The sequence below is a fragment of the Arachis stenosperma genome, chromosome 2, assembly GCF_014773155.1.
Source record: "Arachis stenosperma cultivar V10309 chromosome 2, arast.V10309.gnm1.PFL2, whole genome shotgun sequence".
Taxonomy (NCBI): Eukaryota; Viridiplantae; Streptophyta; class Magnoliopsida; order Fabales; family Fabaceae; genus Arachis; species Arachis stenosperma.
In genome coordinates, this window is record NC_080378.1 from 12,191,985 (window position 1) to 12,264,073 (window position 72,089).

Consider the following 72,089-nt stretch of genomic DNA (forward strand, 5'->3'; position numbering starts at 1 on the left):
ATAGGGGGAGACAGTATATTTCTTCTTGAAATCTTTTAATGTTTTGCTGGTTAAGGATGAGGCACATGACAGAGACAATCTAGAAAAAAAAATCTAGAAGAACAGTACCTTGAATAATGTTTCTTCGTTTTTTCTGTTGATTTTGATGAAGGAGAAAGAAAAAACGAAAAGAGAAGAAATTTCAATAAAAAAAGAGGGAGGAAGAGGTGGTGTTGATGAATTTAATAACGAGAGAGAAAAATTACGAAAAGGAAGAAAAAGAGACACGGAGAAAGAAGAAGAAGAAGAAGAGGAGGAGGAGGAGGAGGAAGTACGGAGAAAGAAGAAGAAAAAGAGGTACCAAAAAAAATGTGAAACCGCGTGAATATAAATGACTTGTATTAAAAATCACTTGTATGTGGAGAATTACTCTTACGATTATAGGACACTAAAGCCTTAGCTTCAATTAATAATGAACATGCCAACACCATTAAGATTAATACCACTTTTTACATTTTTTTTTAGTTTCTTCATTCCATCATACACAAACGCTATCAAATTTAGAAAGGAAAAAAAAAGAACCAAAGTATTTAAATTAGTAAAACAAAAAAACAAAAAGAAAAATTGTGTTTGATGCAGGAGATTCTGTATTGAAGAGCCTGATATGTTAAAAACACAATAATTTCAAATTGAACATTTCCATCAAATCAACAATTTAAATAAATCAAATTCCCTCCCTATTCTCCTACTAGAGGCTCTAGTTAAATTACAAAGTTCCCTTAGACAAAAAATGATAACATTATCTGAAACTTAACGTATCTTTGGTTCTAGACATACTTTTCTAAATAAACTCTATCATTGCCAAATGTAGCAGCAACTTCATACTTAACAAATCCTAAACAAATTAAATATAATTTTTACCAAAATGGCCATTTGCATTGTGATATTATTATAATGGCTAATGAAATACAAATTGATAAGTGAAGTTGGACTATAAATAATAAACCAACTCAGGTAATAAGTCAAAAACACTATTTCAACAAATTTACCTGTAACAAAATTTCGTGTGTCAGCTAACGTGAAAATTCTAACACTACATTTTCATAAGATTTATAAAGTATACATCATAATAAAAATCAATTTCAAATGAGTGCATTACCCGTGCAAAGTACGGGCATGTTTAATGTTCCAAACTACATAGACAAAATGAATTAAGGAATAATGAGAAAAAAAAATAAAAAAACACAAATGCAGAATATATGATGGTTAAAGTGATACTCCTGCATAAAAAAATGTATGAATGAAAAAAAATATTATCCTAGAGCAGCATTTAACATAAAATAATTGAAAGATGAATAAAAATGACTTAATAGAAACATAATCAAAAAACAACTACAACATAACCCAAATCGATTGCTGACAAAAGGCTTTTATAAAACTCATATAGATAATATATATTAATTTTATCAAACCAACCTTGCTATATGGTAACATAAAAATTGTTCAATTGAATGAACTATTGTACAAAAAATCATATATTGCATTAAGTCATACTTCAATACTTCATTTATAAATTGAACAACCTAAAAAATGTGCAAAATTAAGCATGCAAAACACTTAAAAAATAATGGAACTACTTAAAAAAGTTCGACTGCATATTATAACTTATCAGTTATCACTCTATCTGTTGTTACATCACGAAAAACAGGTTAAAACTTTCTGGTCATTTATTCACCAAATCTGACAGCAAAATTCAAAGTAAACTACCAAAATCACAACATAAAAAATATGAATAACTATGCATCAATTAAGTACCGAACATTAATATTAGATTAAACCAAAATTAAAGTTTAGGGATCAATTAAACTTGTACTATACTGATAGATGTATGTATGAACACATACAATAACAACAAAGAAAGAGAATTTCGTTCTCTTTTTTATTCATTTTTTATTTGAAAAAAAAATAATTCTTCTGACTCTCAATAATCAAAATAATAATAGTATATCAATAATCATGCATTCTGTAGAAAGAAATGAAATAACTAATTACAAACTCTATTTTAATTATTTTTTAATATTTACCAAGGACGATTCAATATTATTGACTATTAACATTACTTTCATCCGTCATAAGCATGAAGAAGCATGTTGCTTTACTTATGTAGTTGACAACAATAGTTAATGATAAGTATTACAAATTAGCTGCTAATGTGACTCCAACCAAAGAACTATCATATAGCAGCATCCATTCTATTCCATTACATATTTCATAGACTTACTATTGCTCACCAAAAGCTAGTACCAAATAGCATAAGTATTATTTGTTCTTTTTTCTATTGTAACTCCAACCAAAGAAACTACCATCTAACAGCAACCATTCCATTTCATTACACATTTCACATATTTACTATTGTTCACTAACAGCTAGTGCCTAGTAGTAGTAGCATAAGTATTATTTGCTCTTTCTTTTAAAAAAATTAATAGTCTAATATAAGCCAAGCATATTTTGAATCTTGAATGTAAGTACACCTGTTATCCAAAGAAATAGATAGTTCACAATTTTAATTTCTACACATTGTTATGAATAAAATGTATCTGTAAAAATGTAATGTGAGATATATGGCTTAGCTAAATTACAAAAAAATCCAAATAGGCGAATAGTAAACACACCAACAATAACCTGAAAAGAATTTCTAAATTTCAAAGAAAAATATAAAATTCAACCCAAGATTAACAAAACCACTACTATCCTTGCAAAATTTCAAGGTGATGGGATTAACAATCCCCCATGTATTCCAACTTAAAAATTATAATAAAATTAGAAATTTAAAGAAGTAAAACACATTTTTTTGGTTTCATAAGGACTTCAATTAAAGACTTCAATTTACTTTTATTACATGCTAATAATAAAATTTAACCTGAAAATACCTCCTAGCAAGCTTGATACAATTTAGTAATCAGCCATGAATTTGAAGACAATCTATATTTAATTAAAGGTAAAGCTCTCACCAAAAAGTGAGATGACAACTACAATAATCAAGTCCAAATCATTTTATGTAAAGCTTTAGTTAACAATATCAGTTTTGCATAAAAATACTACGTAAATGCAATTTTTGTTTTAGAAAAACTGAGATCCATAGAGAGCACAATCCAACATAGCCAAAATCTAAATAAATTCTTTATTTATATTACTAATAAATTAACCATATCAAAAAAATCACCTTAAAAAATAAGATCAAATCAAATAAAAAACTTTTTTTTCAAGAGTTTTCTATAACAGGGTATTAACTCAAAATATGAAAAAACTTCTACAAATTATTTGTGCAATTAACCCAAATAAACCCCAAAATACAAAATTCACTTCAACATTTCACAAAAAAAAAAAGAGAATGGCACAAATCAAAACCATCAATAGATTATCTTCCTCCACTAAGTAATTAATGTCGTCAACTTTTGTTCAAAACATGATTTAGTAATTACCATGCCGATGAAATTAGCAATCTTCGAATCCCATCACTGGCCAAAAGTAACTACCAGAACCTTTGGTGAACTAAATCAAATGAGCCAAATGATCCATAAAACGCAGGTAGAAGGTGCCATGCCATATATAGAGCTTCTAAAATTTGTATATAAACTTGCAGCAAACAGGTTGACTATTTCAGTATAAAACATCATTGTTAGAACCATGAACTATAATATTGGATTAACAAATGAGCAAAGAGCAATACGCAAAAATTGGCAACCATGAATTTTGATAGTAAAGGAGAGGTGAATGCTAATAAATGCATAACATTATCTACTAAAACTTACACAAAATAGTTGGTGAGAACTAATCCTTGAACTTACTCATTACTTCATGAAGCTCCATAATATGACGTGATAAATGCTCCGCTACTCTATCCACTTGTGTCAATCTAATGGTAGCCTACATTGAAAATTGGAGACAAAGAGATATCTTATCAAAAGAGTTGATCCTATGGACCAAAATTAATACTAAGTTAAGAATCAGAAGAAAATAATGAACAATAAAAACATGAAAAAAAAGAAAAACTACATAATCCAAACCCAATAATAATCTGTATTACTAACACAATGACTCTATTCAAACCCAACAATAATCTCTATGAAATCATGACTCTCTTTAGATGTTGACATACCTCCTGAAAATATTTAGGCTTGAATCATAGAGATGTAAAGTGTCCCAAAATCTATAATCAAATATAGATCAAAGTTCAGAGTTAAAATTCTAAAAACCATAAGCAAATAAATGTAGAAGCAAAGAATAGTACCATAATGAGAAAAATCACATATGGTAAGAGACAAAAATCTTACCAAATAATAATTTCTTATCAATAAGATAGTAGAAGAAAAAACAATTTTAATGCTTCATGCATAGAAATTTTCAAAAAAAATTGAAAAACATTCTTTAAATGTATGATTTTTGCCAAACATATAAATTTTCTAAATTAAAGAGGCAAATTTGCCAAACATATATGAAAATAATTTTAAGAAAATTAAAATAAAAAAGTAAATAAAAGAATGAAGAAGAAGTAAAACTTATATGCAGAGGATACTGCTCCAAGTATCCCAATAGCAAAGTCTGAAGAAGACAAAAAAAATTAAAAGGTCTAAAAATTCACAACACAATACACATTTATACTATCTATTAATATTAAATAAAACTAAAGAGACCAAACACACGCCAATATGAACAGACCTTTTTTTAACATTCTTTAATCACAGACTTAAACCTAAGTAAAAGATAAATGAAAAAAAAAATTTAATGCCAAGAGAATGATGATCAAATTAACTAAGAAGCCTGGGAGATATACTTATGATGTATGTCCAGAAATCTCACAGTTGTAGTGGCAGCTTCAGCCACATCCAACACTGTATGTACCTACTTGCACTATACGAACACAGTGCCCAATGAATCAGTCATAAAATGTAAAAATAAAGGGAAAGAAAAGAAAGAAACTCTTATCATTCTTAAGTAATATTACTATATATTGTACATGTGGACATAATCATTAATTAATGCATAAAAAAAATCAACATATGAATAAAAAATGGTGCTCTGCTCACGAATACAAACATCACAACTAAAATATCTATCTTACCAAAATTAACAAATATCATATGCAAATAACTAACCTTCAGTTGTAAAGTTATCAAGTTTTGCACGGCTAGCAACTAACGCATATGCATAATTGAAAAACAAATCAGCTCTCTTCAACTCTGTTTCAGATGGTTCAGGATTCTCTGGTCTATTGATGTGGAAATCACATTGCATTTTCCAATAATTGATTCTTGAAAAAAAATTGCAGAAGAGAGACATGATAGTAGCACATTTTACTAAGAGAGAGAGATTATTTTCTCAGCTATATGGAGGTACTTAAATGGTTTCTTTAGATCCGTTTGTCAGAATAACAAACAAATAAAAATAAAAAGGGGAAAACAAAATCAACTCAGATAGATATAAAATTTCATAACTCAAATGAATGACCCGGTTATGATGACTGGCAAGCACAACCACGGGAACCAACAGCAATGCATTCACAACAGTGGCAAGATCAGAAACAACAATGAACATAATAGGAGTCACCACTTGAAGCTTCAGCTGCCGCCACAACAGCAGCAACAACATCAGCAGTGAGCACAGCCTTCAGAGGGCAACCTGGCTTCCTCTCCACCCCAACGTAACAACTGCCGGACCTGGAATGAGCGTCGCTGCAGTCCTAGGCGAAACCTCATTCTTCTTCACCTCAGAGCAAGGCTGCACCGCAGGCTCATCTGCAAGCCCTAGTGCCGCCCACACGGACTCAGCATTCTGCTGCTGCGGTTGAGGGACATTAACATTAACATTCCTGACTTGGAAAAATAAAGGAGGGGATGAGAAAAGCCCAAAAAACAATGCAAGCAAGGAGTTATAAATAAGTAAGAGTAATGCATATGATGTATGGCGGTGAAATTCAAAATTGGAAAATCAATAAGAAATTTGAAAAACAGGTATGAAAGGAAGAAAAAATTCATTGAAATAAGGGAGACAATACAACAAATTATTAATGGTTAAAGAGAATAAGAGGAGAAGTTGTCAGAAAGTATTAAAGCCATTGAAGCTAATATTACCTTTGATATAACCTAATAATGATGCGGAAGAAATGAAAGAAGAGAGACCACAGATGATACAACTCTTATAGAAAGTACCACAATCAACCCAACTCTTAAGGTCTCTCTTTCAAGACACGTTGAATTTCCACCTTCTCTTAGATATACACTATTTTAGGATTTTTTTTATTTAAATAAATGTATTAATTACTGAAATAAATAATTTTAAAAATTATTATCGAAATTTATTTTTTAATCTTATCTCATTTACGGTATAAACGAGATAATTCTGTAGATATTTCATTTACACTATAAACGAGATAAAGTTGGGGAACGGCTATAAATATATGTCGTTGACAGCAAAGTTCTGGGTCCTAGTTTGAACCGTTCGACCACTTTCTCCTCTCTTTTATCCCTTTCTATCCATATTATCGAGTAATACGATAATAGCGCGCGCAGATGGTAGTGATCGGGACATCAATAGGCTGAATGAGACTTCGTATTACACCGAGGCAGCCGACTTTGCGGTTAGTTATGTTTATGTTGACTTTTATGTAATCCCATATATATATGTGTATATGTAGCCATGGTTATGGTACTTGTCAAGAACTAAAATACAGTTTGTATCACTAGGAATAGGTCACTGATAAAAATTTGGAACTCTATTTTATTTCACTTGTGTTAGGTTGTTACTATATAATTATTAATTTAGTTAGTAACTAACCAAGTTTGATAATTAGATTATTAAGTTAAGTCAGACTTTGTTGGTTAGATTGTTAATGACTTTATTGAATATTTTAAATTCACGTAACAGAATGAGGAAATGTGTATTAGTTAAGAAAGTACATAGTAACAGAAAATGCCGTGTCGGCATAAATCCAATTAGTACATACGTGTAAGATTCTGTTAGGTAGATGTATAAAAATAGTGAAGATAGTTTGCTATGATGATGGACCTATCCGATTTTTTATTTCTTAATAATTATGAATATATATTTTTTTGTCAGAGGCCTTGCCTTCTACTGCCCCGAGAAGTGAGTCATACCATTCTTCCACCCGATGCCATAGTTTCGTATCTAAGGGAGGCTGGATTCGGCGATACGGTGCCTCTCAGGGATTTCACATTCGACAACTCCCTGATTACGGCATTCGTAGAGCGATAGCGTCTGGAGACCCACACGTTCCATCTCCCGTGGGGTGAGGACACTACCACCCTGCAGGATGTGGCGTACCCCCTTGGGCTACGCACACACAGGGACCCAGTTGGGGAGGGGGCGCTTCCGTGACTTCTACAGGGGGTACCACATGGAGACGTGGGAGTTAGTGGAGCGGCTGCTCGGTGCCAGGCCTCCGATGGTTCCACAGCAGGCGGCGCAGAGAAAGGAGTTGTTCTCGCTGAAGCTTGTATGGCTGCGGGACCGTGTCTGCCAGATGCCACCGACGAACGACCTAGAAACCCTCCGACAGTATGCTGGGTGTTACATCATGTTATTGATTGAAGGCTATCTGATGACGGACAAGTTGAACAACTTGGTCCATCTGCGTTGGCTGCCATTGCTTCAGGACTTTGGGCGGTGCCGGACGTTGTCTTGGGGCTCAGCCGTGCTGGCCTGGACGTACCAGTCACTGTACTCGGCAGCACACCAAGGCGTCACGAACATCGCTCGCTGCAATCCGCTGTTGATGTCTTGGATATACCAAAGATTTCCTCAGTGGTGTCCATCAGAGCGAGGATTTTCATGTATCCTATGGCTACGAGGTAACAACTGTTTATGTCTTTATTATGTTATCAATTTGTAACTGTTCTTTTTTTTATTGGTGTCAGGTTGGTAGGATTATAGCAGCAGAGCAGATATTAGCATAAGGTGAGGGTTCTACGATGGAGAGTAGCGATAGACCGATTACGATTCGATGAGGTTAGCACCATGTTTGACACCACCACTTTTTTAATTTAGTCCTTTATGTAGACTTCGTTTTTCATGCAAATTAGCTACAAGAACGTACTTACTGTATTCTGTGGTTTGGAACATTATTTACCTTTTGGGATATCCAATATTTATTCATTCTATAATTGTTCTTTCAGTTTGTTTGGACACCATACGATGACCCCCTTGGTTCGTCGAGGAGGAAGAGTGGGGGACATAGATGTCAGTCGTCCCCCTCGTCTACTTCAACATCGTCCAGTTTCACCAGGTTGACCGGGGGAAGCGCCAGTTCAATAGAGAGCAGCCGATACCTAGCGCCCCAGTCAACCTTGACAGGTTCTGACTGATATCTTATTTATCTTTGGGTTTTCTGAGTTTAGACTTAAATTATTATAATCATCACATGTGCAATTTTAACATCTTGCATTATTTTCATTGTTGATTTTACTTAGCATCAACATCCTTTAAGTTTTATAAGATAAATATACTTTCTCCAAATCGAGGGTAGTGAGTGACCCCATCAGATTAGTTACCTTTCTTTTTTTTTTTTTTTACAGGTTCCTGACATCCACTGGTCAGGGTGAAAATGTGTGGTGACTTGACAGACTTCATGATTGGCATAGCGGCTGGAGTATACGTTTTGAGGCTGGCTACAGGATCTCTATTCAACACACATTTGACTACAGACCGACCGAGGAGTATTATGATTGGTGGCGGGGCTTGCCGGGTTAGGCACCTATCAGGCCAGGATGTACTGGAGGATCCGTGTTAAGCGCATGGTGGCATGGGTAGTGGAGAGACTGAAAGAGTCCACTGTCACACGTACGCACTACTAGCTGAACTCGGAAGGAACCTTGCGACCAACCCTCGAACGGCTCTAACTCCTCCACAACAAACACGGAAGCCCACCGATCACAATAAGTAACACGCATCTTCGAGATGCCTTCTCTGTTCTTCTCAATGACTGCCATCAGCCTCTGGTCCTTGAGAACTGCATTGATGCACTCTGACAAATTTGTTATCATATGACCAAACCGCCGACCGCTGTCGTAGTCGTGGACTAGAAGGTGCCCGTCGTAGTATGGTATGGCCCTTAGCTCACAAATAGTTCCCGGAAAATAACTCTCAGCGCCTGAAGCAATTTTGGCACCTTATTGTATGACTCCTCCCAATCTCCGTAGATCAGAACAATTGCCTTTTGCTTCGCCATCCACACCTTTTTGTAGGAGGGTTTGAAGTGATAGTTCTGTCGGATTGTACCTTGCAGGACATGGATACTGACAGATGGGTTGGACTGTATCAACAGGAAGATGATCTTGTAGATAAGACTACTATCCAATTATTGATGGTCCTGGGACATGGTAGGTGCTAACCAAGTGTGCGCTCTACCAACCCTCTGGATCTCCCTAACGGAATAAAATTGCCATGGTTGGAAACTACTTAATATATAGCAATCATAAATGAGTAAGTACGCCTCAATTAAACTTGAACTCACTAGTATCCAATGTTCTATCAGCGGACAACATGAAAACTCCATGGTACTTCTGCTAATACTGTAGTTCTTCACAACCTGCATCACTGCATCTTGGCATTTGAATCTGTGGCCGACCCGAAAATCTACCCCACTATCTAGGTTGTAATCCTCTTCCCTGGTGTTAGAAAACAGAGTTCTCTCATGCATGGCGTCTAGATCCAATGTATGATAGTGACTTGGTACATCTGATAGCGCTGGAATTGAGTGGGGGGAAGCAAAACATAGCGCACCGTTGTCTCGGCCGGCGTCTCCAGTACAAACTCTTCCCTATCATCCCTTTCAAAAGAATCACTATCGACAACGTACTTTTCGTCCGAGTCTTCCTCACCCACCTCCATAAATTCCACTGAAATGGTGACATGAATCGATGGTGGTGCGAGAGGTCGGTCGTCCTGCACATAGGTCGAGTGTACAGAACCACCACCACCAACATCTCCAACCTCAACGGAAAGCTCCATCACATGTTCCACCATGATTCTCCCATGGATGTCAAACATGAGTCGCACATGCTCTTCTCCCAGGAGCCGAAATAATCGAAACCGGAAAATTTCATTACCCAACGGTGCTAGCAACTTATACCCCATCCTTCCGACCTCCCTCGTCCCTGTGCCACCAGGTTGCTCAATATCAAACTCTTCAACTCGGACAACGAACTTACACGCCGAGTGCGCAACAATAACAGATTCTCACACTCAAATATCAACTCATTGTCGCCGTTTCTCATATAATAATTAGGGTAAATACACACAACTACATATACATTATTACTGGCCATTTTTGCCTTCTTTTTGTGAGAAAAACGAGAGAAAAAAAGATATGAAATGTATGCGGAGAATGTAAAGAGTTGCACATCCTTTTTATAGCTGTTAAAAATTTGTCTTATTATATCTCGTTTACACTATAAACAAAATAAGACTAGGAGACAGATTTTGATAATAATTTTTAAAATTATTTATTTTAATAATTAATATATTTATTTAAATAAAAAATCCCACCATTTTAACATAGGTTATCTCTCTATCTATATGCATTTTTATAACTAAAATGCTCAGTAAACATCAATCTTGCACGGAGCTAATGCTCAAATTGATTTTTAAAATAAAATTTATATTTTAATTCGGTTTTAAATTTTTAATTTATTTAATTTAGATCTTTAATTTAATATTTATGACTCATATTAATTTCTAACCTTATTTTTATCACAGAACAGTTAACATTGTATTGAAATTGATTAACGACTATCATGCTAAATTTTCCAATCATTATATAATGTGACAATTAAAATTTTTTTACTTCAATTTATTTTTTAAAATATTTTTAAAATCCTTAAATAAAACTAACATTAAAATTTTAAAGGTTTTGCAGAATTTGGTAAGAAAATAAGGTAAAAAAAAATTAATTCACCATATCAAATAACAATTTAAAAATTCAATATGACGGTCGTATTTTTTGTTGTTTACAGTATTATCTAGTTCGATAGGTCAATGATTAATCTGTCACAAATTTGTACTTCATGTAAGAATTTGTCATTAGTCGATGAATTGTTATATGCATAAGATATAATTTAAACTTCCCATACTTATTTAAACAGATGACTAACTACTTGACCAACCCAAATTAATTCCGTACCACAATCGTTAACGTTTCTCTACAAAAACAAGGTCAAGGGTCAATTAACTCATCACGGTCTTATTTGGGTTTAAAATTTTCAAATAAATGATCCAATCGAAATCTATATATATGTATATACCCCAGCCTTTTTCCTTTTTTTGTCTGGTCTTCTTTTAGTGGGCTTTCCAGTTTTCAATTTTTCTGAGTTTTATCCTTTTAGTAATTTCTCTTCAAATCGCCCCCAAAATTTGGGCTTTATAGGTACAAAGTCCACTTATGTGAACCAACTAATTTTTTTGTTTTCTAATTATAGCACTAGCTCCAGTTTACCCAAAAACAAATAATGAACATAGTTCCCATCTCATGACCCAATAAAATGGACGCTTTTATGGTGCTGAATGCCTAAAATTTCAGCAGCTGCTGAAATGAGCTGTCATAATAGAGAGAAGGACGCATGTGGTGTTGGGTGTAACATGCGCAGACAGAAACTGATTCGTGTGCAGGAGTGACAGATGTTGCTGAAATTAGATGGATGATTGTGCTAACTATAAGCTACGGTTAATGATAATTAAATATTTGGGTTGGACTTTTTTGTGAATATGACCGTTTAGTGGAGTTACTGATTGACTTCGGGTTCATTGTAAAGGAAAAAAAATAAAACAACTTTTAGAGGAGGTTGGACTGTAATGTTTAGTCATTCTAATGGGTTAGACAGAAAAGGTAGAACAACATGCTTTTGAATGATATTTTATCAATATTAATTTAAATTCAAATAATAATGCAATAGTATGAGTCTCAAAAAAAAAAAATACATAAACATTAAGAGTAATAATATCATGGGCCCAAACAGCATTCTCTATAGTAATATATTATTTTTGATAATATTAAATAATAATAAATCTAATATAATATAACTGAAATAAATTCTTTATAATTATCTAACAATTAAGACAGTCAAAACGATACTAACCCTAAAAAATATAATAATACAAATATGTCATATTTTATTTGTTATTTCGGCTTTATTATAGTAGTTTTATTATTATTTATTAACAACATAAAGTATTATAATATTAAATATAAAAAATTAAATATTTTATTTATTATTGATATAGTAACATAACAGATTCTTTATTATTTATTATTAAGATAAAAAATATATCATATACTATTTATCTTTTGTACAGTATCATATTAGTTTTATTATTTATTGTTTTTAATATTAATAAAAAAAATATTTTTTTATGACATTATTGATATGTACACTGTATTACAGTAGATTTATTATTATTTAATATTATAAAAAATAATATACTCTTAATGTTTATGCATTTTCATTCTCTTTCAAGACCCATGCTATTTCATTATTATTTGAATTTGAATCAATGTTGATGAAATATCATTCAAAAACATGTTGTTTTATTTTTTCGGTCTAATCCATTACAATGACTAAACATTACGGCCCAACTTCTTCCAAAAGTTGTTCTATATATTTTTTTACATTTATAATGAACCCGAAGTCCATCAGTAACCCCACAAACGGTCATATTCACAAAAAAGTCCAGCCCAAACATCTAATCATAATTAACCATAGCTTATAATTAACACAATCATCCATCTAATTTCAACAGCATCCTGTCACTCTTGCACAGGAATCAGTTCTTGTCTGCGCGTGTTATACCCAACACCACACGCGTCCTTCTTTCCATCATGACAACTCATTTCAGCAGCTGCTAAAATTTTAGGCATTCAGCACCATAGAAGCGTCCCAATAAAATATGTAGTTCCCAATATCCAAAACTTCTAGGAAATCTACGACCCAGAATAAAAAATAGTTTTTTTTTTTTAAAAAAAAAGACAAACAACTAAAACTCTTTTTGTAGGCAATTGATCTTGGCACTACTAAATAGGATTCATACTTTAGTAGTTGATCGCTTTAGAAATTTATTTCAGCTTTAAAATTTAGAATTGATAGACTTTCTATTAGTTGAAAACACTTGCACTGCTCTACTCGCCAGCAAGAAGAGTGCCTCAAAATAAATAAATAAATATGAGAGACCACAGGTAATCTTATGTTCTTAACTTATGTCGCTACAATATTTTTGGTCTAAGGTAACCCTTATTCGAAGCAACATTTTATAAAAATTATCTTAGATAAAAAAAAATACAATGTTTTTTAAGAATTGTCTTTAAATAAGACAAAGATAATAACTTTTTTGGCCACCCGCATGTGATACCAAAGTTTTTAAATTATGGTATAGTATATAGCTATAGAGTTATGATTTTGTCACTTAATTTTTGAGATGTATCACCCAAAAGTTATGTTATTAGTAGCTTCATTTTTAGTTAGTGGATACAAGTAACATTCATGTTTCATGTAGTTCGATTCCCATAAATGGAAGTTCCAATTTTTGGCAGTTATATGAAACAAATTTTAATTTAAAAAAATGGAGAATTAATTAGTGTTAATTTAAATGTATTAAAAATATAAAGAAAAATATTAATCACTTAATATTTGTGTAAAATAATTTAAGTCCATTAGTAAGAGAGCGTGCTAAAAAAAAATTAAACGTTAAACATTGTTTTTAATCCAGACAAAAGCAGAGTTAAAATAAAGTAAATATATTAAACTAATACATTTAATCATATGCGAAACTAATGCATATGCACGCTGACAAACTCATTTGACAGAGTTTAAATAAAAAAAAATCAGTTATTAAATTGTATTAATTTAAGACATCAGGTATCATGACTAATTTTTATTATCTTCTAGTTTGAAAGTACCAATACACACAGATCATTATATTTAATTTTTATTAATTCAGTGGATAAAGTTAGTAGCACCGTCCTAATTCAATATATAATAATTTGCTAACTACTTTATACGTGGTATATTCCATAACCAAAAGATTTCTTAAAAAACTCATAGCATATTATACATATATGTGTAACAAATTAATTTGAATGAAGGGAAGTTCAATTTGAAAAGAAGTGCACATGGAATTCAAGGAGCATCAAAATGGTAGTTGGAACTTAGGAGAAAGGGTGTGACCCACTATAAATATAATAGGTTTATTTATTTAATATTTAGGTATATCATCATAAAATTATTTCTTCTTAAACTTTAAGCTTAAAAAAAACATAAATAATTATATTTTTAATATTTTTTTAAAATAAGAGTTTTTATTTATTTAATTTTTTAGCATAGATATTTTTTATTTATTTTATACTTTTTTTTTTAAATTTTACTAAAAATTAAACTTTAAATTTTTTATATATAAAATTCTGATACTATATTATAAAATTATTTTTATTAAAATTTAAGTCGATAGAAAAAGACAACGTAATTAAAGCTGAAATAATATATTATTATTTTTTTGCACAAATATGTGTAATCATGCTTTTAACCTAGCTAACAAACATTATGACAATTTTACATGATTTGATATGCTCTATGTTTTGAGATGGGGACATCACATCCTCAAAATATTCCTACTCCCATGTACAACTCATGCATAGTGTGTGTGATGTTTTGGAATGGAATGGCCACCCTACTATATACTCCATAGTCAAGTCCTAACCCTAATAATGGTGAATTAAGCAATTAGCTATTCATTTTTGTATTTATATTCCTATGAATAGACTAGGAGGACCCATATAGAAGCAAAACCAATTCATATGGGATATAGTAGTGTCCTTGTTGGAAAACTTTGCACACTACATATATATATGAGAATTAGTAAATTGACTAAATTCTCAATCTCGCATCATCTATCTTGATGGAAAATAATTAAGTTTAAATTTATTTTGAAATTCTCATAACTATTTTATTCAATAATTTATAATTAATTTTTTTGTAGTTCGAAACTTATTATTGGTTTTTTTTATATTGTACAAGACAATATTTTTAATTAATTCTTTATAATTTAAAATTTTATGATCAAATTTCTATATTATTCCAATATTTTCAAAAAAAAATAGTAATTTATCATTCAATATAGAAATTTAATTACGATATTTTTAAACAAAAAAGGTAGAATTGAAAAATATTATGCAATATAGTGACTAAATTAAACGTGATTAAATTATAAAATTTGATTCAATTTTTTTTTGTATAATACAAGAAAAAAAATAAATATCTAAATGAATTTAATTTTGATGATTGATATTATAAAAAAATTACATAATCATGTGTTTAAAATTTGTTAATAATATATTTAAAAATTAGTTATTTTTATTGATGTGATTATATACCATTGATTGTTTATGTAAACAAATTTATACTGATAATGTAAAAAAATTAAAATTCTTTTCAAATTATATAGACCTAATTTTTTAATTGAATAATTCAATAAAAAATGATTTTATTCTTTATATGTTCAATTTTGTGAAAATGAGATTGGAAATTTACTATGTAAATAATTAAACAAAATGATGCATGCAACGCGGGTTATGTATGAGTGAAAAGACAAGAATCTATTGTGTCATTTTGTGGATGGAGTGAGCTATAGGTAATGGTTTTCTAATATATTTTTCCCCAATATATCAATGAATATTATTGATATGATGACTAGCTATGATGTTATATATTTTGTTGTTATTTACATCTTCATCCTAATCTTGTTAACTATAATATTACCTTCCTGACATGGATTGAATCTGTTGGATGGTTGATTAATATATAAGCTAAGTCAACATCAAATCAAAAGGAAAATTCCACCATTAACTAAATTATTCACTATTTGACCATAACAACAATAATGCTACGAATATATTTTTTTTAACATTTTTTCTTTTTCTAAAGTGTAAACATTGCTTGGTGAATGAAATCCAAAAATGAACGTTTATTTATTTATTTATTACCAATATATATATGTTGTTTACATTCAGGACATATATACAATGCATGGGGCCACTATATATGTACCTCAATTGAGAGCCATATAGTCTTTTATTTATTTTAATTGTTTTTTTTTTTCCAGAAATTGATACTTCTTTGTTCTTATTATTATATTTGGTGGTGACATTATTTATAATGTTGGAGCATATTAGTCCTTATTATTGGTACTTTTTTAATTTAACTTATTCATTTAAAGGCTTAACATTATTCAAGTAAATATTATATATTATAGTTATACTGTAATACATTCTGATCATGTAGTATTTTATATAGAAGTTTAAACAATTTTATAAGCAACGTAACGTTAAAAAAATAGCAGAATTTATTATTTTTTTATTAATATATTAAAATATTAATTAAAAATATGGTACTAAATTACTAATTAAAAATATTTATTAATATAAATTAAAATTACTAATTCTTTTAACTTTTTAATTTTATTATGTGAGTGATTGTAACTATAAAAAAAATAGTTTGTGTGGATTAATTATAAATGATAAATTTGATATTTTTCTTTTATTATTTTGGTATATATATTTCTACTCACATTCTTTTAATTTACACTAAATCCCTACATCTATTTTCAACCTAAACTTCTACTTACAATTACAAATCTCATTAATCCTGAGAGAAATGAATTGAAACTCATACATTTAATCAAGCAAACTTGTCACACTTTTTTTATCTTACCTGTTTCAATTCCATTAAAGTGACAAAATGCGAGTGAATATGACCTTTTTTTAATGCTTTTTATGTCTGTGTTTTTGCAATGAGCATGTGGTTGGTGGATCTGCTTTTATAAAGTTAAATTTCCTTTTTCCTTTAAAACAAAATAAAATAAATTCGCTTTTATAGTTTCCTGCTGCTATATTGTGATTATGTGTGGATCTATCCTCACGTGAAATGTTTCTTTATTGTGCATCAATATCACATTATAGCTACTTTAATCTATAGGTTCTGCTTATACAGTTACATTATTATAGTTGTTTTAAATTGAAAGTTACTTTAAAATTTAAAGGTTTTAATTTTACGGGTTAGCGAGAGATGTGTTATCATTTTAATTTACCTTTTTTTAAGAGGGCTGTAACTATTATCTTGTACCGTAGTGAATACTCACGTAAAATTAAAATTGTCTTCATATAAAGTTTAAAATTAAAAATTATTAAATATAATTTAATCAAATTTATCAAATTATTTAATAATTTTTAAATATTAAATTTTATATAAAAATAACTGTATGCAAATTTTTTATCTTAGAATATATATATATATTAATGAATACGAGATTAGTAATATAAATAATTGGAGACAATGAATTTAGTATTTTTTACCATTATTTGATTAGTATAAAAGATTAAATTATTCTTAACAAATAAATTTTACTAATTCATATGTGCAAACTCTAAAAAATGTGGGTGCAAATTATATATGTTAATTTATGTATACAATTCTGGTAAATATATATATAAGTTGTCTGATTTTTATGTGTAAAATTCTTGTCAATATGAGTACAAATTATTGTTGACCGAATGTTAACTAAAATTAAGGGTAATTTACCCTTATAAACTAAATCTACCCCAAAATTACTTGAATCCCCCAAATCTAATTACGTTATCTGGATGTCTCCATTTACAAATCTATATAAATCGTTCAGTAAATTCTAATTACATGTTATTTTGATTCAGGTAGTAAATCAAATTTAAAGAATTCGAATTATACATTTCTTACTAAATCATGTCTATAAAATTCGATTTATATGGTCCTTGATAAATCGAATTAAATTAGTTCGATTTATAACACTTACTAAATCGAACCCAATAAAGCCAATTTACAGGGATTAGTGGGTAGTAGTAAATCGAAGCTATTAGGATCGATTTACTATGTATTATACTATAATGTATACATCGAATGCAATTAATTCGATTTATAGAGGCCTAACGTATATAAATAAGAGGTGAACGTGAAATTTTCACCATATTGGCTAGTGATGAGGTTTTTTAATTCTAGTGCACTACAGAGGGTCCATTATGAAGAAAACATGATCAGTAATTAAATTTACTGATAAGGACCCGCTGAGTATTTTTCTCAAGCTTTCGAAGAGTTTCACTGAGTTTTAAAATGCTATACTCCAGAGACTGGGGTGGGTTGCATGGCGTGAAAAGGGTGGAGAAGTTATTCTATAGAATACCGATTTCGGTGTTGCGCGATGATTTAAAGTGCGATTCATTCGTCATAAGCAGCGACGAAGATTTGCAAGTTCTATTTCATTGTCGTCAGTAGTTTTCCAAGGTGAGGACCCCAAAGTTGTTGGCAAAACTTGTAGATGTGGTATGTAGTTTTGGAAGTTCAAACCGGAATCCTCAATCTTTAGAATATCCAGCCTCTTCTAGTTTCATGTCTGTCGGGGCCTTTTTAGCTATGCTGGTGATTGCACCTGAGGCCGTTTTAGTTGGATCTCCGTCCTTTGCATTTAATTTGAACCGCCGCGGTGACGCGGCAATTGGTGATACTGGACTGTTGGGAGAGGTTATGATTGGGACGTCCGGTACTCCTATTATGGTCCTGATTTTTGAAGAGGGTGGAGTACCGGATGGGGTTGAGGATGCACTGCATGATGATAATGATGATGATGATGATGATGATGATGATGTGGAGATCGCCACGGTAGCTGATGATAGTGAAGATGACATAGCAAGGACCACTCCAGTTGTGGGTGGCAGAGCATCTAGTTCAGAAACTCATCCAAGTGCACTTCACTATGAACTTGTCGATGCAGTTCGCAAGAGAAAAAACACCTAACAGCTCCTCAAACCATGCCCACGCTGGGCGGCCACCCTCGATATGTCGCTCAAAGTCAGTCAGGCATCCGCTGACATACTGACCATCGACCGGGAACCCTAATTGATACGCTACATCCTGTAGCATAATCGTGCATTCCTCGAACGGCATGTAGAATGTATGTGCCTCCGAACGTCATCTATCTCTCCACGAATGCGCTCACTAGTTGCTTGTCCAATATAAACCAAGTCTCGTTTAGTCTTGCAAAATGGTATAAACCAACCATATGCAAGTACAAAACCATCCTGTCATCCAAAGGCATACTGTGTTACCTTCTCATGTTGGTGATACAACAATGGGACTGGACAAAGATAAAAATTTTTTTATCATAATCATAACAAAACAGTTTTCGATTCATAAAGTATAAATAGGCTAAACATTGCACGCTCTAATTTTTAAATCATCCTTTACAATAACGGCCAACACGGTCACACAAAATAGAAAATGCTAAAATTAGATGGACTTACGTGCGTCACAAATCTAACAAAAAATTCATGTTTAATGTATCAAAAATATCGCAACACTCAATCAGCATCATGCCTGCAACACGTGTTATATTGAACCCTACTCCTAATCTAAATATCGATGAATATAAAACTAACAACTTAAAAAATCTAATATAGCCTACAATCCTAACTAACCTTTTTAGGGACCATTTCAAGTTCTCAAAATTTAACCAACCAACAGATTACTACTTCTACGCAGCGATTATATCGTATAAAATAATTTTCTAATTCCTAACTAACGACTTTAAACAACTACTACAAGAAGCATGTTAACAATACTAGCACGACTAAATTATATTCAAAACAAAAATCGAGTTCACTAACCTTTTTTTGGACGGCACCAGCAATGTACGCAACTCCATCTAACCGATATGGACGAATCGAATCATCCTCCATGTATACAGATTTGAATTTTTTGAGAGTTTTTCTCTAAGATTTGGGAGGGATGGTGGGACTGGGTAAGGTTAGAATATTGGTTTGTAATTCGAATGAACTGGATTCAAATTATATTTATGGGCGTTCGAAAGTAAATCGAGTCTATTGAATCCGATTTACTTTAGGCCACAATTGCAAGTAAATCGAACCTATTGAGTTCGAATTACTCTGGGTGGTAAATTGAAACCATTTGAATCAAATTACCATGTGTACCTATCAGCCTATTGTAAATCGAAACTACTCAATTCAATTTACTATGGATGAGGGCAAATCGAGTCTTATTAATTCCATTTAGTGATAGGTTTGATTCAATAAGTAATTCGAATCTTTTAAATTTGATTTACTACGTATTACCCTAATTCGAATTTATTAGTTTTGATTTATATAAAAATATAGTTAGGAGATATATAGGTAATATTTTTGGGTTTGGGGGATTTAAAAATTTTTTAGACAACTTTGGTTTATTAACGTAAATTACCCTAAAATTAATAATATTTATTGATCATGTAAGATTATTCTAAGTAATTAGTGTGTGTATATATGTGTGTGAAGAATATTACTAAATGAAAATAAGTTGTATATTAAACTTTCCTAATTCTTATATAAATCATAAACACCAAAACTTCAACAACTACTTATGAAATTGAAAATTTTTGTATTTGTACGTGATATCTGAATATTTAAACAAATTTATCCATTGTTATTTAAAAAAATGATATATGTAGATAGTCCATGACAGAGGCAGATATAAGGGGACTTGGCCTTTTGAAATTTTAAAGTAATATATTTATACATGATAAGTATTTGAAAAAAATTATGTAATTCAATGGTTTTATATATCATCATATTTAATTATGTAATGAATTTAAATTTAAATTTTTTAATTAATTTAATATTATACATTCATATCTTGTACCTTTTCAAACTAATATCTATATATTATTTCTATATTCATATTTTTTAAATTTTTTTTATTTTTTAATAATATTTTTTATTATTATACTCACAGACCACAGAAAAAAATGAGGTGAGTCCATAAGAACACAATAGTACCTGAGGTGGTGCGAATTTAATTTAGCAACTAAAATTCACAAAAGATAAAGATCTTAAGCTAAAACACCCAACCGACCTGAGATAATTAATAACTCCTTAGTTATGATTATTATCCACCATTATGAATCTTTTTTCTCTACCTTGTATGTTTGCCATACTTCTATAAACCTTAACACCTCTTGCTCCATTGTGAAGGTACCAGAGGCTCTTCAAAGAAGAGAACGAGAAGGTGAGTTGAGAGAGAACGGAGAAAGAAAAAGAATCTAGAGAATTCTTAAGATGTATTATTGAGAAAATGATGAGTACACTATGAATATACACTTTGTTATTACATTAATACATGTCTTATATAGTGTCACTAACCAGTCACAAGCTTAGCATTACTATCCTCATTTAGCTATCTTTCTCTAACTGACTAACAACCTTGCTACACTTAGCACAAGCTATACTTTATCTCTAATATCCCCCTCAAACTGAGAAAGGTTGAGAAACTAACCTCAGTTTGGTTCTAAATCTCACAAACGCATCATGAGACAATGGCTTTGTAACAGCATCCGCAATTTGATCAAAGAAAGGAATATGCACAAAATTTACCTATTGCTGAACCACCCTATCTCAGACAAAGTGAAGATAATTTCAAAGTGTTTTGATTTGCTGTGGTGGATTGAATTTTGATTCATCAACATAATGCTTTGATTATCACAAAATAAAGTAAGTGTTGTACTCGAAAGAAAATGCATTTCAAATAATAACTTCTGCAGCCACATTTTATCTGTCATCGCATCAGCCAATGCCCTGAACTCTGCTTCAGTGCTAGACCTGGACACTAAAACATGCTTTCTACTCGACCAGGAAATAAGATTCGAGCCTAGAAACACATAGTATCACATGTGAGATTTTCTGTCAACCGTATCTGCTGCCCAATTAGAATCACAGAATGCCAAAATTCTAAAATTTTCACTCTTATGAAACTCTAAACCCATGTCTACTATCCCTACTAGATATCGTAAAATACGTTTCATAGCCTTCCAATGTTGCTCCAATGGAGTGTGTAAAAATTGAGAGACCTTGTTCACCGCAAACGTAATGTCCAGTCTTGTGATGGTGACGTATTGTAATCCACCTACCACAGAGTGATACAACGATGGCTTATCGAAGACTGTACTAGATGTATCACGCTTGAGATTTCTCACCATAGGAGTGGGCATAGGCCGAGCACCAACTATGTCATCCTTCATGAGTAAATCGCGTACATACTTAGACTGCTTAAACACTAGGGAGTCTATGGCTGACCTCTCAGCCTTAGTGCCAAGGAAGAAACTCATTTTCCCCAAATTCTTGAGTGTAAAGACCTTGTTTAAATCAACAATCAGCTTGTTCAGTTCACTTACAGTAGTACCTGTAACTAGAATGTCATCGACATATGTTAAAAGATGGATTGTAGAGAGGGAGGAGTGTTTGAAAAATAGACATGGATCAGATGTGGTGTTTGTGAAACCAAAGCCCTTAAGAGTGCCCTTCAACTTTAGAAACCAAGCACGGGGAGCTTGCTTGAGACTGTATAATACCTTCTCAAGCTCACACACAAGATTGGTGCCAAAATTGTACCCTTCAGGTTGCACCATGTATATATTTTCTGACAAGTTACCATTAAGGACGATGTTTTTAAAACCGAACTGCCATATTTTCCACTGTCTTGACATCGTCACTACCAAAACTGCACGAATTGTCGCAGGCTTAGCAACTGGGTTGAACACCTCACCATAATCAAATCTTTCTCTCTAATGAAACCCTTTTCCCACCATCCGCGCCTTGTACTTCTGTACACTACCATCTGGTTTTCTCTTTATGCAAAAAACTCACCTACATCCAATTGGTTCTACAAGTGCCGAAACATTTACTAATTTTCAGGTTTTGCATGTTATCAAGGCATCATATTCTTTATCCATTGCTGCCTTCTAATATGGTGAAGACAGGGCTTGAGCAACTAAGGATAGCTCGACTTGTGTGAGATCTGGATTAAAGGAGTTAAGCTATGATGAGTACACTTTAGGCTTGAAAGTTCCTGCCCTGCTCCGTGCAACCATGGGATGCATTCTGTCAGATCTTTCCTCAGTCTCAGTGGTAGATTTGGCTAATTGTGCTCTAAACCCTGCATTGCTTAAGGAAAACTCAGAAGTAGAGTTAAAGATACAAGTGTCAACAAATAATGGACAAAAATAAGTACAAATAGTATTGACAATGGACTAGGTAAGGCAAGGAGATACATGTAAGAGGGTGGCATTATGAGGTTCTGGTTGGGAGATGGAAGATTGACTCTCTTGACGAGTTATGATTGTGGCAGGATTTGGTGAATTGGCTCATGGTGTTGGTGTTGCTGAGATTGGCAAGGCTTTATGAGGGCATTCTAGTTTCTTGCTGGGTAACACAAGGACTTTGTTTAAGGTAATGGGTAGTGTTGTAGGTTGAGATATGTAGGGTATTGATGCCTTTAGGGTCGGCTTTTGACTAAAGAACAAAGACTGATTTGAGAATTCAGATTCATCAAAGACTATATGTCTTGACATATAGAGTTTTTTCAGAGGGACATAGGCATTTATATCCTTTGTGATGTGGTGAGTATCCCAAAAACAGGCACTTGTGGGTCTTGAAATCGAACTTATGTTGCTGATAGGGTCGAAGTTGAGGGAAGCATGAGCATCCAAAGATCTTAAGCTGCATTTGTTTCTAAGAACAAGACAGGACAAGACACTGAGAACAAGACATAAGGGATAGAGACACAAAATTATGTGTTCTTGTATTTTGTTTGGTGATAAACTAGAACAAATTATGAAAATCTAATTTATTCTCATTTTTTTCATTAAAAAAATTTGAGATGAAAAATATAATAATAAAAAATATAATTCTGAAAAATTAACAAGAATAATAAAAAAAATAAAAAATAAGTTATGTCTCTTGTTACAGGAAGGACACAAAATACACTAATTCACTGTCTCTGGACACATTGTCTCTGTTCATGTCTCTTCTATCAAACACGATTTTGTGTCTATATCTCTGTCTCAGTGCCCTGTCTCTATAAACAAACACAGCCTTAAGGAACCTATAATCTGGAGTTCTATTGTTCAAAAACTCATATGGTGACTTATACTGTGTAATGGTAGATGGCAGTAGGTTAATGAGGTAAGTGGTAGTGAGACAAGCTTCATCCTAGAACTTAAGAGGCATGGAGGCTTGTGAGAAATGTGTTAGGGCAGTTTCTGTCACATGCCAATATTTTTTTTAGCTTTTTCATTCTGCTGATGGATATACGGACAACTTAGTCTATGTGAAATTCCATGTTCAATAAAAAATTGTGTGAAGGAGTGTGAGATGTACTCCTTGCTATTGTCCATTTGAAGCGTTTTAATCCAGTGACCAATTTTATTCTCTATCAACAGTTTGTATTGAATAAATGTTTAAAGAGCTTGACTCTTGTTTTGGAGGAGGTATAGACAAGTGTATCTAATTTTAGCATTAATAAAAATGATATAGTACCTAAAGCCTAAGCTAGTGACAATAGGTGTTGGACCCATATATCTGAGAAGATTAATTCTAAAGGTTGATCATAAACTATTTGAAAATCTGAGAAGTATAAATTGTGCAATTTACCCTAACAATAAGCATCACACAGTGAGTCATTTGGTAAAAATTTAGTTTTATTTATGTATTTAATATTACAATTTTGTAAGACTCTTTCAACAATTCTTGTAGAGGACTGGCCTAAATTTTTGTGCCACATATTAAAATCATTATATGTAGTGTTTACATTATTGATGCTGGCTATTATTACAGGACTAGGACCTGAATTTAAAGGACTGAGATTACAGACTCTATGCAGTATGGATGTGTGAGATGTTGCATCTGATTGTACTATCTTTGCAAGCACTCTAATATTCTTAAAGTAGTATAATCCTCCTCTAAGAGATTCCTTTAATAGAGTTTTCTTGGTCTCTTGATATTTCACAAAATAATTAAATAAATAAAACTAAAAAAAGACGTAATTGTCAAGAGCAAACTTAGCTACACTAATGAGTTTTTGGTGTGAAAGAGACATGTAGTAAATTTAACAATTTAAAATCACAGGAATTAGACTAAGCAAATAGTATAGTTTTGCCAATGCTATTTAAGTTCATACATTGGCCATTACCTATTAACACTTGATCTATTCCTTCGTATTCTGAGTTTTCAATCAAATTATTTACATCAAAAGTCAGATGATGTGATGTAATGTGATGTGCTAGTGTCCAAATATCAGGCTTTATCAGAGAGAGGTATTCTTTATTGTGCTACTGCAAGCATAACTTTAGTTTGTTGATCAATCTATGGTCTATGAAAGGAAGATGAAGGTGGAGGTGGTGTATTTGTTACAGCCTCATGAGAATTTTGGAAGTCTTGATTAAGTCTATCAAAACATTCCCATACTGTATATCCAAACTTCTCACAAAGCTGACACTGCGGCCTAGAATTGCCATAAAAATCAGATCTTCCACCTCTAAAACCTCTTCTTCCTCTAAATCTTCCTCTAAAATTTTGACTTCTTATTTGAAATTGATGTTACTGCTAGAAGTTTGGTTGATACTCTTGATAGTTAAAATGTTGATTCTATGGTTTTTGATCTGTTTCCTGAGCTAAATTGACATGCATTGTTCTTATTACAGTTTGTTTAAACCTTTCAGCTAATTCTTCTTAACTTACTAGTAGTAATTCTACCTCACTTTCTGTTATTTCATTAGATTTGACGTTAATCATAGTAATAAATGTACTATATTCTTCGTTTAAACCTTGAGACATTACTTCAACAAATTCTTTATTTGAAAGAGGGTGCACCTAGGGCAAATAGGGCATTAATTACCTTCTTAAGCTTGGTCATGTAATCGGCCACAGATCCTTACAGTTTTATAGTCTTGAGTTGTGTTTTGAACTGTTTCACTTTCGATTCCAACCGTTTTACAAAATAATCTTTCAATTGATACTAGATCTCATATGTGAATTCACAATTTGCTAACTGACTTGTGAAGTTTGGATCTATCGACGCAAACAATTACGACACCAAGAAATGATCATCTTGCTCCCAATCAATGAACTCCTGAGTCTCAATTTCTTCCTCGCGATCTTCATCAGTCTTGTATCGCTTCAGAATCTTTTTTGGACTGAGATGCTCCTTTAGTTCGTTTAATTTGATGAACGCCAACGCTTGACGCTTCCGAGACACGAAGTTATCGTCATCGAGCTTGAAGGAGACCGTTTTTATTGTCGCTCGTGTAGTGGAGTTTGCAGAAGCTTAGGATTTGCTTGGAGTTTCCATGGATCAGAGAAGAGAATGGGAAGGTGAGTTGAGAGAGAATAGAGAAAGAAGAATCTAAAAAACTCTCATAATATATTATTGAGAAAATGATGAGTACACTCAGGGACGAATTTAGAAATATTATTATGGGGCCAATAACATATATAATAATATTAAAAAATTATGCAAAAATTATAGAATGTAATATATGTATTACAAAAACATACCGATAGAGAATATATTTTAAAAAGTAAAAAATATGTGTGTATTTTTTACTAACGAAGTGGTCAATTCTTCGTATCATAAAATTCATCGATAGTAGAATCTGTGTCAAATTTTTCAGTAATTTTTTTCAATATAATTAAAAGACAATTAGCAAGAAATTCAACTCTCATTTTATTTCTGAGTCATTCTTCACAATATTCATAGTTGAAAAAGATCTTTCAGTTATAGCAATTTAAACAAAGAGAATTAATATCAAATGAATTAAGAAAGACGATCACAAGAAGAGAAAGGATTCACTTGATGGAATTTAAAAAATTTTATTTAATTAAAAAATATTAGTAATAATATCTTTTTCATATTTTTTTAATATTATTACTTACTCTTTAGATATTAGAAATCATTAATATTTAGATTGGATTGGACTTTTATTTATAATAAATTGAATATTAAATAAATTTTTAAAAAATTAAATCATACTTAATAACTTATTACTATTAATTTTTTTTAAATTTGAGGGGATAGAAACCTCTACTCTCCTCAGTATGTCCGCTCCTGAGTACACTATAAGTACACATTTTGTTATTACATTGATACATGTTTTATATAGTGCCACTAACTATTATAGATAAGTGAGTATCTTTATTGTTAAATATTTTGTTGTTCCCAAAAATATTAACATATTTAATATCATCATTATTATATATAAAATTAATAATTACTTACATCGTTATGTTTTAGTAATTACATTACGTTGTTTAAATATTTTTTTCCTAAAAAATTTATAATTTTTCTTCTAAATTTTTATTGTTGAAAAAACATTTTTCATTTTATTTTTTATGATAACTTATTTTAACTATATTTTATTTTAAAATTTGTGTCTTGTATTTTATAAAAGTACGGTATTTTTGAGATAATTAATAGTTTATAATTTATTAATTTTTTTAATTTTTAAAAGAACTCATTTTAATTAATAAGATATATATGCAACAATTTCTTAACTAAATACACTATAAATATACTGGTATTTGATAATTTTATAGAGTATTATTGATATTGTTGTGTCTTTTTTATGTAATTGTTATGTTAAAAATAAAATTTACTAAATATAATTTCTATTATGTTTTTTATATATTGATAATTTTTTTTCTAAAACTAACTCAATAATACTTTTATGTAATAAAAAATATAATACAAAAAAATTAAAAAAACTCGTATAAAATTCCACCCTTCTATATCAAAATTTTATATTCATTCTTGGTCCATGAATGATTAAGCTTGTTAATATCATAAGAGTTACATATTGTTATTTTAAACTGGAAAAAACTCTTTATACATGAAAATTATATATATAATTATGCTAGTTTTATAATAAAATTAATTATTAATATAAAATATACATTAAATACAAAATGATAAGCGTCCAAAATTATAAGTTCCCATCATAACCTAATAATCAAAACACAAGTTTTTTCATCAGTTGAATTAAAAGATTAACATAAAATATTCAATATGGCAATAATCCATATATTTAAGTCAATTTTACTTCATAAAAAAATTCTATGGTTTTACAAAACGCACATTTTTATTCCGTATAAAAAATTATATATTTCCACAATGCCTCAATCTAATGTTGTTTTATTAATGTTAATTCGAGAAATCATATCAATAATAATAATAATAATAATAATAATAATAATAATAATAATAATAATTGCGGACATGCATGCATCACATGGATATCAATATCGAAATATTTGGTTTAATTGTTATTATAATATATATGTGTGTGTAACATGGTGCATGCCTTTGGATTGTTCTGGATTATTAAGGGGAAAAGAAAAGGAAGCTCGTGTTCAACGTGATTGTAATTAAAGGGGACACATGACTTTGGAGTTTGGGTGAGCAAAATTAGTCAATTAAGTTGAAATTATACCCAAAAAAAAAAAAAAGAAAAGATGTCATAAGACAATCTTTTCTAATCAAATAGAACAAAATATATTTTTATTTTTAAGGCAAAAAAATAAAAAAGCTTCTAAGAAAAAGGATCTTGATATTGAGTCATTGAGTGAGTCTTTTTTTTTGTGTCCTTTAAATTTTGAAAAATAAGTTATATAGACGAATACCAATTTTTAAAATGTTTGGAGTCTAAAATTTAGAGACTATAAATTGTAATAACTTGTCTTGTTTTTTTTTTTTACTTTTGTTTGTGTTTATTAATTACTACTGAAATAAATGATTAATATTAAATATAATAAATATATAATTATAAATATTAAATTAAATGAAATAAAAAAACAAAATGACTCTTTTTTATACCGATTTTTACTGTAGACACAATAACACGAATTGCTAATATAATATAGGAAGGTTATCAGGTGTACCGGAAATATTGGTGTTCCAGTTGTTTTAACCGTTGATCTAAATTATAAAAAATATATATAATATATATTAATTAAAATCAACGGTTAAAACAACTGAAACACCGATGTTCCTAGATACACCTGATAACTTTCCTATAATATATCAAAAATTACGGGTGTGTGCCATCGAGAATATTCTATTGTCTAATTAGGAGACTAAAACTCATTGCCCAACTTAAAATAATATATATATTAAAAAACACTATTTCCAACAACCAATCTAAAGAAAAAGAAAAAACAACTAAGTAGCAATCAATTATGAATTATGAATGAAAATGAAGAATTGAAGATAGATATGGGCGGCGAGGGGGTGGCTGACGGCTCTGATGTGTCATCGGTGTCATCTCATCATTTTCTTTCTCATTCACCAATTAACAAGTGTCATCATTCACTTTCACATGTTTTCTTTACTTTTTTTTATTATTAATATATTATAATTAAAAGTAATTAAATATTAAATTAATTATGTGCCAAGACTTATATATAATAATACAACATAATACTAATAAGATTTTCAGAATTTATTTTGATTATGAAAAAGCAAGTGGTGTTTTGGGAGATTATGGGAGACTGGGGTGATTTACCGTGGGGTGGAAAAGCCAGTTAACACGCAGGGGCGAGGTGACGAGGCAACCAACGCAGCCTCTGACACCACGCAGGGGCGTGGTGAAACTGGCGGACTTCGTGTCACCACCACGCAGGAGCGAGGTGACTTGGCGACCATGCATGCGTGTGACACCACGCAGGGGCGTGGTGCAGCTGGCGTCGCGGAGTTCCGAGGTCGTTCACCTCGGGGGGGCGTGGTGCAGGTGTCGGCATGCAGGGGACAGGCTCCCCGGTAAACAGCACAAGCGTGGCCTCTCTTCAAGCTCTCAAGCTCTATATAAGAGCATTCCCCCCCCCCCCCCCTTATAACATTCATAACAACACGAGAGTCCCCCCCCCCCCCCAATTCATATACACGGTTTTGAGAGAGAGGTAGTAGTGAGAGGGAAGAAGGGTTTTGTAGGAGAAGGGGTTGCTGCTGTTAGGAGCATAGTGAGTGAGAAAAAAAATTATTTTGTATTTATTTTGAAAAATGGTTCGTAATTATAATGTTCCGGAGGATCATATAATAAATTATTTGGATCATCCTATATATGTAAGTTGGTAAATTAAATTTTTGTTGTATATATTTTATCTGTTATTTTTTGTTATTTAATATGTTCCATAATAATTTTTTGTTAATTTAAAATAAATTTTCTAATATAAAAAAAAAACTAGAATAAAATATTATATTGTACCAATACAATACTATAGTATAATATAATATACTATACGATAAAGTAAATTTTTTTTTAAAAAACTCTAATAAAATAAAAAAATGATGTATATACTGTAAGTAAATTTAAATATGTACTTTTCATATAGGTGTGTTCCATCTACCTGAACTAGGGGCTTGCAATGCCTAAATGCCCTAACGCATGGATTGAAACTCCAGAATACGCGATGAAGTATTTTTACCCCTTGCGCCTCTTCATTCCCATTGTAGAGTGGGCGTGTTTCTATCTGGACAACTGACCCAGGCATCTTCTGAACCATAACCGAGAGCCACCACGGCAAGGCTTGGTAACTCTCCTCCCAATCACCGAAAACTTTCGCTATGGACTTCTGCTTTGCCAACCAAGCCTTTCGGTAACTGATGGTATAGTTGAACCTTGACTGGACTTCGGCTATTATAGTTTTCACCTTTATGGACGGATCTGTCTCGACCAATGGCCTTATAGCCTCAGCAACTGTGTCCGAGTCCAACTTGGAATGATCTTGTGAAATCACTCCCATCGTGCACGTGTGCCTACCGTTGTATCTGCGTATCTCCCAACACCCTTTTTTCCGTATCAAGCTGGCTCGGATAAGCCAGTCGCACCCGCGCCCATACATCTTGCACTTTGCATAGAACGTCTGTGGCTCAGACTCATACACTTCGTAGTCAACTCCTCTAGCAATAGTGTAACTTCTAATTGCTGCCACGACTGACTTTCTAGAACTGTATTCCACTCCAATGCGGAACTCTCCGTCCTCGGGATCAGCAACGCCTACAGAAAGTGCCCATTATCGTTTGTTAATCAATCCGAAGTATATATTAAAGATAACAAATTATTCGGTCATCACGTACCTATGTTTGAATATTCCGGAAACTCCGGTGCATGCATGGCGTCGAGATCCAACTCACGCATAAAAGGTGGCACGTTCATCGGTTGACTGATCGATGGGTGAACCACTACATTAGCAGCTGCTGTCTCAACTCCCACATCACCATCCTCATCTTCGTCGCCAACTTCATAAGTGGCTTCGAAGTCCTCTTCGCTGTCACTATTCATTTCCTCGTACACTGCAGCTCTATCATCCTCGACCTCTAAGTCATTTTGAATCCCTTCCGCCACTTCCGTTTCAAACTCAACATACAGCTCAATATGGGGCTGTCGCATCTGAGTCTGCCGGTGAATTTGAAACATATTATGCATAGTCACTTCGTCAGTGATTGGCATGGTATCAAACTGTATTAGGCCACCAAAAACTACAACCGGATTACGGTACAGAATTCTGCTGACTCTCATTAACGTACCGTTCTCCATGCTTTGACAGAGACCATTCCGAAGTTCCATAAACGTCATGGTGCATGGAACCACAAACGAAAATGGATTCTGGCAGACGAACCTCACTCCCTCATGAGTATTACGTATTATCTCACCGTCGCGATACACTACCAAGTTTGCAGTACCCTCCATTACCCCAGAAACACCCTCAAAGAACACTCACACACTTCCTTAGAATGAAAATGAATCCGTGCACTGCCTTATATAGAGAGTAGCCTTCACCACGCCCCCACGTTTTGATTGCGCCAGGCGAATCACGTTCTGCCACGTGTCATTACGCTCCCACGTGATACAGCAACACGCCCCCACGTGATGCATAGGTGGACCAACCACGTGCCGCCACGTCAGCAACACGCCCCCACGTGTTGCCAAAGTGGCAATTTCTTCCATTGCCAACTCATCAACACGCCCCCACGTGGTGCTTGCGTGGCCCATTCATCTTTTGCCACGTCATCACCACGCCCCCACGTGCTAGGTTAGCACGCCCCCACGTGCTGCCACCGTGTCCCAATCATGCTGCGCCACGTCAACTCACGTTACACTTGTCGCAGCCTCCACGCCCCTGCGTGTTGAACTTGACTCCATCATTGGGTAAAACACCCTATTCTCCCATTTCTAACCAAAACATCACTTTAATTCCCATATTAAAATTTTTGAGCCTAAGATTTTACCGGTCAATAATGTACAAAATATTATTAATACACATTTATATTAAATTTTTTGAAACAATTTATACCCATATATAATAAAAATTACTTTTAATTGACATTTTCTAAAAAATATTTATTATTTTCTATATCTATATTTAATTTTTATATTATATTATTATTATTATAATTATTATAATTATTATTCATATAGTTATTAAATTCGATCAAATCGAGTGTGAGTGAGCTATATATTTGATTCCGTTAACACAAAAATTAAAGCATGTGTGTAAATGAATAACTCAAAAATAATTATTTTGAAAACCAAACTTAAAATTTTTGGATAATACTTTTTTCATAAAATTTTTAACTATTAATTTATAGTAATTATATATTTTTATATCGTATAGAAACATTAAGTAATATGCATTATCATAGAATTTTTGTGCTAAAAAACATATTGTACATACCTAAAATTGCTAAAAATTTAATAAGTGTCTTTAAATTTTGCTTGAATAATAATGTGTCTTTTGAATTTTACCTATTTTCTTGTTTTGTTAAATTTTAGGTTAATAAGCAAACTCTTCTCCAAAGATTTTTTAGAAATGGCTTATATACCTTACTTGAAATATTTGAATATTATATATTATCAAATGTACAGAAAATTATTTTTTTTATAGAGAAATTACATAAATAAAAATAACTAAAAAATAAAAAAATACTAACCTAAAATAAAAGAAAGATTTTTAATCATAAAATTCTTAAAATTAAGCTAAACTAAAAAAGAAAGAATATTATAATTAATTCTATTTACAAAAAAGATTTATAAAAAAAATTAGGAATCTGATTTTGATTTGATCTAGTCAACACTCCCCTCAAACTAGTTTAAAAATATCCTTCATTGACAACTTGCTTACTATGCTATCAAAGGTCTTTTTGAGTAATTATTTAGTTAGAACATCTGCTAATTGTTCCGTAGTCAGAATATATAAGATACAAATCTATCCTCTCTCAATCTTTTCTTTTATAAAATGCTTGTCAACTTCAACATATTTAGTTCTATCGTGCAAAATTGGATTATGGACAATAAAAATGGCAGATTTGTTGTCACAATACAATTTTATTAGTGGAGATATAAGAACTTTTAGTTCTTGTAAGATTTTCTCTATCTACAATGCTTCACATATTCCATGAGCTACTATTCTAAATTCGGTTTCAGTACTGCTTCGTGCCACAACACTCTCTATTTCTTTACTCATCCAACTAATCAGGTTTTCTCCAACAAAAATACAATATCCAGATGTTGACCTTCTATCCATGACATCTTCAACCCAATTTGCATCTGTATAGGTTTTTACTAGAAGATGTCCATAGTTTTTGTAAAATAACCCTTTTCTAGGCAACTCCTTCAAGTACCTTAAGATTCTAAAAACAGTATTCATGTGTTTTCGGCCAGGTAAATGCAAAAATTGGCTTATTATGCTCACAACAAAAGCTATATCTAGATGTATATTGGATAAATAGATCAGCTTCCCACCAATCATTGATATCTTTATTTATCCATTATATTTTTTAGTTCAGCTGACTTCAAATTTAAGTTGGGTTCGTTGGCTATAAGATTTTAATATTTAGTAATAAAAGAGATGAAAATAAAAATTTTATGGCCTGATTAGTTTTTATTTTTATTTTTACTATCTTCTATTTTAAAGTTTTATTAAAAAAAGCTAAAACATAGTAAAAGAAATTAAAAATAAAAAAATCCAACTCTAATATTTTGTTTTTACAAAGAGAGGATTGTATATTTGTATTTACCTGTGTATGTAGTTATGTGAGTTGTTGGCTTTCCCCTTCGTTTGTCTTTCTTCTTGTCTTTCGGACCAGAGTTTGATTTTATCATTAAATAATAAAATGAGAAAAAGAGGACAGAATGGCATTTTAATTTCCCAATAAAAATAAAAATATACCAATAAGATACAAAAATAAGAGCAAATTCGCCATACTAATGGAAAAACTTATTATTTTCAATAGTTTACTAATGCAATGGACAAACTTGTTGCATCAAAGAAAAATGTTGAATCTAAGTAAATAAACATGAAATAATTGTTTTTGAGAAATAATAATATTTTTAATTTTATTTCAGAAAATTTTCTCTAATGTTACTTCTTATTAATTTTTTAATTTAAATAACTTTCTAAAATTTAGGAAAAATTAGCATTACATTAGTATTTAATAGGTTTACAATTATTTGCTTGTTAATAATATTACCTTAACATGAGAAATTGGTACACATCTATTCTTAATATATAAAAGTAGATATATAAGTTTATCCATATTATTTTTAAGCCAATTTTCTTCTCCTACTAACGCCATGTCAGCAGCGTCGCTTACTTGCAAAAATTTTAGAATCAACCACTCAAATCTTGCCAAATCAGCTATTATTTCTAAATAAAAAAAATAAAAATATACAAAAAAACTAAAAAACACAATAAAAACCAGCAACTTAACACACAATAAATAATTTTTTTCAAATCAACCCTTATTTTTAAAACAACAAAAACACAAATTAACATTTACCCAGAAAAAAATTTAAAAAAACCAGAGAGCCTATTACCTTTCTCATACTTCTCAAAACCCACTTCCTCTCAACACCTCTCCATACCAAAATCATATTTCCCGCATCATCTTTCGGTCCCATGAGTCATTGCACTTTTCCCGAAACAAATTGTCCATTACGATGTCCATCTCCAGCGGAGCCGCATTGCATAAATTGCAGAAACCAGGCCAAACTCCAGTCCTCCTGTTGCGGTTTCTTTGCTGGAGCTCGATTCCAGATCCCATGTATTTTTCTATAGATTTTTCAATTTGCCCTTTACTCTTCTCACTTTGTTGTTCAATAACATTTTCAATAGCCCTATTTATTTCTAATTAATAGTAACATTTTAATTGTGAAATCATTGCAAGTAGCACAGATTTATGTATTCCTCTTTTTTAACGGGTTCTATTCAACAGTCACAACCAAAATTAATGTCCATTTAAATTATTACTCCCTATATAGTATATACTGTCCATTGCAATATTTGAGCATCAAATTATAAATTGTTATTCTACACGTCGAGTACTGCTTCCACAATTTACATTTATGTGTTCTTCTTTTTCAAATTGTTATTTCACATGTGTAGTATTACTTTCATAATTTAGTTAGAATGGATTATCATTCTTTGACTATGTCTTATTCTCTTTGTTGTAGAAGGATTTTCAGTGGCAATGATAGAGTGAAAAACTTAATATCCAAAATAGTTAGATTAAAGAGGCGGAGAGCAATCCTTTCGAAAAAAAAAAGAAGACAAGAATATATGTGCCTCCAACATATGATTATGCAGTTTGGTTTGTTTAACATAATTTTGATTGCACCTTCTTTATTTTATTGTAAATTGATTCCTAAGGTGATTTTGATGCCTATTTTAAAAATGTAAAAATACAGTTATTTGAAACACTTAGATCTATCCAATTTAGATAAGTAAGGATGAGGAGAAAGTAATATCTTAAGTCGAGGAGGAGTGCCAATTTAGCTTCCACTTCAGTTAATACAAAAAAGTTTTATAATATATTTTGTTCTATTTTTTGTATTGATTTTTGGTAATAAATATTCTGTTGTAATTGTTTACGAATCATTCTGTAGAATTTAAATGAAATATTTTGTATCATATTTAAAATTCTATCTTGTGTGAAGAAGAGATAATTTTTTAAAAAAATTACTTCAATAATAATTTTGCAATCCTCGAAGAAAAAGGAATGTCTTAAGTTAAGGAGTATTTCTATTTTTTGTATTGATTTTTGGAAACAAATATTCTGCTGTAATTGTTTACGAATCATTCTGTAGGATTTAAATGAAATATTTTGTATCATATTTAAAATTCTATCTTGTGTGAAGAAGAGATAATTTTTTAAAAAAATTACTTCAATAATAATTTTGCAACTCTCGAAGAAAAAGGAATGTCTTAAGTTAATGAGTATTGCCAATTCAGCTTTCACTTTGGGTGAGTACAAATTATTTTGTAACATGTTTTGTTTTAATTGTTGCTACTTATAGCTAATTAATAGGAAAAAAATTCGTATAGTTTTTTGTAATTCTTTGTTGTCATTATGTAGAATGAAAATGAAATCTTTTGCGTTATATTTAAAATCATAGAAATATGTGAAAAAACGGATAATTTTTTTAAAAAAAATCACATTAATAATAATTTTGCAATCCGTAAAAAAATATGGACCTTCCAGTTTTATTGTGTAATATTGTCCAATCCATTAGTTCAATCCAATTGTTGAGAAATAAATTGAGAAACCTATTTGTATTTTTAATACTTTTTCATGATATATTTTCTGCTTAAAACTACATTTTATTGAAGTTTTTTGTTTACAGGTAGACAATCATCATGTATTCATAGCTCATCTTCAAGACCTATTGTGATTTTATTGCTTTATTGTATATCTTTCACTCCGCAGATAATACAAATAATGAGATGGAAAGATATGCTGTGTTTCAAGAGGTAAAACGCAAAAGAAGATAATTATTAAATCAAAAGAGATCTGTTCGACCTAATCAAAATTTAAGTATACATACTTTCAACAATAGTTTCTCCCTATTTTTTCAAAAGTAAATTTTAAATTTCATTACTCATAATTAATTCTTTTCCTTTTTTTTAACACTGTAGCAGTGTAACATTTCCAGAAATTCAACCAACTACTTCCTCAACGAGAGTTGTTTCTAATCGAGCAACACATAATTCAGAAATTCAACCAACTACTTTCTCAACGAGGGTTGTTTCTAATCGAGCAAATCAACACCCAAGTAAGTGGCCAAATTTTTTTTTTAATTTTTCTCTTAACATTATAGCTTAAAATTAAGGCAACTAAATGTTTGAGTGAACTCTTTTATTACAAACTGATTCTTTAGGTATTAATTTAATTTGACTGCAAATATATCATTTAAATTATGTTCTTTATTTCAATTTTTACAGATTTGACTAATGAAGTATAGAATTTTGGAAGACCAACATGTGTCTGTGAGTATTGTGGCGCAATACTTTGATACAAAGAAAGGACCCACAAAATCAGAAATACAACTCATCCGAAATTCTCCATTTGTTGCTTGAAAGGAAGAGTCCAATTGCCATTGTTAAAATTCCCTCTTTTTTTGCTACATAATTTATTAGATTACCATGGAAGTAACATTGCAAAAAATTTTAGGAAGCATATTCGCATCTATAATATAGCCTTTGCTTTTACGTCTATGGATGAAAAAATTGATCATGAAATTAATAAACATGGTGGCCAGGGCGGAGCTACATTGTAGCAAAGGGGGACAATGACCTCTCCCAATTTTAATTTTTTACATGTAAATTATATGTAAATTTTAGTTTAGCCCCCTAAAATTTTATTTTAGTCTTTTTTTTTATTATATAAATATTTTTAGCCCCCCTCTAATCTTTAATCTAGCCCCGCCCCTGATGGTGGCCCATATACTTTTCACATTAATGGTCAAAATTATCATTTTCTTGGATCTTTGGTTCCTTTAGATGGGAGAAAAGGTAAGTTTGCACAACTTTATATCCATGACACAGCTAATGAGATATCAAATAGATTAGGAGTGTTCAACAATGATGATGGAAGCAGGCCCCTTAAAGAGAAAGTTGTGAGAGATCTAATTCGTATGTTTGAATAATTCGCACAACTGACTTATGGGTATTTTATAACTAATAAGTCTCTCAAAAATTTATTTATTTATTTAATTATTTAATTTAACAAATATAATAAAATCCTAAACAGGACTGATCAATATGAAGAAATAATGGAGATACCAAGTCAAGACAATGCCAACACAAATCTTCAGAGTAGAATGATTAGAAATCAAATAACTATTCAAGATCTAATGGCCATGCAATGAAAATTTGATGATCAGGTATGACAAAAAAAACTCACAACATGCATCATACATTCATACTTACTCAAATACCATATACCTAATGATAACATAAATTGAATATTGTAATAGGAAAAGATCTTCACAATTTTAGCAACTATAAACAAAATTGATGATAATTTGGATGGAACTATATTGAATGTGAAAAGTATCATAAGAAAGCATATAAAAAAGGAGACAACTAAATTTGTGGCACATGTAATCAAACACCACAATATCTAACCATAAGGTAATTCTATATACTTTTCATAATCTCATCTATCAAATTATTAGTTACTAATCTAATACTTATTTTAGGTTCAGAATTCAATTAAAGGTTTCAGATTAAAGTGCTACAACAACTTCTGTATTATTTGATGGCGAAGCAAAAAAATTATTAGGGACAACTGTTTCAAATCTAATGACACTCAAAGAAAGTAATGATATTGAAGCATCACCCCAATTGAAAAACTTGTGCAACCTCACACTTATATTTGAAGTCAAATTAAATGACTTTAATCTCAAAGAAGATTCTCAACAATACATTGTTACCAAGACATTTGTTCCAACTAAAAATATTGAACCTCAACACCCATTACAACAAATAAAATAGGTAATACTAAAAAAAATCACTTATTCAAGACATCATTTTTATTTCTAATTTAAATTATTTATTGATTATAAGAACCAACTTCGCCAATACTAATATCATCAGACGAAGATCACATACTCATCAAGAGATTGAGGAAAAAGAAAACCATACAAATTCAAGACACATCTTTGGAAGAAGAACATACATGCAAAGATGGAACAAACAACACAAAAGAAAGTGCATACAACTCAACAATTCATAAAGAATATGCATTCATAAGAATCTACAACCGAAAGAAGAAAGCAACAACTCTAACAACAACCAATAAAGAAAAAGGAGGACGAATACCATGTAAGAAAACTAAGTTCATCAATTAAAATAAATGCAAAAATCAAGCCACCAAATATAAATTTCATCTTGTATAACTCTAACATTTAAATACTTTGTATTACAATTTTTTTTAAATAAAACACCTTTTAAATTTATTTTTAATTTATATATATTTAATTTAATTTTATAAAATATAACAATTTTTAATATTTATTGTATACTATTATTAATTTACCGTCTCACGCATCAAACAAGTCTCATTCTAGTTTAATTTCAAACTTCAACAAGATTTTAACTTAACAAATAGCAATTACATATTGAAACCGATAAAGTATATAATTTTGCATTTAATGTTTTTGAAACTTTCTCTGTTTTATAGTTATTGAAAAAGCTCTCTTTCTCTGTGGTAAATAAAATACGTGTTGCCATTAATAAATTGATATTTAAGGAAGATTTATTGATGGTCAAAGTAATTTACCTACCAGATGTCCAAATAATTTTTTTTTTTACTTTAAATTCCACAGAAAAATGTTTACAACTTTACATGATAATTTAAAAACTTGTCTCTAGCCTTCGTTGAAAAAGAAATTCATCAATTGGAAAAATGAGTGCTAATCAGGAAAAAAAAAAGGGTGAAAAAAAAAAAGTTATTGGGATTTTTCTTAGCATCCGGATGTTTTTTACTGGGAAAAAAGTATAATAATAATAATAATAATAATAATAATAATAATAATAATAATAGTAAACTTTAAAAAATTAAAAATTAAAATATGAGTTTTTTTTCGGTGTCTACTAAAAATATGAGTTTGTTAAAAGCATAACCTATATATATAAATTTATTTAAAACTTACTTAATTAAGAATAGTTAATTAGTCAATTACAAAATTTATTAATTTGTTTTTTTAATTACAAAATTCAGGATCATTTAAAATACGTATGAAAATAAATTAGATTAATTAATGTGTTATTATATAATTATATCATAAAATAATGATTTTATACCAAAATATTTATGAGTAACACTACGTATACCAAAATAGTAGTTACTATCAAATAATAGCAATAATATAAAATAAAAATATATGGCATTATACGTATTTGAATATGATAGTTACAACTAAAATTAAATATACATACAAATAACATTTTTGTATAATATATGAATTTAATCATGATAGATTGTATTATAAAATAATTTTACACGTACGTATAACGTTACTTCATTAAAAATTATTATATTTTATTTTAATTATATAAATAATTATTTAAAAATAATTATATTATATATATATTAAAATTAATAACTAAAATTAATTAATAATATAAAATATATATTAAAATATAAATATATAAAATTATTTATTTTTATATAAAAATATTGTAAGTTTTTATAAATATTTGTTTTTTTTTTTCAGCATAATATTACTTTTGTTTCTTTCTTTTTCTCCTCTCCTTTAGTTGAGTGCTGAAGACAGTAGTACAAGACCACCAACCTATGCAGCCAACATGATCAAAAAGCCAACAAAAACGCAAAGAAAGAAAGACAGCAAGCTTTGTGTGTTGTGTTTTCCTCTCCACACAACACACAGATCTAACCAACATCAACATGGGGTGACTCAAAAACAAAAACTAAAAACCACACAATAAAAGAAAACAAAAAACAAAAACAAATAAAGAAGATAAAGCAGCTGAACTTGTTCATCGCCGCCACTGGAAATCACAACCCAATACCTCAAAGTTTCAATTTTTGTTTTCTTTTGTTTTTGGGGGGTGAGTTACTTTTCATCTCAATTATGCTCTTTTTGTTTTTTTTGGAAGTTCTTGATTGATTTAATTTGTTCTTCAATTCACTTCTATACCGATCTTCAGTTGGTTTTTATTATTTATTTTTAATTTCAAGTTTGATTATTTGTTTTTGATTGATCAGGTAGCTTCAATTATATGGTTGCCATTTTTTATCATGATCATCATAGTTCTTGTTAGAGTTTGACTGGAGTTTGTTGATTTATCATATTATTTATTATTAAATTTGTTTTGCGTTTATTTTTTATTTCCTCTTGTTTTGATTGGAATTTTGTGTTTGGTCAGGTAATTTTGTAATTATTCAGGCACATCAGATTTTTATTTTTCTTTCTTCCCATTAAATTTTGGAAATTGGGAACAAACTTATCAGGTAATCTCTGTTCTGTTTCAGATCTTTTTGACAGAAGATAAGAAAAAGAAAGGTGGCTTTGATTTATCTGAAACTAAACCTTTTGTGTTGCTTTCATTCTGTTTGTTTTTTTGCTCCAATGAATGCATACAGGTAGAAGAAACTGTGTTGTGTTGTGTTGACTTTGTGGTCAAAACACACAAATTGCTGTGTGGTTCTGGTTTTGATTCACACAATCTTCCAAAGGATTGAGTTCCTTGCAGCTGCATCAGAAGACGAAAAGGCCGGTTTGATTGTTTCGTCGTGATGGCGACTCTAGCTCATGCGAATTCTAGGAGAATGTATTCATGGTGGTGGGACAGCCACATAAGCCCAAAGAATTCAAAATGGCTCCAAGAAAATCTGACTGGTAATGCCTTCCACAAATCTGGGAGAAATGAATTTCAAATATCTATTGTTTTTGTTTGTATCTATGGATCAACTAATTGTTCATGATATTGAACTCTAAAGGAAGTCTTATTAAGGTTTTCTCTTTCTTTGCTATCATAATATTATGCATAATTAGTGAGATATGTTACTTTGCTATAAGTTTTGGAATATTGAACCGGACAATGCATATTTCGTTGTTTGCTTAGTCTGGCACAATGATGTAATCTGATTCAAATCGGTGTTAAGGTTTTCCAACTTGAGACATTTTAAGGTGATTAATGGCTTTATATATGGAAACATTTTCTCTAAATATGCAACTTTGCATTTGTTTACATCTTTTGAATCTTATTAGAAGTTATTTTCTTTCTGTTTTAATAACTAAAGATGTTTAAGCATTCGAAGACAGGATTTATTTCATCATAGAAAAAATAGTAGGTATGCCTTTTCAAATGATCATGTTTATTTGCTTAATGACCAGAAAGTTGTGATAACATTTTTCGGTTAACATACCATCTGGTGCTATGCTTTTAAGATGCATGTGATCTTATCAAAATGGTATCTTCTGTTTCTCAGACATGGATGTCAAGGTGAAGCAAATGATTAAGCTTATTGAAGAAGATGCTGATTCATTTGCACGGAGAGCAGAAATGTATTATAAAAAACGGCCAGAGCTTATGAAATTGGTCGAAGAGTTTTATCGGGCTTATCGGGCATTGGCTGAAAGATATGACCATGCAACTGGAGTGATCCGCCATGCACATCGAACAATGTCCGAAGCATTTCCTAATCAAGTTCCAATGATGCTGACAGATGATTTACCAGAGACTGAGCCACGCACACCGGATTCGCGGCACCCTTCACGTGCATTCGACCTCAATGGAGCTAATACTGAAGATCATGATTCTTCTATAAACAAAACAGCTTTAAAACACCTCAATGATCTTTCTATCCCCAGAGAACATGAAAATTTTTCGAAGTTTCCAGAAGGAAATGCTAGAAGGGGTCTCGATTTTCATGACTCACAAGAGGATGGTGGAGGGCTAAACAATGGAAGCCACGATGAAAAAACTCAAGCCTTGTCAGAATCTGAACGGGTGACAAAAACTGAGACAGAAATTTTGGCCTTAAAGAAAGCCATTGCTAAATTAGAAGATGAAAAGGAAGCTGGTTTGCTTCAGTATCAGCAGAGTTTGGAGAGATTATCTAATCTTGAATCAGAAGTTTCTTCTGCACAAGAGAATTCTCGGAAACTTGATGAGCGAGCAAGTAAAGCTGAAGCTGAAGTTCAAGCCTTGAAGGAAGCCCTCAAAGAATTACAAGCTGAAAGGGAAGCTAGTCTTCTTCGATATCAGGAATGCTTGGAGAAAATATCTAATCTGGAGAATAATATTTCTTTTGCTCAAAAGGATGCAGGAGAACTCAATGAACGAGCTGCTAAAGCGGAAACAGAAGTCAAGTCTCTAAAGCAGGACCTTGCTAGAGTTGAAGCTGAAAAGGAAGCTGCCCTTGTTCAATATCAACAGTGTCTGGAGACATTATCGAAATTGGAGGAGAGGTTAAAAGAAGCTGAGGAAAATGCAAGAAGAATTACTGAGCAGGCTAATGCAGCTGAACATGAGATCGAGGCGATGAAGTTAGAAATTGCTAAACTCACTGAAGAGAAGGAAGATGCTGCTTTGCGTTATCAGCAATGCTTGGAGATAATTTCCAGTTTGGAGCATAAACTCTCTTGTGCCGAAGAGGAAATGCGTAGGCTACATTCCCAGATAAATGAAGGGATTGAAAAGTTACGCAATTCCGAAGAGAAGTGTCTTCTCTTGGAGACATCAAATCACACTCTGCATTCTGAATTGCAGTCTTTAGCCCAAAAGATGGGATCTCAAAATGAAGAACTAAGTGAGAAGCAGAAAGAGTTGGGGAAAATTTGGAGTTGCTTACAAGAGGAGAGGCTGCGGTTCATTGAGGCCGAAACTGCATTCCAAACTCTTCAGGATTTGCATGCCCAATCTCAGGAAGAGCTTACATCTCTTGCTGCCGACCTTCACGGTAAGGCTGAAAAACTGGAGAATGTGGAATCACAGAAGCAGGCTTTACAGGATGAAGTACACAGGGTCAATGAGGAAAACAAGATTCTAAATGAGCTCAAAATTTCTTCATCTCTATCTATGCAGAATTTGCAGGATGAGATATTGAAACTCAGGGAGACTATAGAGAAGGTGGAGCAGGAGGTTGAGCTGCGAGTTGATGAAAGAAATGCTCTTCAGCAAGAAATTTACTGTCTTAAGGAGGAGCTTAATGATATGAATAAAAGACATGAAACTCTGATGGTCGAAGTGAGGTCAACGGGCTTTGATCCAGAGTGTTTCGGGTCATCTGTGAAAGAATTACAAGACGAGAACATGAAGTTGAAGGAGACGGTCGAGACTGACAAAGGTGAGAAAGCAGCCCTTCATGAAAAACTGGAGATCATGGAGAAACTTCTAGAGAAAAATTCCGTTCTAGAGAATTCCCTTTCAGACTTGAATGCCGAGCTAGAGAGCGTCAGAGGAAAGGTAAAGGCGTTGGAAGAAACATGCGAATCTTTGCTTGCGGAGAAATCAATGCTTCTTGCCGAGAAGGCCGCCTTATTTTCCCAGTTACAAACAACTTCTGAAAATCTGGAGAATCTCTCAGAAAAGAACAAACTTTTAGAAAATTCACTGTTTGATGTGAATGCTGAACTTGAAGGATTAAAGGTAAAGTCGACGACCTTAGAAGACACATGCAAGCTACTTGACAATGAGAAGTCCAGTGTCATCTCTGAGAAAGAAACCTTACTTTCACAGTGGAACATCACACAGCAAACACTGCAAGATCTTGAAAAACAGCACAGTGAATTGGAGATGCAGCATTTGGAATTAAAAGGAGAGAGAGAGTCTGCACTGAAAAAGGTAGAAGAGTTACTGGTTTCCCTATATTCCGTGAGGGAAGAGCATTCCAGAGTCACTAAGTTGAGTGAAAATGAATTGGCTGAGAAGGAATCACAAATTCATGCTCTACAAGAAGATGCAAATCTCCAGAAGAAGGAATATGAGGAGGAACTGGACAGAGCAATGCATGCTCAAATAGAAATTTTTATCTTGCAGAAAAGTATTCAGGATTTGGAGAACAAGAACTTTTCCCTTCTAATTGAGAGTCAGAGGCTTTTGGAGGCATCAAAGTTGTCTGAGAGAATGATATCTAAACTGGAGACCGAAAATGTTCGGAAACAGGATGATGTGGATTCTTTGTTTGAGAAAATCAGAATACTAAGAATTGGGCTGCTTCAGGTACTGAAAACTCTCAACACTGATGGCGAACATTTGCGTGAAGATACGCATGAAGAAGATCAGATGCTTCTAAACCGTATACATCAAAAGCTTCAAGATGCAAATGAGTCCTTTGACACAGTTTTCAGTGAAAGCCAGCAAGTGGCTGTTGAGAATTCGGTTCTGGTTATGTTCCTTGGGGAAATGAAACAAAAGTTAGAGAATCTTGTGACAGAAAGAGATGCACTTGACGAGGAATTCAAGATCCAGTCGAAGCAGTTCTTGGCATTGCAAATCGAGGTCCAGAAGATATTGGAGAAGAATCAGGAGTTGAAGTTGACAATATACAAGGGAGAAGAGAGAATGGAAATAATGACATCCGAAATAGAGAATCTGCGAAAACAGGTGGCAGACTTGGAAGAGGGAAACAAATTCTTGAATGAAGAAAATAGCAAAGTATTTGAAGAGAAGAAGTCCTTGACAGGAAGATTTCTAGATCTTGGCAAAGAGAAAAGTAAGTTGGAAGAAGAAATGTGTTTTGTGATCAGCGAGATAATAGCTCAGTCTAATATTTCTGTGATCTACGAGAACATTATCTTCGAGAAACTCATGCAGCTTAAAGAACTAGATGAAGATCATCAGAAGCTTTGTTCGATAAACAATGACATTGAAGAGAGATTGAAACTAATGGTGGGAAAATTAGAGCATTCAGAAATGGAAAATTCACATCTCAAAGAGTTATTTGTGAAGTCAAATGTTGAATTGAAGTTAGTTGAATCTGTCAATGATCAATTGAGTTGTGAGATTACAAATGAAAAGGAATTGCTCTCCAGAAAGGAAAATGAGCTTTTGGAAGCAGCCACACTGTTTAATGCTTTGCTCGCCGAGAAAACAGAATTGCATAGAATGGTGGAAGATCTGAAGTTTAGGTATGATGAGGTGACTGGGATACTTAAAGACCAGGCGAATCAAATTCTGAAATTATCCTCGGATAAGGATTGCCAAACTGAAGAGCTCGAACACCTTTGCGAAGTGAATCAGAAGTTGGAGAATGAAATGAGGCACCTGCATCAACAACTTGGTGAAACTAAGTTGAGAGAAAAGGAGTTGAGTTATGAGGTGCAGAAGGGAACGGACGAGATTGAAGAATGGGAAACTCAGGCTACAACACTCTATGCTGAACTGCAAATTTCTTCTGTCATTGAAACATTGTTTGAAGGGAAGGTCTGTGAACTATCCGATGCGTGCGAGAATCTTGAACGCGAAAACCACTCTAAAGAACTGGAAAGTGAGCAGCTGAAGGAAAGAGTTAGCCAGTTGGAAGGCGAAAATGGAAGACTGCATGGTCAGTTAGCTGCTTATGTCCCGGCAGTTGCCGCTTTAACCGATAGTGTAACATCTCTGGAAATGCAGACTGTTACAAATCGAAAACCTCATGGCCATGAAGAATCTAAGGTACTAAGATATGCAGTGTTTCTTTCTTAAACTGTATTATAATTTCTCAATATTTTAGTTCCTGGTCATTATTTTTGTTCATTTTTTATGGTAATTGATGCAATTTGATTTTCTTATGGAAACCATTTTCAGGTTCAAAAGATGTTGGTAGATCATGAAAACACGGAAAGTGGTCAACAAACAAGTGAAGATCGGACTGTCGTGGCACCGGATGCACTCGCAGACCTGCAGAGGAGGATCCTGGCAATTGAAACAGCAGTGAAGCTGATAAATGAAAGCAGGCATGCTTCTCAAGCGAATGAAGCGAATGAGAATCGGAATGGAGACGCTTCAGACCTGAGAACAGGGAAATCAAGGCCAGATGTTCCTGTAACCGAGATTGAAGTTCTGCCAAAAGACATCATGCTTGATCAAATCTCTGAGTGTTCATCATATGGGATAAGTAGGAGAGATACACCTGAGGCTGATGATAAGATGCTTGGCTTATGGGAAAGTGCCAATACACCGAATTTCACGGATGAACCGGGTGGCTACAATCGAAGAGGAGCAACCGAGGATTCGAAAAGTAAGCATCCTTCGTCGGAGTCTTTGGTGGAAAAGGAGTTGAGTGTGGACAAATTAGAGATCTCGAGACGAATGAATCTGGCACACGAGGAAGGCAACAAGAGCAAAGTTCTAGAAAGGCTTGATTCCGATGCGCAGAAGTTGATAAACCTTCAAATAACCATACAAGATTTGATTAAGAAGATGGAGATTACTGAGAAAAGCGCAAAGGGAAAAGGTGTTGACTATGAAGCTGCGAAAGGACAACTTGAAGCTGCTCAAGAGACCGTCATGAAGCTGTCCGATGCCAACAGTAAGCTGACAAAGAATGTCAAAGAAGGTACATTGTCTTCCGGCAGGAAGGACTCGGCAGACTTGGACGAGAGCGGAAGCGTTGGCAAAGAGAGAGGAGTCTTGGAACAGGCACGGCGAGGATCCGAAAAAATAGGACAACTGCAGCTAGAGGTTCAAAGACTGCAGTTTCTGCTTCTGAAACTTGATGGTGGAAAAGAAAACAAGGAGAAAGCAAGATTCATGGATCGAAGTCCTCGAGTACTTTTGCGCGATTATCTCTACGGCGGCGCAAGAAACAACCAGCAGAAGAAGAAGAAGAAAGGTTTTTGTGCATGTGTGAGACCTCCAACCAAAGGAGACTGAGTTAGCAAAACCATTTTCTCGGCATATTTTTAGCGTAGTATTATTTCAAATAACATGAGACATTACATTTAGCTTTCTTGTTTGTAAAGTTTCCTTTTTTATAATAGATGGTATAAATGATCCTTACATGTTTTGATCCTTTTGTACATTTTGTGCCTCATATATATTCATAAGAAGAGGCTAAGATGGAATTTTCACCATTTTGTTTTTCTATCCTTTTTCTGAATAATTCCCTCCAATTCTTTCTCATTGCTGTAGCCTGTAGGATTCATGTTTTTGTTTGTTGTTTACTTATTTTCCTCATCATTGTGGTTCTGTGGATTCATGTTTTTGTTTTAGTTTTGAATTTTTAAATAACTGTTTAGTGACATATATAAAAATTGAGGAATTTGATTGTATTAATAATGAAAAGATTATTCAATCTTTTTAAAATATGTAACTTAGAAAAATGGAGTTTTAAGTTATGTGTTATTATTTAAATTGCTATTTTAGTATTTTAATTTATTAGTTAGATAATTTGAAAATTAATGATATTTTATAACAATAAAATAATTGTCATGTTATATATGTTTTTGTTTTTACTAATAAAATTTTTTGAATTTGTGACTGGTCTCAAGAATTATTGTCCAAAATTTAATCGCATTTAGCTCTTCATTAATTTAATTGTTTGCTTTTTAATAATTTTAGAGGAATAAATAACCATTTGTATCTATAAAAGATGAAACTACTGACATATGTATTTACAGTAGATCGATGCTCTCAGTGTGAAAAAAGTACCCTATGTGGCACTTCAACCCTCTAAAGACAAGGTACTTTTGTCACACGAAAGGCATCTTGTGTGAGTACAAGTTTAGTTTCGATTTAGTGTAGGTATATATGTCCGCGTTTTCATCTTTTATGGGTACAAATGGTCATTTATTCAATTTTAGAGGATCATTATCCTAATCTTTCAATTAAAATAGTTTTAGAGCACAAATCATGGAGATACTTTCCATTTCAATAGATCATCAAGCTTATTACATATTGATTTACACATCAGATTTTCTTGCAACATAGGATGCAAACTCTTGAGAAACAAAAACACACATCAATCTTTCATTTTTTTTTATATATAAATTACCCTGTGCTTCTCTCTCTCTATATATATATATATTCTTCAGCATGAATCACAAACACTCATGCCACATCTTTTAATTTGATATTTTTGGCTCAGACTTTGTTCCAACCCTCTGATTCATCTTTCTTGGAATTTGGTTTGCATGTATGTAACATGAAGTTGCATGCTCCAACAGCTTCTTCAACTGTCAAATATATCCATTTTTCACCAATTTTCTCTTGGAATTTGGATTTGTTGAGTTTCTTCATCACCTCACTTCCAGGGTTGACCATGACAAGCTACACAAATTGGAAAAAAAAAAGAATATTTAAAAAAATAAAATAAAGCATATTAAGCATTCTAATAAATGACCCCAAGAAATCCTTAGTACTATATAATAATATAACAAGAAATTAAAGGATGAATTTACTTGTAGCCCTCTTCTATCTGCAATCTTATTAACCTCTTCAAGCATGCTTATGCCACTTGTATCAATGTTCCCAACAGCTGCCAATCAAATTACACACAAATTTAGAATTTCAATTTTGATAACCACATTGCTAGTTAAGGGAAAAGATCTTCTTACATTTATATTATACAAGAACAATGATAGAATGATTCATTTTTCTTATTCTTATTGTATAACTAACCAGCATAAAATGACAAAGACATACAAATTTTAATTTTTACTATTAATTTTTTCAAATAATATAATTTTTATGTTAAAATAAATACGAGGTGGACAAATGTACAAATAATATTATTCTTTAAATCATGATACGCGCTACTCATCAATGTGGTACGTCAACAAGTGGACCCATTTCGTGATACGTCAACAAATCATTCGATAATGCTAAGAAGACAAAAAAAAAAAAACCAGAATTTATCTTATGTAGTATCTATTAATTGTTGACATTAATGAATATTAAATAAAATAAGTTAGACTGTTTTTGATTAATTTTCTTTAGTTACCAAACATTTCCGCATCATTTTCCATAATTACTATATACTTAGTTACTTAATTCTCATATCCATTACTTAATTACTTACCACTCATATCCAATATAAGATATTGCAAACTTGTCTCCCCAGTATCTTTAATTCTATCTTCCTCATCATCAATCCACCTTGTGATCCTATGAAAAATAACCATTTTTTGAAAAAACAAAAAAACTATTAGCAATTTAGCATCCACTTATTATTATTATTATTATTATTATTATTATTATTATTATTATTATTATGTAGGTTTCTTGGTAATTACCTCTCTCTTAAATAGTTTGCATTGGCAAAGTAAATTGGTGCATCAATCTCTAGAATTAGGATTCCAGGAACATGATTTGCATTTTGGTATTGCTCAACATTTCTGTATATACCAGAATTTGGAATGTTCCCTAAAACAAATGTCTTTGGTCTTGTAACAAATAGAAGTACCCTAAGCACAGATAATGCAACCTGAAAAATGCACACAAGTAATAACACAATTTAATTTTCACAAACCCTATATATTTATTGTGTTTAGAATTTAGATAATCAAAACAACTTTTCACAAAAAGCTCTGTCAGAGATGCTTGTGAAAGAAGTTGAATTATTAGACTAAAAAAAAATTCTCATAGTTGTTGTACTAGTTTCAATAGATTTTTATAGTTATAAATTTTGTAAATAAGTATTTATATTATATCAACCATACTAAAATTAGTTACCAAATCAATTATTTATATAAATATATGTCAAAATATAAAATATATATTAAAAATAAATTAAATAATATATATATATATATATATATATATATATAAATACATAATGACTGATTTGATAGTTAATTTTTTGTGTATACATGACTTTTTTTTATATTATATATAATTTTCAATTAATTTTTGTAATTTAAATTTTTCTAACCAAGTTTCTATACTATCCAAAGTTTTTCAAGAAGTCTCCTAGTTAGGAAATTTTCTCATCAAGCCCATGTGTATAAATTGCCTTTTTTTTTTGAAATTTTTGTATCCAAATAGATTTGATCACAAAATATATATTTAAATTGGAGATAACTTAATGAAAAATACTTATACAATATAAACTATAAAGGCTTAATTAAAAATTTAAGACTTAGAATTGAAAAATTATTTGTAAAAAAAAAAAAAGAAAATTGAGTAGATTGATGCATACCGCAATGACAAGGCCAATTTCAACACTAGCAAAGACGACACCAATGTATGCACTCATGCACACAAAAAAGTCAAACTTGTCAACGTTCCAAAGATGAATTGCAGCTTCATAATCTATGAGGCCAAGCATTGCAGAAACAATAATGGCTGCTAGCACCACAAGGGGTGTGTAATGGAACAATGGTGTTAGGAACAACAACGTTAGCATCACTGCAATTGACATCACTATGTTTGATACTGCTGTCTTGCATCCAGCATTATAGTTCACAGCTGAACGTGAAAATGGCCCTGAAATAATTTAAAAAAAAAATATTTTTAAATTTTTATATGTCACACTTTTTTTTAGTTTAATTCTCAAGAAATGCAATTAATTAATTAACTGTTGTAAACATCTTTATTTGTTTATGTGCTTTTTATATCTTAAGTTTTAATATATGCAATTTGACACGATTAGACACACCTAAATATTATCACGTGTCAGTGTGTCTAGTCTTATTCTTAATATACATTCTTGAAATAAATTTAGATATAGTATATATTATTATTTATTAAAATAAAAAATATTTTAAATATTTGATATAATTAAAATAAAATATTAAAAATAATTAAAAAATTAATTTATATTTTAATATTAACAAAATATCAAAATATCATTATGATTTATCTAAAAAATACTTTATATTTTATATGTATGCGTGTCTCTATATCTTATAAAATTTTAAAATTTGTGTGTCGGTGTGTCCCGTATCCGTGCCAATATCTGTGTATCATAGAATTTGACACTATGGGATTATTGTCGAATAGTTTTTTTTTTTGTAAAAGGCCCTTATTGATAATTTCTTTTTCAAGTTCACCCTTCTCTTATAAGATAATTATGTTAATAGAAAAATTTTATTGAAAGACTAATTCTAGAAGAACAGTTAATGATAGAACTTTTTTTTTTTTTTGCATTTCTTGATTATTTATCAATGGTGAATTGCAAATATTGATTAAAAGCTAAGAGTTGTCAATTGCATTCTTCTCTTTTTTTAAAAAAAAAATATAGGTATCTTATTACACAAGAAATAATTTTATTTGGGACAAAAATCTTTATATTGTGGTGTAGTTTACTCTTCAAAATGAAAATTCCTTTTTTCGTTTACAAAATTTAAACCTAAAACCTTTATATACTTCAATGAGATTCAAGTATATACATAGTACTTGAACCAACCATCCAAAAACAATAAATTAAAAGGGTTATTTTTGTTAAAACTAGTATATATGTGGAAAAGGGTGAAGTTTATTAATGTTATTCTCTTAATTTAATAGTGATTAAATTCTCATTTTACTAATTTTTTATTTTAAAAAAACATAATCTATGACGTTTATTTATATTTGGTACGTATAATATTTTTATGTTGCATTCTAACTATGATTATAATGGCTACAATGCCTATATATGAAATTTTAACTACATTTAAAATTAAAGTTATATTTTTTATTATTTAGTAATAATTTTTTAATTTAAAAAATAAAAATAAAAAATGTAATTAAAATAAAAAATTATCAAATAATAAAAAAAATATTAATTTTAACAAAATTTTTTTAAAGTATTGTCAAAATTTGATAACCATATAATTACCTGTTGTGAGGTAGCAAGAGGTGAAAGAACCAAGAACATTCATGGTGCCAATAGCTATCATCTCTTTATTGCCATCAATATGGTAATTCTTAAACATTGCAAAGCTTCTTCCAACTGCTATTCCTTCAGCAAGTGCTATGATTCCAACAACAATTCCTGTTTTTATTGCTGTGCCCATGTATGGCGACACAAACACCAAATCCGTCATTGATGGCGGATTCAACCCTTTCTTCAATTCTCCTATCTGATCATCAAACATTTATTTTTTAAAATTATGAATAAGACTCGAACTCAAAACTTCTAAGTGAGTGATTTGAGCTAAAATTCGTTGGCAATTATCAAATAACATTATTAATTTCATTTTTAATATATTCATCTTTTGTTTATTAAGTTTAATTGTTCTATTGATCTTTATAGTTTCAGCAAATTTGTAATTAAGTCTTTATATTTTTTTATTTCAATTAAATCTTTATATTATTTTTAATTTTGTAATTAGGTCTTTTTTAATGTAAAAAATATTAGAGTTAATTAAATATTTATTCGCACATTGAAGGTATCCACAATTAAGAACTTAAATATACTTTTGACCACATTTTTTTGGGTAAAATATTTTGTTAATTTTAATATTTTTGATATGAAAATGTCCTAATTACAAAATTAAAAATAATATAAAGACCCAATTAAAAATAAAAAAGTATAAGAATATAATTACAAATTTGATAAACTATAAAAACCAAGAAAGTAATTCAATCTATTCATTATTATTTAAGAGCTTAATTTCAATAAATTGATAGTATAAAATATTTTACATAATCGTCTAATCATATTATATTTTTTGGATGATCATTTACGAAATTAATGTAAAAAATAGTTATTTTTTACTGACATAGTATTACATAATTAGATACACGTAAAACTAACATTACATCAAAATTAAATTTATTATTTAATGAAGTAGAATGGGCATAATGGTCATTACTCACCACTTGAACGCCGTGGTTCTCAGCGTGAGTGAAATAGACGAGAAAGCTTCCCAATATAACAGACGTTAACGGTGCCATTGCTGATACCCAAAACAACTTTGGTTTTCTTTTGCTCTGCATATATGTGTCACATACCCAAATTCATATTCCATAATAATTCACATAATTATTATGCCATTTAATTTAATTATAAGATAATAAATATTAATTTCTATAACTAAGTATTAGATTTTGTGCATGTGAAGATGCATTACTTACAAAATATCTTGTGAGAAGGAGGAAGAAAATGAAGGTAAATCCTAACACTGCGCTCTCCCATCTCCACTGCCATAAACCAACAACGAAATAAAAATAAATTATACTATTAGAGTCAAAAGAGTAAATGGAAAAAATGAATATTATATACTCCAATTTTGGAGCTACCTACTAACCATGCTCATCTGGAAAATATTTAATTATAAAATTTATTATTTAAGATTAACAGTTAAAATAATTTCAATTTAATATGAATAATTTTTTGAGAATTTTTAGAATCATAAAAATTTCTTGATGACAAAAATGTTAATTTGAGAGTGGATCAAAAAATTATTATTTATGATTTAGTCTCTGAAAAAATTAGATGTGTGTTAATTTAATTATCAAAAGATTAAAAATTTAAATTAATTCTTAAATAATAAATTAAATTAATTTTTTCGTCAGTTAGATGATAGTATGTGACAAAATAATTTATATCGCATAATATCATCTAACTAATAAAAAATAATCTAATTATTCATAGTTGTAAGGATCAAACTGAAGATTTAATAAATCTACATTTCATTATTGTTCCATTAAATAAATAAATATCTCACAAATAACAGATACTAGTATTTAGGCATAGGATGAAATAATAATAATAACAATAATAAAAATAAAAGGTTGTACTACATACCTGATGAGTTTGGGAAAAAACAGAGCGCATAACTGAGATGATATCAGCATTGTGAGTGAAATGTTGAAGACCAAGAATGGATTTGAGTTGTTGTAAGCAAACCACAGTGGCTGCTCCTCCCATGAACCCTACTATTGTTGCATGTGACAGAAAATCCACTATAAACCCTAGCCTGCATTCCAACCAATTTATTCATCAATAATTATTCTACTTATTAGTCTTTCACTATTTCTATTCTTTTTTATTAATCACATGTCTTCACATACATATTTTATTAAACAATTTAATCAAACACATTAAATTAATTAACGATTTTTAATTATCATCGATTTTCACATAAATTTTTTTTTATCTGAGTAGGAACCTTTGTTAACAACAGAAAAATTTATAAATTAGATTATGATCATGAATTATTCTGTTCTTTTTTTTAAATATTTGTCATCACTTCTAGAATCTGGTATTATTTTAATATAATTTATATTTAGATACATTGATTATTATTGTTATGATTTATTGTACCAAATTTTCAAAATAACTTATATTTTGAAACTAAGAATGCATGATGATGATTTTGTTGATATTATTATTATTATTATTATAATATAACTAATTTTGATAAATAATAATGTGTTATACGAAAAAAAAAGGAAAAAAAAATGAAGGATGGTGGGGGAATCTCATTGAAAAATTCTAAATGTTTGAAAAAGACAAACATGAAAGGACAAAAATAATCTTCCTCCATACAATGTACTGCCAAGTCCCGAAGATCGCATTACCTTGCTTTTTTCCTTTCAAACATTCTTTTTTTTTTCTTTTATCATTTATTTTCTTCCACTTAAATGATTCACTTGCTTATTCCTTTTACTTCTGAAAATATATTAAAATTTAGAATAATATATTAAATTTCTTTAAGAAAGACATATGTATATATATTAACCTTATTGTGCACATTTTGCATAAGACATTACAATGCACTTTTTAATTTAGATATGGAAAGAGAAATGGTGTAGAACAGAGTTATAGAGTGTATGAGTGCTTTACGCAGTTGCGGTATTAAGAGCAAATCGGACCGTCCGATTTGTGTTTAAAAAATTAAAAAAAATTGCATTACACAAATCGGACCGTCCGATTTGTATTTTAAACAATTAAACAAAAATTAATATTGAAATCGGACCATCCGATTTTTGTTTTCAAAATAAAAAAAAATTTAAAAGTACAAATCGGATCATCCGATTTTTCCTCCCTCACAAATCGGACCATCCGATTTGTGTTCAAAATTTTTTAACAAAGAAATCGCACTGTCCGATTTCTTCACTTTATAGTTTAAAAAAAATTATCTCATATTCATGTCTAGCACCACCCACCTCCACACCTATACACAACATACACAGAATCTACATATCCAAAAAAATTAGCCCATTATAATGATTGTGAGTTAGTGAATATTGGATTAATAAATAGATTATAAATATACCTGAAGAGACCCAATGAAGCTTGGAAAATTCCAGCAAAGAAAGTAGAAGTGAAAGCAAGGTGGAGAAAAAGATTTGGATTCTGAATTGGATTAACTTCACTTGACAACATTGAACCCAAAAGAAGAGATCCAACTGCCACAGTTCCCACTGCTAAGTCCCTTGAGCTTCCCATCATTGCATAAATCAATGGTGGTATGAAACTTGAATCTGCTCTCATCCACCAAAAATTATAATTATCATCAATTATTTAGAGAAATTATTTTTTAAAAAAAAAGAAAAAAAATTATCTTATTATTAATTATAAGATACATATTTTTTTATTAAAAATATAATTATTCATATTTATGTCTCTTTTTATTCGTTTAAATATTTGGAATAAGATGTAGTTTTATGATATAATATTAAAATTTTATAAAAAAAATTAAGATTTGATATTTATTGCCCAAAAGAAAAAAAATTCAATATAAGACAATAATAATTCATGTGTCTCCTAGCTTATATATTAGGGGATTGAAAAAGGATGAATTGAAGGAAACTTCTTGCTAGCTCTAAAATACTCTTAAAAGTTATATTTTTCTTAAAATTTATAGTAAAATAGCAGACAATGCAATAGAAATGTGATCGATTTTTCTTCTTTTTATCATTTTAAATATTTAGAATAAGAGATAATTTCATAATATAATATCAAAATTATAATAACAAAAAAAATTTAAGATTTGATATTTATTATCCAAAAGAAAAGAAAAATTCAATATAAGACAATAATAATTCATGTGTCTCCTAGCTTTAGGGGATTATTGAAAAAGGATGAATTGAAGGAAACTTCTTGCTCTAGCTAGGAAACTCTTAAAAATTATTTTTCTTAAAATTTATAGTAAAATAGCACATCAATGCAATAGAAATGTGGTCGATTTTTCTTCTTCTTATTATGATAAAATATAATTACTTATATTGAACTATATTTTTATGGCCTTTATCAAGAAGATATATGTAGTTTCAACTAAAAGGAAAAATAAAACTACATATAGAAAATCTTTTGTGTTACTAAGTTAAAGTATTATTCTTCATTAAAAACTAAAGAAATTAAAATAGTTGAGTTTAAAAGAGATTATATTGTATATAATTCTATATATTCTTGATGATCATCATAAGAGAGAAATTAAAGTAAACTTAATTAAATACATATAATACCCACATAATCCAAGAATTGGAGGCAAGTTTGCAAGCTTAGCATAGCTGATTCCTTGAGGTATGGCCAAGCTAGCAATGGTGATTCCGGCAATGAGGTCCGATTTCAAGAACTGAAACGTATAGCTCGGACCCCATTCGAATATCGGAAAAAAGTACTGGAGTCCAAGAATCAGCCTCTTCGAAGGAGGCTGGTTCTTGAACCTCCTCAACGGGTCGTCCGGAAAGAATGTCTCCTTCATTGAGTATTTTAGAAACTTGAAAAATGGTTGTGGTGGTGGAACAACTACACGAGGATGTTGTGCACTCTCATCACTATTCATAGATGAAGGATATGATGATGAATAATCAACATTACCCATTTTTTCTCTAATAATACTATATCTTATCCTTAATAATAAGTACAAATATAATTAATGGTGCTAAAAATATGTATGACTAGTATGTGTTATATATAGTACTAAATATTAATAAATGTATTTGATGATGCTAATCAAGTTTATATTAAAGTGGTTTTAGTTTGGTGTATGTTGGGAGGAATAATAATTAGGAGAAATATATGTGTTATATCTAAATTATGGTGGATGAGGTTGGTTTTTTTTGGATAGAAATTTAGGTATAAGAAGAAGGAGAGAAGGACAAAATATTTGAGGAAGAAGAAGAAGAAGGAGGGTGGTGTGTGTTTAGAGTGTGAATGACATGGCTTTATATAATAGTTTTTGTGCACAGCCTAACTTATATGCACTATATAATAAGTTATTAAATTATTGACATATTGTTGAAAAAAAAAAGTAGACAATTATATGATTTTTTTATTATTTTATTAGTTTTGGTTTCTATCAAATATGGTGAGTTTAGTTTTCTTTTTAGCAAATTTTTTAGGTTTAATAATTTTCTCACTTTCCATGTGGATGTGAGATAATTGTATGTATGTCTTAATCGATATAGTTGTTAATATGTTCGTTGTCAAAAGTTCTCTTTAATTAATTGCATCTGATTTAATTTGACCTTAACCCAATATTAGTTCAGTTCTAGTAGTTAGGATTAGGCTCATTAGGAGTTATAGGGAGGTTTTAGTTATTTGATTAGGCATATAAATAAGTATATTGTCTCATTGTGTATTAACAATTTATACTCTCTTACAGAGTAATAAATCAATTAGCTATTAATTCTTTTTTATTTTAAGATGACTGCTCTATATGTAAAGTTAATAACTTAATATTTAAAAATTGTTAATTAATTTAATATGTTTAATTAAATTATTATTTAACAGTTTTTAATTATTATTTTTATATAAAAATAATTTTATGTGAATCTTGACAAATTAAGTTGAAACACATGTCAAGGTGAAATTATAGTAGTGTATATTTATTACCATGTCAACACCTTCAATTCATTGCTTTTTTTTCTGATAAAATGCTAACTGCTTCTTTTTAAAATCCTATATTTACTAGATTATTCTAGTATAAAAACTTTAACTAATCTCGTTTAACTCATAAAAATTATAAAGAAGACATTAATTCCTCTAAAAATTATTTTAAAATCTCAAATGTGAAACATCTAATGATTTAATTATTCTATTAGTTTCTATAATTTTACTAAATTTTTAATTAAATTATATATTTTTTAACCAAAAAATTTATACATTATTTTTAATTTTATAATTAAATTTTTTTAGTATTAAAAATATTAAAATTAATAAAATATTTCTTTTAAAATATATGTAATCAAATATTTAATTATGAATATCTTTAATTTACGATAAATATTTAATTAACTCTAATATTTTTTATATTAAAAAAATTCATTATAAAATTGAAAATAATATAAAAATTCAATTAAAAAAATATAAAAATTTAATTATAAATTTAATAAAATTATAGAAAATAAAAAAATAATTAAATCGACGTCTAATAAAGACACGGCATGCATATACATGAAACATACACCACTATTGAACAAATACATGGTAGTATTAATTTCTCTCTGCTTTAACCAATGACATTGTGTTTATATGTTGATTACGTTACTACCTTAAAACGTGAAATGAATAAAAATTGAGTAGTGGGGTCAAGGAATTGAAGATTCTCTAGAAATTTGAAGTGCGCATATAGATATGCATATGCATGGGACCAATTGATATTAGATGATTGCTACAAAAGAAGGTTAGTGGGTGAAGAAGGGTATGTAAGGGATGGAAGGGTATCCCAATAATGTTATTTTCCATTAAACTATTCTCCCAATATAGTTCCACTGTATGTGAAGATTGCACCTCCCAATTTCGTGCCTATTTCTATTTTTATTTCTCAATAATAGAAAAATTATATTATTAATTATAGTTGTATATTTGTGTATGTTTTTTGTGCCAAACAATGTGGAAGCAAAATAAGCTAGGTCACGTATCTTCTCTTGTTTTGTACGTGATGATTTACGTTCTAATTACAAGGAAAAAAAAATATAAACGACGATCAAAATTTATTTTTTTTAAATATTTATAGTTAATTAATAATGAAAAATAATAAATTTTAATAATTTTTTAATATTTCTTTTAGAAGAATATTTGGTGTGTTCACTATTTTGTGAGTTATTTTACCACCTTAGGCTTTGTTTGCATTTCATCTCCGAATAGAAATACCAAGACGAAAATAAAAACAGAGACGGTTTGATTTGTTAGTTAGTGACGGTTTTAATTCTTGTTAAAAAATTTTACAATAATTCAAAAACTGTCGCTAATTGAAGTGTCGAAAGCGTATTAAGTGGCATTTTTTTCAACCACTGGTTAAATTATTACTAAAACATTTGTCTAACTGCTGCTAACTACTGGAATTTTAGCAACGTTATAAATCGTCGCAATTGAAATAATGGTCGCTAAGTTACAATCATTTATGTGATGATTTTCTGCTATATTAATTAATAATTGTGAATAACTGTTACAATTAATATACTCATATTGTTGATGAATAAAGCATAATTTTACTTATACATCACATTTTTAATAATTAAAATAATTTTGATTTGATATAATATATTTTGGATAAACTACTATTTTTACATACAAATATTTAGAATACTGATAAATTTATCCACAAAAAATGAAAATAACTTTGTATCTAATATATTTCAATTAAAAAAAATACCCAAATCCTAAAAAATATATTCACTATCCCACCTAACATAGCTTATTCTATATGCCAATAAATTGTAACTCAAATGGGATATATCCTCCTCTCTCATACATTAGGTGTCGGGTTTGAACCTCTTTTAATGTAACTTGACCCCAAAAAAAAAACCTAACCTATCTCTTGAGTTTGAGAAATTATATATTAAATTTTAGTGATAACAAACATTGATAGGTAGTTGGGTTAAAAGTCTAAAGTTATTTAAAATGTGTTTTATTTTGTAGGTCCATAATAGAGAAGATGAATGATAATTATGTTAAGCATATTGGGCTGAGCTTTGGATATTAAGCAAAGTAACAAGTTGTTGCTCCTCAGGGACAGAGCTAGATGAAAAATTAGGGGGTCAAAAATATTTATATAATAAAATAAGACTAAAATAAAATTTTAAGGAGGTTAAATTGAAATTTACATATAATTTATATATAAAAAATTAAAATTAGGGGGCCGTTGCCCCCTTTGCTACAATGTAGCTCCGCCCCTGTTGCTCCTCTTGGCCCAACAAAGACATTCAAGAAAGGCTTATTCAAGAAAGGCTCAAAAGAATTTAAAGATGTACTATACCTAACGTTACTGAACACTAACTAAGACTTAGGAACTTCACAAGTAAAATAAGTAAGTTCATAATTAGTTTAAGGTGAAATGAAAAAAAGCTCAAATGTCATTGTGCAACCCAAATAATAAAACTAAGTATCTGAACCATAGCTACTTGGACTAAGCCCCCAGTCCAGTCCATTGCCATTTTTAAAAGGAAGAGTATCTTCCCGTTGGTGGTGCTATGTTATTTCGGGTAAGGTACAAAGAAGAAAGAGAAGTTCACTTTTTCACTAAGTAACAAAAAGAAAGAAAGAAAAAAAAAACAATTTCTGGTGGCTATGTCAAATCAAGATTGAAGCCGAAAGCAAATGTTCAAGTCAAAAAGGAAAAAGGTAAAATCCTTCCATAAACATGCAAGTTACTTACTTATTGATCTCACCTTTCTTTCTGCACAATTATTTCGGGTAACATGAAGAAAGTGGAGGTTACTTTAACCTGCTGTGAATCAATGGTTATTATTGAAATTTAGGGCCAGAACACAAGATTAAAGGTTTAGATTTGGAAAATTCACTAAGAAAGAGAGACTTCATTTAACTCAAGATTCAATGAGCAAACTTTGTGAAGCAAACTCTACCTATGGAAACTAAACTCAATACAAAAAGAAAAATCAACTTTAGTTTTGGGCAAAGAGAGAGAACCAGAATTTGAGACCAGAATCTGAGTTTCATTGAGAGCTTCTCCATAATAGTTCAACATTTTAGACAGTATTTTTACATCAAAGAAATATTTTGCCAAGAGGAGAGCTTCATCAGAGAGTGCTGAATCCGGTTCATCTTATAGTGTCAATGTTGTTAAACATCATCTCCTTCATGGTCTATTATTGAATATTCTATTTGTATGTTATATCTTTTCTTATTCTCATTCAGTGGTAGAAGGCATATAAGTGAGGCATTAAGAAAAAGTCATTGAGAGAAGGAAGATTCTACGATGCTGAATGGAAAATTTTTTCGCATGTACTGAAGAAGCGTGACACTAGAGAAGAGACGACACATATAGCCTTGTTTTCTATATTTGTAAACAAATTTTATGTTAAAATAGTGTGGATAAAAAATGTCAATATTATGAATGCTAATTATATTAGTTTAATTTATTTTGAATGGTGATAATTTATTTGTTAGGCTTTATTAGTTTTGAAAAATTTTGACCGTTTTAAATTTTTTGTGAATATTATCCATCATATAGGAATTGATCCATAAAATAATAAATTAAAACAACAATAATATCCTTCTAAATTAATAATAAAAAGAAGAAGAAAGAGTTAGAATATCACTATCTAACTCTTTTTTCTTTCACTGAAATTTTTATTTAAAGCTATATTTTATATATATATATCCTCATATTTAACTTATATAATAATAGATATATTTTTACTTTTAAATCAGAGACAAATTCAAAAATTTAGTAGAAAACATGTCAAAAATTAAAATATTATATAGTTAAATATAATATTATATATTTAGTAATATATATAATCATAACTAATATTTTTTAATTAAAAGATACTAATAAATACTTGTTATATAAAAAATTATCTTAATTTATATATATATATATATATATATATATTTTATTTCAGATTCAATAAAATATAAAAAGTTATCTATTTTTTATTAGTTTACTTTGTTGAGTATTATTATAACAGTAAATTATATTTTTATGTTTTATATCATAAACAAATATGCTATAAAATAATATAAATAAATTATTTTAATAACTTTTTTATATGTATTTAAAATATATTCTTGAATAAAATATATAAAATATAATTGTTTTAATGAATTTACTTAATATGTTATAATTTTAATATCATAAAAAAAATAAATAAATTTTAAAATAATTTATTTTCATGCATGTACTTATAAAGATTTTTTTGTTATTATAAATATTAAAGTATTTTTATATGATAATACGTATGAGCATGAAGAAAAAAAATTTAAAAAGAGAAAAAAAGTTTAAATTTTAAAAATTTAAAAAAAATATTTAATAAAAAAAATTAAAAATAATATTTATCTCAATTTAAAAATTATTACTTACTTTTGAATTTAATAATTTAATTATTTATCTAAAATAGTTAGTTACTCTATTTTAAAAATAAAATTATATAATATATAATAACTTTAAATACTTAAAACCATCAACTTTGTTCAAAAAAGTTATGTTTGCTCTCTTTTAAATTTGTCCCTGCTTTAAAAAAATCATTTATTCAAAATGAATGAGTAATGTTATTTTTACTCTGTTTCTTTTTTATTTTTGGGTTTATATTTTTTTATGAAATTAGATAAAAATCTATTGAATAATTAAAATTTTTGCTGGAATATTTTGGTTTTGTTAAATATAATTTTGGTTTCATCTAATTTTTTTCAGCACAAATGTAGAAACAATGCTAACACGTGTCATCTTTGTTTTAGTGCCACGCCTCTTCAGCAGATGAGGAAAAATTTTTCCATCAGCACAGTAGCATTACCCTTGAGAGAAAATATAAAGAGAGAAACTTAGAGAAAAAAAGCTAAGATTTATGTCTAATCTCTTTTGATTGTATTTCTGTTTTGTATTATGTACTTGAGAGGTATTCCTTGCTAAGTTGGATGAGCACTTAGTGGTTGGAAATCTAGGGAGTGAACTTAGTCAAATCTAGTTTGGGTAGAAGCTGAGTTTGTCCCATATAGGATTGGGTTGAATCCTAGGAAAAATTGGTGTATGTAATACTTGAAAAGATAGTAAAAACTCCACCACTGTTGTAGTAGAGACTGGATGTAGGTTGCATTGCACAAGGCATCTAAACCAGGATATATGACTGTGTTATCTTCTTCCTCCCTATTCTGATTCTATTTTTCACGATTTATGAGACAATAAAATTGTCCCCTGCATAATCAATCTCGCAGACTAAACAGAAGCCAAGTTTCATCTTCTGATTTGAGGACTTATTATTCAAGATTAAAAAAAAGCCATAGATTCAATCCCCCTTTTCTAGGCCATCAAGAACTTTCACTATCTTATCTAGTTATTCCTAATTCCCAATTCTTTTTATTACTACAACTCAAATCTTTTCTCATCCACTTTCATCTTAGTTACTACCACTATTACTGCCATCACCACTGTTATTACTAGAAAAATTATTTTTACTGATCATTTATATTATTTTTAGCGACAATAAAAATTACAACTAATATATTTACTGACAATTAAATATTAGTCATCTTATGTTTTATCGCTAAAAAGTTTTAGCAATAACTATCAGTAAAAGCTTTTTAATAACCACAAAAATATATAATTATCTTTATAACATATATAATAACGATAATTATGTAATTATTATGAAAATATAAATTAAATAAATATATAATGATCATTATATTATTATTGTTAAAAATTTACCACAAAATAATTCTTGTCGTAGTGTGCCTAAAACTACTCGTTCATAAATTTATTACCATCCGATCATAAATTTCTTCGATACACACGTAATGAAAGTTATTGATTTTAAAATAATTATATATAGGGATCTAATTCTATTTTGGACCCTAAGATTTTAAGTATTCTATTTACATCCAAAAAAGTTTTGATTAGCCTCAATCAAGTCCTGTCGTCAAGTCATGGTGAAATTAATAACAGCGTGTTCTACATGGCGGAAGCATCCTCAGTCCATCCTCTATTTCTTCTTTTGGAGACTTGTACCATATACAGTGATGTTTTCTGCCAAATATCCATGTTCGACTACTATCTCAACAGCTTCGAACCTACTCTATCTACCTTCATCACAATAATCTACTATGGAAGTCTCACCACCCACGTAGTGTAACGGTTCACCATCAAGCCCAAATCTCCCACCATAGTGTATCTTGACACTAAAATAACTCATTTTTTCAACAACCTGTCAAATAAACATAAACTACTCAATAAAAATCACACATTGATAAACAACAACGGAAAGGAATAAACTCATTCATTAGGGCAAAATAAAAAATCCCAAATCAAATAAAAAAACGACTATTGAACATAAAAGAAATCCAATCATACACACAGCAGCATCACATACATCATGCATTAACATGGGAACCAAATGGGTAGAGGAGATTTTATTCATGAATACCTGACATGTCGTTCTTCAGGCATTGAAGGGTTTCAAGCTAATTGCCTGGGTATAACTTGTATACGAGCGACCGCCAATGTCGCTTCTCTACACTTGAATCACAATCCTTGATTAAAGATCGATAGGGTTTGTGGTTCGTTTTTAGTTTTGTGGTTGACAAAAAGAAGAACAAGAGTCAGTTTGAGTGTATGTGTTCTAAGTCCCAACGCGAGAACACATACACGCTATTAACCACAAACCCTTTAAACGGCCACGTAGTACATGTCGTTACTAATTTTACCATGACTTGATGGCAGGGTTTGATTGAGTCTAATCAAAATTTTTTTGGATGTAAATAGAACATTTAAAACCTTAGGAACTAAAATAGAATTAGGCCCAAATGTGGAGATTTAGCACTTTACTCTATATATAATTAAAAATTTAGATTCCTATACTAAATATAACCAGGGACGAATCCACCTATATAAGGATGGGGCCATTGCTCCTATTAAATTTTAAGAAAAAAATAATAAATATATATGTGTATTTGTATTGTCTCCATTACAATAATATATTTTCCCCCACATTTTAAAAAAATTTATTTATGCGTAAAAAATTTATACTATTAAATATTTATACAATGATAAAGATTATTATATTATATAAATTTAAAAAAAGTATAAAAAATAATTTTTAGTTAGTATTAACTTATTTTAATGTTTAGGTTTATAATTTAGGATTTAGAATTAAATATTAATAATTTTAGATTTAGATTTTAAGATAAACAGAATATTTTTGAAAATTGGCCGATATTGGCTAAAAAGAATTAGTTAATTCTGTAAAAAAGAATATAACATAAATATTATAGAGTGTCAACTTTGTAATTAAATAATAAAAAATATTTGAATAATAATTGAATACAAAAAGAGACATTGTCTATAACTATATATAAAGAAATTGTGATTTGTTTAATTTTTTAATTTTTATATTTTACACAATTTTTTTTATTGTCCCCTCACACAATTATATTTAAAAATCGAAGTTAGTCCATTTAAACACTATAATAGAAGCGGCAGATAGTGGCGGTTGTTTTTTCGAATAGGCCGCAAAACATATAGCAACGGTTGATTGACCGCTGAAACATATGGCGCTGGTAAATATTTAGCAGCGGTTTTCTGTTACCGCTGGAATTACCACTACTAAATGGTATTTAGCGGCGAAAACGTTTTGCAGCGGTTAATGGCTGCTGCTATTGACTAGAACTGATTTGAATAAGTTAACCACCACTAAATCTGTCATAAAGAAAAGTAGTTTTTGTGGCTTTTAATAGTAACCGTGGCTAAAAATGATATTTTGTATTCCATTTACATACCTTATTTGAATTTTCATTTCATATCAAAATCACCAATTAAAAAAATATTTTAATCTAAAACTGATACGTATTAGTTTAACTGATTATGTTTTTAATTATAATAAAATAACATAATTAAAGCATAACACAATGCTAGAATAATCCAAATTATATATATGAATGCCAAAATAAAATAGTTAATTGCAATTTGTCCTCCAAGTGCACTTTTCATAAAGCAAACAAAAAAAAGTTGTTAAAAGATCTCTATCTATTTTGTTGCGCTCCCTAAAGACTCCAGCTCTGCACCAACTTTAGGTGGCAACATGTCTCCATGCTGTTGGATAATGTATCTCAACAGATTCTGCATGGTCTATCTCTTTGCCTTCTCTTCTGTTGCATCTGCCTTTAGTTCTGCTGCCGCTGCCTTCAATTATGTAATCTCCTTTTGATACTCCTCAATTTTCACTCTAGAGTTCGATTGTTGTGTAGTATTATGAATAATTTCGGTTGGACATGGTCCAAAACCTAACCCCTGAACTTGTCCTGAATGCTCCTTTCCAAGAACTCATGCAACCGAGTCATTATGTGAAGTCTCATTCGAGGAACCATCTTGACTTTCGATATTCGCAATCGCTTCCTACAAACATACTAGAAGTGGGTTATTGTGATTTCAAAGTTAGCAACATGAATAGAGCAAGACATGTAAATAACTATAAACTAATACTTATTCCAACAACACGTGCATCATCATTCATATACGAGCCATTCTTTTTTTTATGAACCATAGTTCATACCTCTCCTTTTCCAATGCGCCTTTGCTGTGCTTTTTCCTATGACCACATTAAATAAGTTCATGATCGTACATGTAACAAATGAATATGACAAAACACAAAAAAATATATGAAAGATAATAGAAACGTAATTACCTCTTCATCCTTTTGCCTTGCCAATGTCTTCGAACCCCAAGATGTGTATAAAGTTGCTTCGACTGATTCAGAGCATTTTGTCTACACTTTTTCTATAAATGAAGACAAAAATACAATTGACCATGCAACAACTTTTAGAATTTAATGACTCGTTAATAGTGCCCTATTTTTTAAGGTTTAGAAACATAATGGACTCATTTTTTGGGTTTCTAATTCTATCATAGTCAATCAATTATTTTATTCATGTATTCAAAATATTTGAAATTACAACACTAAATGGAATACCAATTCAATGTTACTTACCTTCGTAGAGTCCTTCAAACGATATTGAAGGAACCATTTTCACTGTTGTGCATTTATTCCTAATGGTTTATGTTTAGTATTTTCTTCTAAATTATTTCTCTCGTCATAAAACTTGTGAAATAAGGCTTTTCTAGATTCTTTCCAGATTTTTCCTATCCTTTGAATCATTACCCGCTTTATTTTTCTGTTGTCATCCTCCTCATATCGAAAGGTCTGCTAAAAATTTGAGACAGAATGCGATGCATGTCAACAAAAGGAAAAATAATGACAGATCACATTTTACATAACATAATAAGCTATGAAATTTAACATTATATCTTAACTGTGTCGTATGCATGTTCCTTCAGAGCAATATCTATTGTCTTCCAACACTCTTCATTAATGAGAAATGTTGAAAGTCAGCACCCAAACTTCCTAGAAACTCACTTAATAATCTAGTTGCTTGACTGATCAATTGTAACTCTGTATTAAACTCCAGAATGATCTGTCTACTAGGAGGCAGTACTATAGCCTCCTTGACGCTTAAGTTCATCCTTTTTGTGACACCGTCATCTAAGAAGCATATTACAAGGTTTAGTTGCATTATCGTTGCCTAAAAATTAAATAGAATACTAAAGTCATCCAATTATAATTAAATAATCAAGACTATAGGAAAAAAATTTATCGACAATAACAACACTCCAAAAATTCGTATCCTTGCGACCGTTGGGATTGTTACGGCCTACAGCTTCTTGTTCAACATATAAGTTGTCAACGTGATCATCCCATGAGTCAACCTCATCAGCCTCGGGATCATAATCTTCATCCTTTGAAGATATTTGGGCAGCCTCAGCAACATGTTCAGTCTCTGTGCGTCATGCGGAAGCTTCAACGGCATCATTATGAGTTGACGGAGCTAGCCGTCTTTCAATACGCGGTGGACGGAATAATCTATTTTTTTTTGGACGTCTGAGCATTGATATGCTAAGTTTTGTCAGCAGTGTTGGCATCGGGGATATAGCTGTACCGCGATCTCCTCGGCATATTTTCAAACCTTCACACAAACTATTCGTTGTACACTTATTAGAGGTAGAATCTACAGAAATACCAATAACAAAAAAGAAATCATTTTAAAATTTCAATGTAACCAAACAAATTATTAGCCTAAACTATCACATCTATCATGAAAAGAATGAAATCAAATTATTAAGATTACATGGCAAATACAATGAATACTTGAAAGTAAAGGCACAACACCAATTCATATTTCCATGCGGCCTTTTTCAGAAAAGAGTAAACAATATCTTTTAAACTGGATTATGACTAACATTTACAACATACTCACGAATTAAAAATAATTCATAAAAAAATAACCTGGTGCTATTAAAAACAAATTTTCTACATGTTACTCCCAACTACAACGATTAACAAGTTTACTAATCACTCAATAAAACATAATTAAAGTCCATCAAACTTGAATAAGGTTTTAACAAAGTTATAGTTAAAAATTAAGGATAATAACATATCACAGCACAATTTTCATGAACACATTTTGAGAAAAATAACTATGGTTTTCACTGAACTTGTTGAAAAAGCTTATATTATAGGTCTTTACTATTCATAAAGGAGTCTTAAATCAAATAAATTAAATCTAAGTTGTACATGAATTTTACAATAAACTAAACCATAAATAGTTGACGTAAATCATAACATGTATAACTCTTTTATAACAAACCAGAAATTACAAAAAATAAATTCACAAAATAGAAGTTCACATGAGACATTAAGTTTCATGGACCATCCCTTTACCTAATTGGCTCACCCTAAACCCTAATACTAAAGAATTTAATTAATTATAAGGCATAATTTTATTAGCAAAAATTCTAATATCAAGCAAATTATTGTGGTCCGTTAATTTCTACTTCTTTTTCCTATAATAATATAAATTATTTTTGAACATCTAATGAATTAATTATTTTTCAGTCAATATTAAATAATTTTTAAATTTTTTTTAATTTTATCTTAAATTCTAAATACTAAATCTTAAACTCTAAAATCTAAATTTTAGATTAATGATTTTAAATCCTAATTCTAAATCGTAAAACCCCTAAAAATAAGGATTTACAGAAAAAATATTTAATATTATCTAATTAAAAATTGATTCCTTAAATTTATTCTTATTGTTATGAAATATTTAGGCTCAAATATGTTACCACTCCAATCCAAAGTGTAATTGAAAAGTGCTGCTTATAACATCTTTATTCTGGCACTCTTGAACTAGCTAGTTTGGTCCCTTTTAATATATAGTTCATAATCTTTGCTCATTGTGCAAACAGAAGTAGATCATTCTTAATTTCATCAAAATTCTATTTTGCATATTTGTATAATTGTTTAAATAACAGAGAAGAACACAAAGAAAAGAGAAAAGCAGAGACAAAAAAATTAAAGTGTAACCTACTAGCTATCCAAAATCCATCACCAGCAATAGCGAAACACTTTGCACCTACACCCAGAGCAGCAGCACTTTGCACCAATGCACCCTGATTTTCATTTTATATTTAATTGGCAAAGCAGAGTAAGGGTTCAAATCAGAGGTAAATAATATAAGACATTGAGAGAAAGCAAAAACAATTACCAAGTTAATAGATATTTACCTGCAGCCCTTGGTTGATGAGTTGAAGCAATTATGGAATGGCGTTGAAACCTACAAGGCTAAAAAGAAATGCAGTTTCAAGATGTTTGCGGCATTGATGTGGACTATTAGCAATTTTTTTGGATTGAAAAACTTATCTGGGTGGAATACGCATAGCGGCTTGGCATGTCCTACCTGTAATTTGGATCATAAGGCACATCGACTCACGTTTAGTCAAAAATGGTATTTTATGGGTCATCGTTGTTTTCTAAGTCAGGGACATAAATTTAGATTAGACCAGGTAAGATTTGACAGCCAGGTAGAGAACAGAGATCCCCCAAAGATGTTGTCTGAAATAGATATCTTGAGGCAGCAATCAAATGTTCACGTGTCATTCGAAAAGATGACAAATGTGATAGGACAAAAAAGATGCAGTGGTGAAGATGCCAACCAGGGTGACTCCAATTGGAAGAAGAAGAGTGTTTTCTTTGACCTCCCATACTGGGAAGATAATATGTTCCGCCAGAACCTTGATGTAATGCACATAGAGAAAAATGTTTGTGATAACGTAGTGTTCACTGTATTAAATGATAGTGAAAAGTCAAAGGATAATCTGAAAGCTCGAAAGAATTTATAATGCATGGGCATAAGGCCAGAGTTGTGGCCGCGCGATGGTGAAAAATATCCTTCTGCAATATTTACCATGTCAAATTCACAGAAGGATATATTTCTGAAGACTCTTCAAAAAGTTGTCTTTCCATATGGTTATTCTAGCAATATTACGTGTTGTATTGACTTGCGACAGCGTAAGTTGACTGGGTTAAAACGTCATGATTGTCACATTTTGATGGAACATTTACTTCCAATTCTGGTCAACAATGCACTGCCTGCCCCCGTGGCCGCCGTGATTGCCAATCTTTCATCATTTTTTGAGCACTCTGCGGGAAAGCCATTAACCCTCTACAGCTTGATGAACTCCAAAATTATGTTGTTCATACCCTGTGTCGTATGGAAATTATTTTTCCTCCATCGTTCTTCACAGTCACGATACACCTTATCGTGCATCTTGTTGAAGAAGTAAAACTTGGTGGCCCAGTATATTATTGGTGGATGTATCCAATAGAGAGTTTAGTTTCTATATAACCCCATTTACAACATGCGGTTCGACAATTTATGATACTAAGCATATGAATTGGTCTTTTTTGAAAGGTATATGGGTCGTTTGAAGCAGTATGTGTGCAATAGGGCTCAAGCAGAAGGCTCAATTGCGGAGGGTTACTTATCTGAGGAAATTCTAACTTTTTACTCTAGATATCTAGATAATATTGAGACTAAAATGAATCGATCGGTGCAAGTTGACGATCAACCTAGTGGAGTACCCCTTAATGCATGTGAAACTATGTTCCCAAAGTCGGAAAGGCGTTAGGGGCTGTAACACATTTTAAGCTAAGTCAAATGGAACGACATCAAGCACATCGTCACGTGCTAGTCAAGTGCAAGGCTGTTTCTGAATTTATTGAGTAAGTAATCTTATGTTATACTTCAAATATCGGATATAAATCTAGTCACCTGTGCCCTATTTGCGAATAATATTTTGCTATTTCATATAGTTCATTTAGAAAAAAAAACAAAGAGAAGTCTACGAGATGAAACAAGGTTGCAATCAAAATAGACAGCATTGTGCACAAGGAATTTGTTCAGTAGTTTAAATAAGAGGTTAGCATAGAGTATGCGTTATGCCAATTGCCTTGATAGCATAAAACATTTACTACAATAAAATGACCTTTGATGAAATTAAGAATGGTTGTTATATGGTAGCAGGTTCCAATGGAGAGCACTCAATATTCAAATGAGATTAAATGGCTTGTATGTGGGCGGTGGACCCATACTTCAAGCAACACGTTATGGTGCATACAATGTCAATGAATATAATTTTAGAACTATGGAAAAGGAAAAAGGGATGAAAATCTAAAATAGTTGAGTATATGTCTCGTCTAATACGTGAAGTTATGCAAGCATTCGTGACAAAAAGTGGTTGTTGGTAATGTTCCA

General features: G+C 30.6%; 2 protein-coding genes and 1 long non-coding RNA gene across 8 annotated transcripts; 1 reads left to right on the forward strand and 2 right to left on the reverse strand.

The window, feature by feature from the left end:
• Positions 1-642: 642 nt before the first annotated feature.
• On the reverse strand, positions 643-6,211 carry LOC130960848 (uncharacterized). 6 transcript variants are annotated; one of them, XR_009079282.1, is made up of 6 exons: positions 6,111-6,211; positions 4,814-5,848; positions 4,139-4,189; positions 3,828-3,906; positions 3,462-3,634; positions 643-2,510 (listed from the first exon to the last, which is right to left on the reverse strand). It is a non-coding gene; the product is annotated as an uncharacterized LOC130960848 (long non-coding RNA). The 6 variants fall into 6 exon arrangements; XR_009079279.1 differs by having other exon boundaries at positions 643-3,906; positions 4,814-4,890; positions 5,136-5,848; XR_009079281.1 differs by having other exon boundaries at positions 643-3,634.
• A 34,264-nt stretch (positions 6,212-40,475) lies between these two features.
• Positions 40,476-47,755, forward strand: LOC130960987 (protein NETWORKED 1D). The gene is made up of 5 exons (XM_057886570.1): positions 40,476-40,789; positions 41,108-41,192; positions 41,325-41,580; positions 42,174-46,342; positions 46,475-47,755. The coding sequence occupies exons 3-5, from the start codon at positions 41,478-41,480 to the stop codon at positions 47,540-47,542; spliced, it is 5,340 nt and encodes a 1,779-aa protein (XP_057742553.1). The 5' UTR covers positions 40,476-40,789; positions 41,108-41,192; positions 41,325-41,477; the 3' UTR covers positions 47,543-47,755.
• Positions 47,756-48,513: 758 nt separating this feature from the next.
• On the reverse strand, positions 48,514-57,683 carry LOC130960988 (sulfate transporter 3.1-like). The gene is made up of 11 exons (XM_057886571.1): positions 57,012-57,683; positions 55,816-56,023; positions 54,342-54,513; positions 53,669-53,734; positions 53,411-53,524; positions 52,428-52,671; positions 50,808-51,094; positions 49,903-50,093; positions 49,689-49,774; positions 49,069-49,145; positions 48,514-48,937 (listed from the first exon to the last, which is right to left on the reverse strand). Exons 1-11 carry the CDS (start codon positions 57,364-57,366, stop codon positions 48,752-48,754), a joined length of 1,986 nt encoding a protein of 661 aa, XP_057742554.1. The 5' UTR covers positions 57,367-57,683; the 3' UTR covers positions 48,514-48,751.
• Between the last annotated feature and the right edge of the window lie 14,406 nt (positions 57,684-72,089).

Excerpts from the sequence above, each read along its gene's own strand:
- LOC130960988 (XM_057886571.1), bottom strand. The coding sequence starts at position 57,366 with ATGGGTAATGTTGATTATTCATCATCATATCCTTCATCTATGAATAGT. Across the intron at positions 54,514-55,815 it reads GCTTCATTGGGTCTCTTCAG|GCTAGGGTTTATAGTGGATT; the intron begins GTATATTTATAA and ends GTTGGAATGCAG. Across the intron at positions 49,775-49,902 it reads GCAAACTATTTAAGAGAGAG|GATCACAAGGTGGATTGATG; the intron begins GTAATTACCAAG and ends TATTTTTCATAG.
- LOC130960987 (XM_057886570.1), top strand. The coding sequence starts at position 41,478 with ATGGCGACTCTAGCTCATGCGAATTCTAGGAGAATGTATTCATGGTGG. Across the intron at positions 41,581-42,173 it reads GCTCCAAGAAAATCTGACTG|ACATGGATGTCAAGGTGAAG; the intron begins GTAATGCCTTCC and ends TCTGTTTCTCAG. Across the intron at positions 46,343-46,474 it reads ATGGCCATGAAGAATCTAAG|GTTCAAAAGATGTTGGTAGA; the intron begins GTACTAAGATAT and ends AACCATTTTCAG.